The sequence below is a fragment of the Petromyzon marinus genome, unplaced genomic scaffold (assembly GCF_048934315.1).
Source record: "Petromyzon marinus isolate PM22_M1 ecotype Great Lakes invasive population unplaced genomic scaffold, UKy_Petmar_22M1.pri1.0 PM_G_Scaffold_67, whole genome shotgun sequence".
NCBI classification, from domain to species: domain Eukaryota; kingdom Metazoa; phylum Chordata; class Hyperoartia; order Petromyzontiformes; family Petromyzontidae; genus Petromyzon; species Petromyzon marinus.
The window spans coordinates 932,135-1,004,223 of record NW_027423021.1 but is presented as its reverse complement, the minus strand read 5'-3'; the positions used below and the strand labels follow the sequence as shown (position 1 = coordinate 1,004,223).

Below are 72,089 nucleotides of genomic sequence, written 5' to 3'. Positions count from 1 at the left end.
GAAAGAATGTATTCGGCGATCTGTTGATGAAATGCTAGAGCACGATATTATCGCCCCATCGTCCAGCCCCTATTGTCCTCGTTAAAAAACGTGACTGAACCATGCGATTTTGTTATGACTAGCGGAAATTGAATAAAGTTTCGGTGGCGGAAGCGTACCCGCTTCCACGAATTGATCATTCGCTGGACGCCCTGTCCGGCGCCAGAATCTTTTCGACCCTCGATTTGTTGTTGGGCTTTTGGCAATTGCCCCTGGATAAAGAGTCAAAACCTAAAACGGCATTTCGGACACCACAAGGATTGTATCAATTTAACGTGCTCCCGATGGGACTCCACTCAGCGCCGGCGACCTTCCAGCGATTAATGGAACTCGTGTTGTCGGGCCTGCAGTGGGAGTCGTGCTTGATATATTTAGATGATGTGATTGTTTCAGTAGGAATTTCGATGAACATTTGCAACGGCTGCGCGCCGTTTTTGGCAGAGTGCGGCGCGCTGGATTGAAATTTAAACCACCGAAGTGCCAATTGTTGAGAACATCGGTGAAGTATTTGGGGCACGTCGTTAGTGCGTCAGGAGTGGCCACTGATCCGGAAAAGACGAGTTGTGTGCGTACATGGCCAGTGCCGAAAACAGCAGGGGAAGTGCGTAGCTTTGTGGGCTTTGCATCGTATTATCGGCGGTTCGTTAAGGATTTTGCCACGATTGCTCGACCATTGCATACGCTGACCGGGAAAGGTGTAAAGTTTCAATGGGGGATTGCTGAACAAAAATCGTTTGAAGCGTTGCGGGCCACACTGGCGGACGCACCACCGTTGGGATACCCGGATTTTACGAAGCAATTTATACTTGACACGGATGCCTGTGATACGGGCATAGGCGCGGTTTTGTCACAAATGGTTGATGGCGTCGAGAGAGTGGTGCCATATGGCAGCCGGGTGTTATCGCCGGCGGAGCAAAAATACTGTGTGACGCGTAGGGAATTATTGGCGATTGTCCATTTTGTGCGCCAGTACCGACCGTATCCATACGGCAGGGAATTTTTGATCCGCACTGATAACGCGGCGCTACAGTACTCGCTGCGCATGGATCAGCCATCGGGGCAAATGGCTCGCTGGATTGAGACCCTCCAGGAGTACTCTTTCACGATCCAGCATAGGAAAGGGACGCACCATGTAGACGCGGATGCTTTGTCGAGGTTGCCGCGACCGGCTGAGACGTGTCGGTGCAAAGAGGGCTCGCTGCGTTGCGGCCCGCCGCTGCAGGAGGTTCCGCAAACGGTCGCTGCAGCGGGTTCGGGGGTGCCAGAGATAATCCCTGGAGCAGAAATTGGACTGTTGGGGTTGTCATTGAAGCAGTGGAAGCAACTGCAGGTGGAAGATTCCTCGCTGACCAGGATGAGGCTGCGTGCCTCTCGTTCAAGGGGATCGGAGGATCGCCCATTTTTGATGTTAACGGAGGGGTTGCTTGTTTGCTGGGATGTGGAAGCAAAAAAAATTTGTATTGTTGTCCCGAAGGTGTTGCGGGGGAAACTGATTAACGAGATACATGAGAAATTGATGCATCTGGGGGAGAAGAAGACCGCGTTGACGGTGGGGAGTGAATTTTACTGGCCGGGAATGTTTAACGATGTGAAACAGCATGTAAAAGCGTGCCAGGAATGTGCACGGAGGAAAGCGCCGGCACGGCCATATCGTGTCCCTTTGCAATCGATTCAAGTTTCGAAAGTGAACGAAATTGTGGCACTGGATATTTTTGGTCCGTTTCCCGTCACCCCCCGAGGGCACAGATATTTGCTTGTCGGGGTGGAATACTTAACTTGTTGGCCGATGGCATGGCCGCTAGTAGACCAGTCAGCGACGTCGATCGCTGAGGCTTTCTTGAATGGATACGTATTAGATAAGGGGGCCCCGGAACATTTGCTTCCTGACCAAGGCAGAAATTTTTCATCGAAATTGATTAAGGACGTGTGTGACTCGCTGGGGACCAAAAAGATTCGGACGTCCCCGTACCACCCACAGACTGACGGGATGGTCGAGCGGCGGCATAGGACGCTGACGTCCATGCTTTGTCACCAAGTAAACACCGCTCAAGATGATTGGGATCTGCATGTTGCAGTGACGCTGGCCGCGTATAGATTGACCCCGCATGCCTCAACGGGGTACTCGCCATTTTTTCTGATGTATGGACGGGAACCGTGTTGTATACGGCCCTTTTTCCAAAATTAATATCCGTAAGAATATTTACGGATGCATACACCTAGATTTCTTTTTCCTTTCTTTCGTGACAAACAATATATATATTTTTAATAATGAATCAAACCCGTAAGCCAGAAACACGAAAAACCAGATGTCGGTCATAAACAGACCATTAAGAAATAAAGAAATAATAAAACTCTCGAGGCGAGGATGTAACAGCTATCGGCGAAAATCTCCAGATGAACAAGAGTTTGATGGGCCCTTAGGAAAGGTCCCTCCGAGGTCAGAACACCAAGAGAGCAGACACCAGACGCCAACAGGGTAAATCGTATACATATTCTTTTCCTTATTTTCCAGTAAAACAACAACAAAAAAATTAAAAGGCAACAACAAGAATAAGATAAAAGTAGCGAGCCTAACGCTCACTGCAATTAAGAACAGGCCACCAGACACATCAGTGAATTATTATCCAATGATTAATTCGCTATCAAATGATTTTCACCTTTAATACTTTTACTGTTAAAACAAAGCTTGGAGCAAGAATACCGAGTCACATCAAAGGTTATCGAGAAGGAATGAGACAACGAGCAAACTTGCGAAAGAGTTTAAACAATATTCCAAGCAACCCCGACCACCTTTTGTCTCTCTCACAGCGCGGAGAAGCAGGAATTACACCTTATCACAAGGGGCCATCTGGAAAAGCCAGCCGGGTTTGATGAGGAGACGCACCCACCCCACACACGGCAACCAGGCAAAGAAAGTTTTATAAAAAAATTGCAAAATAATATTAACAATAACAACGTGTTAACCTTACACGACATTCCATTATAGAACCTTATAGAACCAAGGGATATGGATTCCAACAATCAAGAAATGGACCTCTTAAACTCAGGATGATAATTATTTTTCTTTTTAATAATTCCATCATAACAATTCGAACCTCGGTAAAACCGAGAGGTGTCGGGAAGACGTAGTTACAAACACGAGTCTTGGCGAACATGGGACCAAATGGTATTTGAGAAAAATAAGTCGAAAGTATAAAGAGGTGCTCCCGACCACCTTTGTCTCTCCCGACCACCTTTGTCTTTCCCTGCAGCACGTGATAAAATGCATACGCTCGGAAGAGCATCTTCACTTGGAAATAAATCAAATACTATGAATCACAAGCAGGATCATAACTGTGTATGATAAGATACCAACTGTGATGTGAAATGTTAAACTTAAAAAAAAATCTTAACCATTTCTTTGTGCGTCGGAACGCGAACGGAAAAGGGGGGGGGGGGAACCCGCCCCTCTCTCTGGGTGGAGGGATCAGACAACCAGACGCCACCGAGATGAATCGAGGTGTCTGTTGTCTTGATGTTTATGGCTTGAGGAAAGACCCGAACAGGACCGTGTCATAAATGACACACACACAAACATACACACTGACGCACGAACCCCCCCACCACCGACATACGATCAGATCAAAGATAGCTCCGCCTCGTGAGGGGGAGCCGAGAAGGAGAGAGATTTTTGGCATAAAAATGAGCCGTTTCAGCATTGAAATCAACTCATCAGCCCTCGGGGCCAACTCATCAGCCCTCGGGGCCAACTCATCAGCCCTCGGGGCCAACTCATCAGCCCTCGGGGGCAGCTCAACAGAAGAAGACTCATCTCAACGCAGCTCAACAGAAGAAGACTCATCTCAACTCAGCTCAGCAGAAGAAGACTCATCTCTACTCATCTCAGCAGAAGACCCGCTCAACTCATCTCAGCAGAAGAACAGCCATCACCGACGCCGGAGACGTCTCTACAACTCGCCGAATTGGCGAGTGTCGCCGATTGGCGACCCGCTGCCGCTGTTAGCGGCCAGCGCCACCACGAGCGAATCGTGAGCCTGCAATCTACAACCGCCGACGACGGAGCACCAGCGCGCCGCTGCGGGCGTGCTTCTAACGCCGTCTACCAGACGGTCATCTCAGCTACAACAACGCATCTACTCGTTCACCAACGTCCGTCGAGTCCGAACCAACTACTGAAAGAAGAATCAACTGATACGTATGATACACTGCCCCCCACTACACGACAAACCAGACGTCTGCTTGACGCAAAGAATCGATTCCGAACATTGGCCTACTCTTTCACCACTCATACCATTCAACACACACACACGGGTCATTAACAAAGCCTAAAAACCTCAAGCCATTGAACCATCCGTGATTGTGGAAACATCGCAACGACCGAGTGAATAATCCATCGTTTTTAAGAGTGTTCATAATTTTTCTCTGTAATATTGTGCTGGGGCTGTACTTCTAACCGCATAAATTACCAACTGACCCATTGACAAGGATTAATTCTTGACACCTCACCACGGAGCGCCGCTCGCGGGGATAGAGAACGTGTTCAACCGGTTCCCTGTCAGGGGTCTGGCCACAATTAATTAAAAGATTGGCCCGAGATAAGGATATCAAAAGGAAACATCGCCACCCATTGAGTCGCGTTGAGAAGTTGATTAGAAATACTTGAGTCGTTCGTTAATATTTGTCTTTCTGCATAATCTTGCTGGTATCCACGAATGAAATAACGAATTGAAACGCATATTTGTGCCTCCAAGAATAATACTGGTTGTAGTGCCCTGTCAACGAGTAGCGTTGCATAATAATCAGTCATCCTATTGTGAACAACGTGACAATAATTGCATTAAGGGCCGCGCATGATCAATGACCGAATGCTGTGTTGTGTGACAATTCAAGTAACGAAGCATTGTGGCCATCGAGTGGTGCTGATAAGGCAATTAGAAGTATTTCAGTCGAACGCTTTAAATTCATAATCGTTATGAATCAATGAACGAACATCAACGTGGTACTGTGCTGACGATTTCAAGCATAATAACTTCGCATATCAGGATGTATTAAGGATTGGATACGAATCAAAGCCCAAGTGCCGTGTTGTGTAACAATTCAAGCATACGAGTTTGCATATTATAAAGTTAAGGTTTGATAGAATAGTTCGCATGTTTTAATCTCTCTCTCAACAACCGATTGATTGCGTTACGCGTCGGGAATTAACCACAGGTGCCGCTATCGAGGTGAAACAACGTAATCGTGATGGTATCATGTTCACGTTGTGTTGGAATTCCAAACTCCCGAGATTGAGTTTTCATATTATCCAAAATTAAAGTTAGCTAGAAATAAAATTGATTAAAGCAGAAGGTTTGTGTGTGATTCTTCCTGAAATTCTGCATAATATTGTTCTGCGTATGAGATCTGAATCCTGGGGACCTATCATAAGCACACTATCACCACATGATCCATAACACACATAATCCGTAATGTTCAATCGAGAGTAATCGTATCCTTATCGATAATACGGAATTGAAGAGCAGAGTTGAATCGTCTCTCTCTCATTCACGCTCACAACGCCTGCGTCACTGCATACGATTAATTGCGTTATTCCAATTCATAACACAATCCTCGTCACCGAGGCTCGACCTGATAATCCATAACGACCTGCATTATCATAACCACGCCCACTCGCATAAATTAATACGATTATATCTCGAATCAGCATAATTTATGCGCATAATTACACCAATTAACATAATTTCGGATAAATTATGCAAATTGCAAATTTCATTTAATTTTCATTATTTTCATCAATTTTCATAACACCTATATATACAACATATTGGGCGCGTCGTCCGGGATCTCTCGCAGACAGTTTATGCTTGAATTAAGGAACAAATCACTGTTGTATTAACCAAGGTTTTATGATCTAACGTTGCCCTGTGACTGTAACGGGTGTAAAACAAACACAAAAACGCACTCTGAAGGGAAATTCCAGAGTAGCAGGGTATAACAAAGACAGTTGAAGTAAGATTATTTGCTCGAGTCAAACTGACCATATCCTGTGATACAATTGTTTATACGTGCTCCGAAGGGAATTTCCAGAGTAACTCACACCACACATGAAATGTCAGAATTAGGATACACTCTTAAGTCTATCAAGTACACCACATAAGATAGATGGAACTGGATCTGCAACATTCGGAGGCTGACACCCCAACGCATACCACTGACTCAGAGGGGACCTCCCCGGAGGAGATGGAATCTATGGAAAAACAATATCGTGAACTTGTGTTAAAACGTACTGGCCGGACTGCTAAAGAGCAGGCAGAACAGAGAGACATATGGGAGGGGACACATATCGAGGACATTAAGGAACATCGGAAAAAACTTCTTAAGGACGTGATAAAATGTAACAAATCCGAACGTGACGTAAAAATTGCGGAAATAGCAAGGTTAGACTCACACCTCCTCATACAGACAGACAGGGAAAGGGCATGGAATGCGGAAAAATTTGAAAGAGAAAGAGAGGATAAACTGTCCCTGATGGGGGAGGTAGAACGTCTGCGCGCCCTCGTGGGAGAGAAAGGATCAGAGCTAGCTGCACCAGTGAAACCCCCAGACGTTGATACACATAACACATACGGGAGTAGCAGTTTACCATACTCCGAGCCACGCATACGTAGCCCAGGGCCAAAATCCCCAAAAAGTATGACCACCAAAGGAAGCAATTTTGACAGAGAGACCCCCTTGCAATTCGAGAGGAAGGAAGGAGAAACAGGGATAAAAGTGGAAAAACATGCGGATGACAACCTCGAAATTAGAGAGACACAAAAACCCAAAATAAAATTGCCAGGATACGCAGTACGAATAGCACCAAAAGGGGCGGAACCAGGGCGGAATGAGCGGCACAGAGACAATTCGCCAGAAAGACGCACGCTACGCAAAAATGACCGATATGATGCAGAGGACAGAGACAGCTCACTAGGAAGACACATCCCACACAAGCCCGACCGACGTAGAACCCACAGCTCTCCAGAGAGGCGCACAGCACGCAAAAGTGACCAGTCAGACACAGACGGCTCACCAGAGGAACGCACCTCACGTAAACATGACCGACATGACACGGGTACCAGGGACAGCTCCCCAGAGAGACGCGCAACACATAAAACTCACCAACGCAAAACAACCCGCACCACCGAAGACAGACACAGGAATCCTGACAGTCACAAAATACGAGACCAACGTAAACGCAGCATATCACCCAGCAGACACCACGCACGTGATAGACGGTATGAAGGTCAAGGACAAAGACACTCACCACATAGACACGGCTCAAGGAGATCACACACACCAACCCACAAGCACGATTCACCAGACCCACATAGGAAAAACAAAGGACACAAGCCACGGGACAGATACAAATCCTCGGACAGAGGGAGACCACGGCACAGGCAAGGGAAACATGACAGCAATGATAGCGAAGACAGGGACAGCTCGAGTGAGCACTCCTCAGGAACAGACACCACTGACGACGAACAACACACTTTTAACAGTAAAACCCTCAAACGAATGGATAAAGCGCTCGTGAGAATTCCCTACTTCGATCCACACAACAAGAACAGGGATATCCACACTCACATAGCCATAGTAGGACAGGAGGCTAAGATCCGGGGTCTGTGTAAATCAGCAGAAAAAGCATGTCTATTATCAAGAAGCTTGCATGAGTCAGCCAGACCATGGGTAACCTCCCTGCCCAATAGGGTCAGGAGCGATTTCAAGCAATTAAGCCGAGTAGTAGTTAAGAGATTCGGGGAATACTCCACACTGTCTGAAGGATTGAATGCGGCAAAATTGATGACTCAGCGTGCAGACGAGGACCCACGAGATTATCTCCTACGCCTCAAGAGAGCGTATTACGCAGGCGACGTGGATAACGCCCAAGAAGAAGGGAAAATATTAAAAGTTATGTTCTTCCAATCCCTAAGACCTGAAATAATGAAGATAGTAGGAATGATGTTGGATCCCGAGACTGCCTCCCTGCGCCAGATTGAAAGCAAGGCTCACACGGCCTGGGTGAACGGCCGAAGAACCACAAACATAGCCAAAACACACATCATCACCAAAGATAAAGAACGACTGGATCTGGAGGGAAGCGAATGTCCCAGAAATAATAACAACACCATACGGGACGGACATGAAACCCCCCTGGAGAGGGCGCCTAATCTACTACAATCAACACCCATCAACGGCATGCTGAATAACACTCCACGTGGGGAGAGGAGCGAGGCAAGAGGGACTTGGCATCCACGGACAACACAGCCATGGAATACAGAAGGAGGTGGATCCTGGAACTATGGAGGAGGAAGAGCGAGTGATGAATCATACCTACACCACGGGGGCCGACGCCCACCGAATCAAACACTATATCGTCTTCCACTGCCGCCTCCGCTAGCAATCGAGCATAGACCACAGTCAGCCAACAGGAGTCGATACGCCCACCACATTCGGATGGAAAGAGGACACCAAGAGAGTATGAAGACTCCGATACCAACACCAAAGACAAGAAGACCAACAGAACACACACAGGAAGAGGGCACACCCAATGCCAGAGTAGACCAAGTAAACATAGGAAACTCAAGAAACACCAAAGCAGTCGCCGAGGTGATACCAGAGGGCAAAGGGTACCATCTGGGAGAATTAATTCCCGCAGGACCGGTCGGGCGAGTCCACATGGAAGTAACACTGCAAGACACACTGACCAGCCAGGGCCTTTGTGATACTGGAGCAGAAATATCAATGATATCCAGGGACCTATTTGACGAACTCCAGACTGCCCTCCAGAGGAAGAATGAAGCACTGCAGATGATGCCAAGCAAGCTTACCTACTCTGGATGCGAAGGGACCCACATGCGACCATTGGGCAAGGTCACGATGAAGCTCAAGTTCAACGAAGTCAACATGAGCCATCCATTATATGTCGTACAGAACCCAGGAAAAGAGCTGATCATTGGGATCGAACTACTGAATCGCCTTAAACCCATTATGAACCTTGAATCCCGACAAATATGGGCACAGTCAATGCCGGAGCAGCATAGGGATCCAGAAGAGGAAGAAGTCGCAGAAGACTCTATGGGAATTCAAGTAACCACACCAGAACTCAACGACCTATCACAGACAACCAAGAACAGAACCAAGCGTCCAGCAGGAATACGAACCACTCAACTGCTGACAAATAAACCGGGAAAGGACCTTGAGGAAGCAGACCTACGACCAGCAGTTCCCAAGGACTGTCCCCTCGTGGGGTATATACCGCCCACTAGTGGTCAAACAGGTGAACAGGGGACTTTTGAAGGACAACACAAGATCAAGAGCATATTCCACTCCAGTGAAGCAAAGGCAATTCAACCGATAATAGCGCAAGGGAAACAACCCACTGAGCTACCAGGAATCACAGAAGCCTTAGACCCAGACCAAGGAAAAAGAGTCCCTACAATAGAAGAACAAATTGAACAACAAATTGAAGCGGCAGACGCCCTTGAAAATGACACTCAACGAAACGAGCTCCGACAACTGCTCCAGAAATACCACTTCCTGTTCTCAGAAGACTCCTATGACTGCGGCAAAACCGATCTACATGTGGTATCTATTCCCACCCTGGAGGGAGCACCAGCGGTATACGTGAAACAATACAAGATTCCACTGGCCGCCTACGAATCAATCCAAGAAACCTTGGGAAACCTACTCAAGAAGAATATAATTCAGGAATGCAATTCAACCTACAACTCACCAATTTGGCCTGTGCTAAAACCCACTGGCAAGTGGCGACTCACCATCGACTATAGGCAACTCAACAAAACGGTTCCCCTATCTCGATGGCCCATGGCGGAAATCGACCAAAGTCTCAACCAAATAAAAGGCGCAAAAATACTCACCACAATGGACCTATCAAATGGTTTCTGGACCATGCCCGTGAAAGAAGCAGATCAATACAAGTTGGCCTTCACATTCAACGGGATACAGTATACTTGGAACCGATGCCCATTTGGATACTCAAATTCACCTGCAGACTTCAACATATTCCTACACAAGGCAATGGGTGACGCAAAAGAGCGAGGCACCATCGTCTATGTCGACGACATTCTGGTCAAGGACTCCTCATGGGAAGAACACCTCGAGAACCTCCAGCATACCCTCGAGCAGTTAAAAGAAGCAGGTGCAAAGATATCAATACAAAAGGGACAGTGGGCACGTAAAAGGGTGGACTACCTCGGGTTCCAGATCGGCACTGAAGGAATGTTACCCCAAACGAAAAGACTTGAAGCCCTCCACGCGCTCAAACCGCCCACCACAGTCACGACCCTTCGGAGCTTCTTAGGGATCTGCAACTACCTTCGACAGTTCGTGGACGACTACGCAGGGATCGCTCGACCCCTAGTCAAACTACTTCAAAAAGACGAACCATGGGAATGGGGACAAGAACAGGAATCTGCAGTGGAGGAATTAAAACGACAGATCACAGGGGCATCCTGCCTGGCATACCCAGAGAAAGGAAAAGAATACTACCTAGAGACCGCATACTCAGATCATAGTATCAGCTCGGTACTATACCAGATACAGGAAGCAGGGAAACGAATTATTGCCTATGCCAGCAAGGCCCTCCGTGGGGTAGAGACAAAGTTCTCTGAGTGCGAGAAGGCAATATTCGGAAAAATCTGGGCTATACAACATTTTCGGAACTTGTTGAACGGAGAGAAAATCATCCTAGAAACGAATCATGAATCCTTGGCGTACCTCAACAGTAAGAAGATTCGAGAGGGCCGCGTAACCAGCAGCCGGATAGCCAATTGGGCACTGACACTCCAAGGCCTACCAATCACAGTAAAATACGCAAAAAACAAGAAAAGTCCAATGGCCAAAGGTCTGGCTGACTTACATGATTGCACGCTAGACAGCATAGAAGCATGTGCCGCAAAGGTACCTCCGGAGGACAACAGGCACCTGCCCTTCAAAAAGGAAACATGCGCCGACCTACCAATGGTGTACATCGATGGATGCTCCAAAATGAAGGAAAACAAACTCCACGCTGGATCAGGAATCGTTTGGGAAACTGGCCCACTCACAGGGATTCAAGCGGGATTTCAACTGGGACCAAAGTCCAACCAGTATGCAGAATTGGCCGGGGTACACATCGCCATCCAAATGGCATCCAATAACCAAATACAGACCATGGTGGTGTGTACTGATTCCAACTACGTACAGCACAGCTTCCTACACCACTTGCCCATATGGAAAAAGAACGGTATGAAGAACCATAGAAATAAACCAATTCACCATCAAGAACTATTCGAGGCCATAGATACGATGGTTCAGAACAAAGATATGAAGATATTTTGGAAGAAGGTCAAAGGGCACTCCAAGATACCTGGCCAAGAGAAAACTGGAAATGACCAGGCAGACGCCCTCGCAAAAGCGGGAAGCCTGGAAGGCACACCGTGGAAGCTAGAAAGCCAAACCGAAAGAGACGGACAACAAGAGTCGACGAACCAAGACCCTGCCGTAATAAGACTGATCACCAGGAGTGGGAAGAACCCTGCAGAAGCTGGAGTCAGAGCCCAATTGAACAGTGCACAGCCTTCCGAAGATCTAGTCAGAATGCAACAAGAGGACGAAACACTAAAAACACTGGCTGATCATATCCAGGATCCAACAGGAAAACCAATCACTACCGACAACCTGAACAACAACAAAGAGCTCGAGATCATGCATAACCAAATCAAAAGGTTCTCAATACGAAAAGGGCTACTGGTATATACGAACGAAAAAGACGGTAAAACTAGATGGGTAGTCCCCTCACAATATCGAGAGATAATGTTACAACATGCCCACGACGAACCATGCAGCGGCCACCGATGCGAGATGAACACGGGACAGATGCTGCGGCAGGTGGCCTACTGGCCTAAAATGAGTCAAGACATACACGAACATGTGTCCAACTGCCTCGTGTGTTGCAAGTACCAGCCAACGACCTCAAGGCATAGGGCACCCCTACAGAAGAGGGGAACAGACTATCCATGGTCCAACCTACAAATCGACTGGATAGGACCTGTCAACCAATCAACCAAAGGAAATAAGTACATGCTGACTGTGACCTGTGCATTCTCCAAATGGATAGAGTGTTTACCAGCACCCAACAACACCGCGGAAACGACAGCTATCCTACTGATCAACCAAATATTCAGTAGGTGGGGCCTACCGTCAACAATCGATTCAGACAAAGGAAGCCACTTCATAGCCGAAGTCATCACAGAAGTGTGGAAGATGTTGGGAGTAAGAAGACAACTACACATCGCCTACCATCCACAATCCTCAGGACAGGTGGAAAGAGCCAACAGGACCATCGTGAGCCTCCTAAAGAAATATGTGTCCACCACGGGACGCGACTGGGATACGAAACTACCCCTAGTATTGATGGCCATGCGAGCCACACCCAACCGAGCTACAGGCAGGACACCATTCGAAATCATGACAGGGAGACTAATGACCCTCCCAGTGCACCTGCTGTATGTCCCACTGGAGGACGAGACCCCGACGGCAATGACGCCCACTGAATACCTAGCGGGACTGAACAGTCACCTACAGAGCACAATCGCTATGGTCAGAGACCAGTTGCAAGCAGAGGCTCAGGGGAGCAAAGCATACTATGACCAAAAAGCCAGCCACGCAGAATACCAGCTCGGAGACCAGGTGTTGTACCTCAATTACGAAAAAAGAAAGCAGAAGTGCAGGAAATTCCTCCCTTCCTGGACAGGACCACACGAGATTGTTGACAAAATGTCCCCAGTTGTATATCAGCTAAAAATCACAAAGACAGGAAGAGAGCAGCAGTACAAGTGGGTACACATCAATCAAATCAAACCGTACCCTGTGCTGGGAGAACAAGAGGAAGAATAAAAAAAAAAATTCAATCAACAACTTCCCCTATAACATGTAGTCAGTAGAATACTTCCTTATCTTATTACAAAAAAAACAAAAATAAATCCCTTATTAATTCAAATATAATCATGCTAAGTTGTGACACGTACGCGCGCGTTGTAAGGAAAAATCACAAACTTGATGGTTCATGGTGGAAAAAGGCATTTTTCTTTAATATTAAAAATAACCGGTGGCAGACCACCGATCATTTTTAAAAGGGCGGAATGTTGTATACGGCCCTTTTTCCACAATTAATATCCGTAAGAATATTTACGGATGCATACACCTAGATTTCTTTTTCCTTTCTTTCGTGACAAACAATATATATATTTTTAATAATGAATCAAACCCGTAAGCCAGAAACACGAAAAACCAGATGTCGGTCATAAACAGACCATTAAGAAATAAAGAAATAATAAAACTCTCGAGGCGAGGATGTAACAGCTATCGGCGAAAATCTCCAGATGAACAAGAGTTTGATGGGCCCTTAGGAAAGGTCCCTCCGAGGTCAGAACACCAAGAGAGCAGACACCAGACGCCAACAGGGTAAATCGTATACATATTCTTTTCCTTATTTTCCAGTAAAACAACAACAACAAAATTAAAAGGCAACAACAAGAATAAGATAAAAGTAGCGAGCCTAACGCTCACTGCAATTAAGAACAGGCCACCAGACACATCAGTGAATTATTATCCAATGATTAATTCGCTATCAAATGATTTTCACCTTTAATACTTTTACTGTTAAAACAAAGCTTGGAGCAAGAATACCGAGTCACATCAAAGGTTATCGAGAAGGAATGAGACAACGAGCAAACTTGCGAAAGAGTTTAAACAATATTCCAAGCAACCCCGACCACCTTTTGTCTCTCTCACAGCGCGGAGAAGCAGGAATTACACCTTATCACAAGGGGCCATCTGGAAAAGCCAGCCGGGTTTGATGAGGAGACGCACCCACCCCACACACGGCAACCAGGCAAAGAAAGTTTTATAAAAAAATTGCAAAATAATATTAACAATAACAACGTGTTAACCTTACACGACATTCCATTATAGAACCTTATAGAACCAAGGGATATGGATTCCAACAATCAAGAAATGGACCTCTTAAACTCAGGATGATAATTATTTTTCTTTTTAATAATTCCATCATAACAATTCGAACCTCGGTAAAACCGAGAGGTGTCGGGAAGACGTAGTTACAAACACGAGTCTTGGCGAACATGGGACCAAATGGTATTTGAGAAAAATAAGTCGAAAGTATAAAGAGGTGCTCCCGACCACCTTTGTCTCTCCCGACCACCTTTGTCTTTCCCTGCAGCACGTGATAAAATGCATACGCTCGGAAGAGCATCTTCACTTGGAAATAAATCAAATACTATGAATCACAAGCAGGATCATAACTGTGTATGATAAGATACCAACTGTGATGTGAAATGTTAAACTTAAAAAAAATCTTAACCATTTCTTTGTGCGTCGGAACGCGAACGGAAAAGGGGGGGGGGGGGGAACCCGCCCCTCTCTCTGGGTGGAGGGATCAGACAACCAGACGCCACCGAGATGAATCGAGGTGTCTGTTGTCTTGATGTTTATGGCTTGAGGAAAGACCCGAACAGGACCGTGTCATAAATGACACACACACAAACATACACACTGACGCACGAACCCCCCCACCACCGACATACGATCAGATCAAAGATAGCTCCGCCTCGTGAGGGGGAGCCGAGAAGGAGAGAGATTTTTGGCATAAAAATGAGCCGTTTCAGCATTGAAATCAACTCATCAGCCCTCGGGGCCAACTCATCAGCCCTCGGGGCCAACTCATCAGCCCTCGGGGCCAACTCATCAGCCCTCGGGGGCAGCTCAACAGAAGAAGACTCATCTCAACGCAGCTCAACAGAAGAAGACTCATCTCAACTCAGCTCAGCAGAAGAAGACTCATCTCTACTCATCTCAGCAGAAGACCCGCTCAACTCATCTCAGCAGAAGAACAGCCATCACCGACGCCGGAGACGTCTCTACAACTCGCCGAATTGGCGAGTGTCGCCGATTGGCGACCCGCTGCCGCTGTTAGCGGCCAGCGCCACCACGAGCGAATCGTGAGCCTGCAATCTACAACCGCCGACGACGGAGCACCAGCGCGCCGCTGCGGGCGTGCTTCTAACGCCGTCTACCAGACGGTCATCTCAGCTACAACAACGCATCTACTCGTTCACCAACGTCCGTCGAGTCCGAACCAACTACTGAAAGAAGAATCAACTGATACGTATGATACACTGCCCCCCACTACACGACAAACCAGACGTCTGCTTGACGCAAAGAATCGATTCCGAACATTGGCCTACTCTTTCACCACTCATACCATTCAACACACACACACGGGTCATTAACAAAGCCTAAAAACCTCAAGCCATTGAACCATCCGTGATTGTGGAAACATCGCAACGACCGAGTGAATAATCCATCGTTTTTAAGAGTGTTCATAATTTTTCTGTGTAATATTGTGCTGGGGCTGTACTTCTAACCGCATAAATTACCAACTGACCCATTGACAAGGATTAATTCTTGACACCTCACCACGGAGCGCCGCTCGCGGGGATAGAGAACGTGTTCAACCGGTTCCCTGTCAGGGGTCTGGCCACAATTAATTAAAAGATTGGCCCGAGATAAGGATATCAAAAGGAAACATCGCCACCCATTGAGTCGCGTTGAGAAGTTGATTAGAAATACTTGAGTCGTTCGTTAATATTTGTCTTTCTGCATAATCTTGCTGGTATCCACGAATGAAATAACGAATTGAAACGCATATTTGTGCCTCCAAGAATAATACTGGTTGTAGTGCCCTGTCAACGAGTAGCGTTGCATAATAATCAGTCATCCTATTGTGAACAACGTGACAATAATTGCATTAAGGGCCGCGCATGATCAATGACCGAATGCTGTGTTGTGTGACAATTCAAGTAACGAAGCATTGTGGCCATCGAGTGGTGTTGATAAGGCAATTAGAAGTATTTCAGTCGAACGCTTTAAATTCATAATCGTTATGAATCAATGAACGAACATCAACGTGGTACTGTGCTGACGATTTCAAGCATAATAACTTCGCATATCAGGATGTATTAAGGATTGGATACGAATCAAAGCCCAAGTGCCGTGTTGTGTAACAATTCAAGCATACGAGTTTGCATATTATAAAGTTAAGGTTTGATAGAATAGTTCGCATGTTTTAATCTCTCTCTCAACAACCGATTGATTGCGTTACGCGTCGGGAATTAACCACAGGTGCCGCTATCGAGGTGAAACAACGTAATCGTGATGGTATCATGTTCACGTTGTGTTGGAATTCCAAACTCCCGAGATTGAGTTTTCATATTATCCAAAATTAAAGTTAGCTAGAAATAAAATTGATTAAAGCAGAAGGTTTGTGTGTGATTCTTCCTGAAATTCTGCATAATATTGTTCTGCGTATGAGATCTGAATCCTGGGGACCTATCATAAGCACACTATCACCACATGATCCATAACACACATAATCCGTAATGTTCAATCGAGAGTAATCGTATCCTTATCGATAATACGGAATTGAAGAGCAGAGTTGAATCGTCTCTCTCTCATTCACGCTCACAACGCCTGCGTCACTGCATACGATTAATTGCGTTATTCCAATTCATAACACAATCCTCGTCACCGAGGCTCGACCTGATAATCCATAACGACCTGCATTATCATAACCACGCCCACTCGCATAAATTAATACGATTATATCTCGAATCAGCATAATTTATGCGCATAATTACACCAATTAACATAATTTCGGATAAATTATGCAAATTGCAAATTTCATTTAATTTTCATTATTTTCATCAATTTTCATAACACCTATATATACAACAACCGGAAGCGCCGGCTATTGTGAAATTGGGAATTCGAAAACGGGAGAAATCTACGACGGTGCCTGCTCCGATGCAGGTGGCTTTGGACCGTCTAAGGGAAGCCCGAGAGGCTGCATTGCAAAATACGGCACGACGACAAGCCGCTAACGAAAGATTGTTCGGCAGGCAGCGGCCGCGAGAGCCGTGGAGTGTTGGAGATAAAGCCTGGTTGCACTGCCCCATGGTGCCGGTGGGAACGTCCCCGAAATTTCACCGCCCCTGGCAGGGGCCCGTTGATATTGTGGAGGTTTTATGGGATCAGAGTGTGCGAATAAAATTCGGTCGTCGGACATGGTTTGTTCAGCCGTCGCGCCTGAAGAAATTTGTGTTACCATATGGCGCGTCATCCCCCATCCGAGAGCGGCCTGTATTGGATGTGTCCGACGAACCTGTGGGGAGGTCACAAGTGCGCGTGTCCCAGAGATCTGCCCCCCGTGTGCCTGCAGGATCGCCCCTTTCGGGCAGGGTTGCTAACCGGACGCCGACTGAACGGCACCAGATCCGGACCAATGTCCGTCCCGACCGGGAACGACGGACAGCCCCGCCAGCAGAGTGTCGCTGGGACAGGGATGGGCGCAGGGTGGAGCCCAGGAGCGCCCCTCGTTGGCGAGACGAGCGAGGCCCTCCCTTACCGAAGAGATTCCCGTGCAGGGGAGATGGACCGGCAGCGGGAACCCGTTCCAGGAGGAATGCAATACATTGACTTTGGGGGTTGGGAATTCTGTATAAAGGTCTTGTGTGCTTGTCATTGCGTGAGTGTACAAAATGGTTGTATATTGCAAATGCGTTATGTATATATGTTGTCATCGTTCCGTCCGCTTCACTCCACTACTCCAATTCGAGTATAGCGTAGCCGGGGACGGCTAGGTTCTTTCATCACGGCGGGGGGGGGGGTGATTTAGTGGAATAGAAAATACACATGGGTAAATTGGCCATATACAGTAAATACAGACAGACAAGGAGAACGGGTCACACGAGGTCGAACAGGATGTCGAGTCACGAGTGGCGTAAACAAACCCAAGTAATTAAGGGAGTCGTGGCACGAGGGCTGTGATTGGTCGAGAGGCTGTTAGCGTTAAGTGGTGGCGTCTGAATGTCTGATGAAGGGGACAGGTGCGGGCTGGCGGGAAATGGCCAGTGAGCCACGTGGCAATTAATTAAGGCTAATGCGAGAGGGGATAAAACGCGAGGTGGTTTGAACGGAGGGGGAGTTGCTGTTGGAGAGTGGCTGCTGGGGAGTTGTTGCTGGAGAGTTGTTGCTGGGCAGTTGTTGGCGAGAGGTGAAGCGATACGAAGAAGACAGCTGGAAATGTTAGGGAAGAATAGATAGAGAGCCGGACCCCAAAGACAGTAAATAGCAATAGGGAGAGTCAGCGTTAGCGGAGATAGATAGAGTCACTGTGTGTGAATAGATAGAAGTCACTGCGTGTGAAGAGATAGCGGCGATACTGTGTGTGAGGAGATAGAAGACGAACCACTGTGTGTGGAAGAGATAGAAGACGAACCACTGTGTGTGGAAGGGAAGACACTGTGTGTGAAGAGATAGAGGAAGAAACACTGTGTGTGGAAGGGGATGGACGGACGATGCTGAAGTAAATCGGAGTGTCCGAGTTGGTGGAGCACGGAGAGAATTACTGTGTGTACGGAACGATGGAATAAAAGTAAAACTTTTATAATATCACAAAATACACAACCTCAATCCAGATTGTATGTTACATTTCCATATTTAGTAAAACTTTTATAACATCACAAAATATACAACCTCAATCCAGATTATATGTTTCATTTCCATATTTAGTTAAACTTTTATAACATCACAAAATAAACAACGCCAATCCAGATTGTATGTTACATTTCCATATTTAGTTAAACTTTTATAACATCACAAAATAAACAATGCCAATCCAGATTGTATGTTACATTTACACATTTAGTAAAACTTTTATAACATCACAAAATATACAACCTCAATCCAGATTGTATGTTACATTTCCATATTTAGTTAAACTTTTATAACATCACAAAATAAACAACGCCAATCCAGATTGTATGTTACATTTCCATATTTATTAAAACTTTTATAAAATCACAAAATATACAACACCAATCCAGATTGTATGTTACAGTTCCATATTTATTAAAACTTTTATAAAATCACAAAATAAACAACGCCAATCCAGATTGTATGTTACATTTCCATATTTATTAAAACTTTTATAACATCACAAAATACACAACGCCAATCCAGATTGTATGTTACATTTCCACATTTAGTAAAACTTTTATAAGATCACAAAATATACAACGTCAATCCAGATTGTATGTTACATTTCCATATTTAGTAAAACTTTTATAACATCACAAAATACACAACCCCAATCCAGATTGTATGTTACATTTCCATATTTATTAAAACTTTTATAAAATCACAAAATATACAACACCAATCCAGATTGTATGTTACATTTCCATATTTATTGAAACTTTTATAACATCACAAAATTCACAACGCCAATCCAGATTGTATGTTTCATTTCCATATTTAGTCAAACTTTTATAACATCACAAAATAAACAACGCCAATCCAGATTGTATGTTACATTTCCATATTTATTAAAACTTTTATAACATCACAAAATAAACAACGCCAATCCAGTTTGTATGTTACATTTCCATATTTAGTAAAACTTTTATAACATCACAAAATATACAACCTCAATCCAGATTGTATGTTTCATTTCCATATTTAGTTAAACTTTTATAACATCACAAAATATACAACGCCAATCCAGATTGTACATTACATTTCCATATTTATTAAAACGTTTATAACATCACAAAATACACAACCTCAATCCAGATTGTATGTTACATTTCCATATTTAGTAAAACTTTTATAACATCACAAAATATGCAACCTCAATCCAGATTGTATGTTACATTTCCATATTTAGTAAAACTTTTATAACATCACAAAATATACAACCTCAATCCAGATTGTATGTTACATTTCCATATTTAGTAAAACTTTTATAACATCACAAAATATACAACCTCAATCCAGATTGTATGTTACATTTCCATATTTAGTTAAACTTTTATAACATCACAAAATAAACAACGCCAATCCAGATTGTATGTTACCTTTCCATTTTTAGTAAAACTTTTATAACATCACAAAATACACAACCCCAATCCAGATTGTACGTTACATTTCCATATTTAGTAAAACTTTTATAAGATCACAAAATATACAACGCCAATCCAGATTGTACATTACATTTCCATATTTATTAAAACGTTTATAACATCACAAAATACACAACCTCAATCCAGATTGTATGTTACATTTCCATATTTAGTAAAACTTTTATAACATCACAAAATATGCAACCTCAATCCAGATTGTATGTTACATTTCCATATTTAGTAAAACTTTTATAACATCACAAAATATACAACCTCAATCCAGATTGTATGTTACATTTCCATATTTAGTAAAGCTTTTATAACATCACAAAATATACAACCTCAATCCAGATTGTATGTTACATTTGCATATTTAGTACAACTTTTATAACATCACAAAATATTCAACCTCAATCCAGATTGTATGTTACATTTCCATATTTAGTAAAACTTGAATAACATCACAACACGTACCACACTCCAGGCTTGTTGACACCCCAGGCTGTACACGTTACATCTTCACGTTGTGTGGTGAGCGCCGTGTCCTGGCCATGGCAGGAACCACCTGACAATCCCACACCACCCAATGGGGGTGAGTCAGCTGTGGGTAAATCACCTGGGGGGGTGAGTCACCTGGGAGGGGGGTGAGTCAGCTGTGGGGGGTGAGTCAGCTGGGAGGGTGAGTCAGCTGTGGGGGGTGAGTCAGCTGTGGGGGGTGAGTCAGCTGGGGGGGGTGAGTCAGCTGTGGGGGTGAGTCAGCTGAGGGGGGTGAGTCAGCTGTGGGGGGTGAGTCAGCTGGGGGGGGTGAGTCAGCTGTGGGGGGTGAGTCAGCTGGGGGGGTGAGTCAGCTGTGGGGGGTGAGTCAGCTGGGGGGGGGGTGAGTCAGCTGTGGGGGTGAGTCAGCTGGGGGGGTGAGTCACCTGGGGGTTGAGTCAGCTGGGGCGGGTGAGTCAGCTGTGGGGGTGAGTCAGCTGGGGGGGGGTGAGTCAGCTGTGGGGGTGAGTCAGCTGGGGGGGTGAGTCAGCTGTAGGCAAATCACCTGGCGTGGTTGAGTCAGCTGTGGGGGTGAGTCAGCTGTGGGGGGTGAGTCAGCTGGGGGGGTGAGTCACCTGGGAGGGGGGTGAGTCAGCTGGGGGGGTGAGTCACCTGGGAGGGGGGTGAGTCAGCTGTGGGGGGTGAGTCAGCTGGGGGGCGTGAGTCAGCTGTGGGGGTGAGTCAGCTGTGGGGGTAAGTCAGCTGGGGGGGTGAGTCAGCTGTAGGTAAATCACCTGGCGTGGTTGAGTCAGCTGTGGGGGTGAGTCAGCTGTGGGGGGTGAGTCAGCTGGGGGGGTGAGTCAGCTGAGGGGGGTGAGTCAGCTGGGGGGGTGAGTCAGCTGGGGGGAGGTGAGTCACCTGTAGGTAAATCACCTGGCGTGGTTGAGTCAGCTGTGGGGGTGAGTCAGCTGGGGGGGGGTGAGTCAGCTGGGGGGGGGGTGAGTCACCTGGGGGGGTGAGTCAGCTGAGGGGGGTGAGTCAGCTGAGGGGGGTGAGTCAGCTGGGGGGAGGTGAGTCACCTGTAGGTAAATCACCTGGCGTGGTTGAGTCAGCTGTGGGGGTGAGTCAGCTGGGGGGGGTGAGTCAGCTGGGGGTTGAGTCAGCTGGGGGGGTGAGTCAGCTGTAGGTAAATCACCTGGCGTGGTTGAGTCAGCTGGGGGGCGTGAGTCAGCTGTGGGGGGTGAGTCAGCTGTGGGGGGTGAGTCAGCTGGGGGGGGTGAGTCAGCTGTGGGGGGTGGATCACCCAGTGGTACTGGATCTGGGGGTTCATCATCCAGGGGTGACTCAGCTGCTGAGCCAGCTGTGGGCGGCTCACAAGCTGGGGGTGACTGACAGGAGCCTGGCGATACACCGCCTGGGAGCGACTCCCCCAGGGGGGGAGATTGACCCCAGGTTGAGTCAGGCCGCGTTGACTCCTCACCGGGCGGTGAGTCAGCTGGGAGGGGAGTGGGGACAGAGGGGGCAGAGAGAGAAGATGAACATCAGGTAGGTCACCACCACACTCACCACCACACTCACCACCACACTCACCACCACCACACTCACCACCACCACACTCACCACCACCACACTCACCACCACCACACTCACCACCACCACACTCACCACCTGCTTCTGCTGTTGGCGCTCTCCTTCTTGTCCTCCCACGGTGGTGGTGGCCCCCAACCCCCCCACCTCCTCCAGCTCCTCCACCTCCTCTTTCACCTCCTCCTTCATCTCCTCCTTCACCTCCTCCTTCATCTCCTCCAGCTCCTTCACCTCCTCCTCCTCCTCTTCCAGCTTCTTCACCTCCTCCTTCATCTTCTCCAGCTCCTTCACCTCCTCCTCCTCCAGCTGCTTTACCTCCTCCAGCTCCTCCACCTCTTCCACCCCCTCCTCCTCCACCTCCTCCTTCACCTCCTCCTTCATCTCCTCCTTCACCTCCTCCTTCATCTCCTCCAGCTCCTTCACCTCCTCCTCCTCCAGCTGCTTCACCTCCTCCAGCTCCTCCACCTCCTCCACCCCCTCCTCCTCCACCTCCTCCTTCACCTCCTCCTTCATCTCCTCCTTCACCTCCTCCTTCATCTCCTCCAGCTCCTTCACCTCCTCCTCCTCCTCTTCCAGCTCCTTCTTCACCTCCTCCTTCATCTTCTCCAGCTCCTTCACCTTCTCCTTCACCTCCTCCTCCAGCTGCTTCACCTCCTCCAGATCCTTCACCTCCTCCCACGTCTCCCCCCTGCACCTGCTGGTGTCTCTGTAGCACGTCACCGATCGTGGCACCACCATAGACACCAAATAGCCACCACCAGAGACACCTCCGCTATAGCTACCACCATAGCCACCACCATAGCCACCTCCGCTATAGCCACCACCAGAGACACCTCCGCTATAGCTACCACCATAGCCACCACCATAGACACCACCATAGACACCTCCGCTATAGCTACCACCATAGCCACCACCATAGACACCTCCGCTATAGCAACCACCACCACTGCCATCATAGCGCCACCAGGCCCCCTCTCTGGCAAGTGCACACCACCCTCCCCAACCAGCCCACATCCACGCCCAAGCTTCTTCACCTCCTCCAGATCCTTCACCTCCTCCTTCACCTCCTCCAGATCCTTCACCTCCTTCCACGTATCCCCTCTGCACCTGCTGGGGTCTCTGTAGCACGTCACAGATCGTGGCACCACCACCACCTCCACCACCACCATAGACACCTCCACTATAGCCACCTCCACCACCACCTCCACCACCATAGCCACCACCATAGCCACCACCACCACTGCCATCATAGTGCCACCAGGCCCCCTCTCTGGTAATTCCATGCCACCCTCCCCAACCAGCCCACATCCTCGCCCAAGCTTCTTCACCACCTCCACCACCTCCACCACCTCCTCCACCACCTTCACCACCTCCACCACCTCCTCCTCCTCCCCTTCCTCTCTGATGGTCGCCACCTCCGGCCCTCCTCATCTCCTCCTCCATCCTCATGGTCCGAGGGGCACCTGGGAGCGAGACAGAGAGATACAGACTTCAAACATTCAGTAGCAGCAGCAGAAGGTGTCGCCAGGGTCGGGATCGAACCCACGGACCTCTGTAGACCAGGCGAGGGAGTTAACATCTCCTAGCCAACCGCGTGGCGAGGATCTCTCACATTGCTACATTTTAAGTTGTCGTGACGTAAAAGGTAAAAAAACAGTGAGCCTACTTTTTTCCTACCTTTTACTTTACCACAATACAATCACTCTATCTACCTTTTACCCTTCAGCAGGTAAGGAAAAAGGTTAAAAACAACGAGCCTACCTTTTCCCTACATTTTACCTTACCACAATACAATCACTCTACCTACCTTTTACCCTTCAGCAGGTAAGGTTAAAGGTTAAAAACAACGAGCCTACCTTTACCCGACCTTTTACGCTTACCCCATACAAATGACCCCATTACAGGGTACTAATTACTGGGGTACTACTACACATGCAGGTACATGTTAGGTAGAGTGCTTTATTCATATAGAATACTCTCAATGATACTTGAGTTTGGAGCTTTCGTGACTGCAGGAATTATATTTAGTGTGCTCCCACGTTTCTCTCTCGCTGTATCCCCTGTTGTATCTGTGTCTGTACATATATCTGCGGTTACGTGTCTCCTCGCTCTCGTAAATTTAGCTCTTCTGTACCTGATGATGATTGCTTGTGTTGCAATCGAAACGTCATACACTATTATCTTATTTTATTATTTCTACGTGACTTTACCGGAAAAACCAAAGAATACTCTCAATGATTCCAATTGTACACGCTTTCTTTTAACTCACTCTGTCTGTCGTTGTATCTTCAAATCTTGTAACTCAATTTTAACCCACTTCCCAATGTGGTATCGACTGCAAGCTCGGTATACTTATGTCATACTGATGACAATACCATATTCTATCATTAAAAATAAAATAAAAATATATCTTAAACATTATTTTGTACATGTTATGTTTCGGCTTGCGTCTAATTGCCCACGGCCCCTTACGTCGTGGCGAGCTCGGGCCCACTGCCCGGAGTCGTGGTGGAGTTCTCATAGTTAGTTCATAGTTTCATTTAGTTTGGTATAGCCCTGTGAGCCATTCGGCTCTTGAATCGGGTGCAACCGCAACAAACACAAAAAAACATGAACAAGAAAACATCTTAAAGTGACTTTGTGTGACTGTGCAAACAGAAAATCCAGGGAAAAAAAAGCATCAAAAATATTCCTGAAATTGCACCGAACACCAACGCTGTGTGCAAAAAATCCCAGTGGGATGCAAGTCAAACAACAACAACCACAAGACAACTAAGATTAAGGCCATCAGTCTAACTCCGTACTACAATAAACAAAAACATGGCCAAAACAAAAAAAAACTTTTCGAAATCACCAAAATAAAGCCATAAATGCAATGTAACAGTGATCATAGGGACTGTGACCAAATTTTTTTACAATAAACTACGTAAATAAATTATAACACCAAAATCTAGAGCCATATGTTAGGCCACTGAATAGCAGTGGCAGCTAGAGGTGTACAACTCCTCTAGAGAAGTTTTGAGTGAAGATCTCATAGGTAGTTCTGACATTACTACTCGCACATTTCATTAAAGCGTGTTTTTAATAAAACATTTTTTTTAATATTACTTATTAAATGTAGGCCACGGACAGGGCCACGGAGCTTTGTGGCGGTAAACAAGGCACCGTATTTACCGGGTGATAATACTTCACCTTTACCTTTACACTTTTACCCAGTGACAAAGGTAAATTACCTCACCTTGCCCAAGCCAAGTCGCCAGGTTCGTAGCGCAACGCAGCGCTCACCACTACACCCACCGCTCCCCAAACAAAACAATGGATAATCGATTCGTGGAATCGATGATAGTTTCATATAATCGGTTCCACCGCCCCCCTTTGTTGAACGGTGGAAGAATCGATTTATGTTTAATAGGAATCGAGCATCGATTACTAGTACGTGCTGGTGGACAGTACGTGCACCTAGCCTGGCACCTACAGTTGGACGTTCGGCCGAGAGCTTCCCACCCCCACACTTTACCCCCCCGCCCCCCTAACCAACACCACCGCCTGGCCCATCGTGGACTCTACAGAAATGCCTCTAGCAGCCCTTAACGTGAGCTACACCTCGCGGGGCGAGTAACAAGCAGCAGCAGCCCGGTACCTGCGTGTGGCGCCGAGAGAGACAAAGGCGGCCGGGCGAGAGTTGTCATTGTGGGTCCCCTTCCTGGTGGTGTCAACAGCTGGGCCATCTTGCTCAGAGCCACTTGCCACGTGCTCTACGGCCACTCCCCCCTCCACTCTAAGCCTCTCCCCCTCCACTCTAAGCCACTCCCCCCTCCACTCTAAGCCACTCCCCCCTCCACTATAAGCCACTCCCCCCTCCACTCTAAGCCACTCCCCCCCGGGGGGGTCACTTGCCCACGTGCTCTACGCCACTCCCCCCTCCACTCTAAGCCACTCCCCCCTCCACTCTAAGCCACTCCCTCTCCCGGGGGTGGGGGGAGGGTCGAAATCCCCGGGCGCTGATTGGCCGAAGCAGCAATATTAAAAATGAAAGCAAAATCCCTAATGAAACGCAGCTGTCGTGAATGTTAACACACGGCAGACTGCATTTTGATCTGATTCTGGAGACTGCAGTACGTCCATTGCCTGGGCTACAGCCCTAAGAAGACACAGACACGTGCCTGCTAGCCTTCACGGCCTCAGCAAGGTGCTGTCTGACATGGCGTTCAAGGTCTGTTTTACCAATCCCCTTGTCACTGTTAACTCTGCACCATCGCAGATTGAGATCCTTGGTGGAATTCTGGAATTGCAATCAGTTCAGTTTATTTTGGTATAGCCCTGTGAGCCATTCGGCTCTTGAATCGGGTGCAACCACAACAAACACAAAAAACAAAAACACGAACAAGAAAAACATCTTAAAGTGACTTTGTGTTGACTGTGTAAAAACAGAAAATCCATAGGAAAAAAAAACCAGCAAAAACATTCCTGGAAAAAGCACCGTACACCAACGCTGTGTGCTATAATCCCAGTGGGATGCAAGTCAAACAACAACAACAACAACCACAAGACAATTAATTGTTATTTTTTTTGTTATTTTATTTTCACCTACGTGACTTTACCCAATAAAACCAAAGAGTATGGATCCTAGCAGTCACGAAAGCTTTAAATCTAGAAAAGACAACTTAGATTGAGGCCATCAGTCTAACTCCGTACTACAATAAACAAAAACATAGTCAAACCAAAAAACTTTTCGAAATCACCAAAATAAAGCCATAAATGCAACGTAACAGTGACCATAGGGACTGTGACCGAATTTTTAACAATAAACTACATAAACAACATGTAACACCAAATCCTAGAGCCATAGCTGGCTACATGAGTTACTCCACAAACAACAGGAGCATCGGTCGGAGTATCACATTTCTCAATGCACCTTTAAGATCGGCACGCTAAATCAAAACGCAGATAATACTTTGCGGCCGTTCATCCGGAGCGAAACATTTTATTTTTCGATTTAAAGCTTTCGTGACTGCAAGGATTCATCTTCTTTGGTTCTTTCGGTAAAGTCACCACCACGTAGAATGAGAATAAAATAATAAATTGATAAAATAAAATAACACAATAAAATTATCACGACGTTTCGGCCACAACACAAGCGGCCTTCATCAGGTGAAGGGACGAGACTGTCTGGAGGACAGCGCTGGAGTGAACAAAGCCACGCTCAGATGCCGCGACTCTAAGGCGCTTTGTTTCTTCTCACACAGCTTAAAGGTCGCGATCTGAGCGTGGCTTTTTCACTCCAGCGCTGTCCTCCAGACAGTCTCGTCTAGAGCAGTATCCACGGGTCCATCACCACAGTGAATGAATCAAGAGATCGCGTGTGGTGGAGTAAACCGCGTGGTACTGCCACCGCTTCCAAGACATCTGACCAACGTGGAAGAGGCAGCTTGGGAATCCCCTTTAGAGGGGGTCTACAGAGCTCCACCCTCCATACTCTTTGGTTCTATTCGGTAAAATCACGTAAAAGACAACAAAAAATAAAATAACAAAAAATCACGACGTTTCGGCCACAACACAAGTGGCCTTCATCAGGTGAAGGGGACCGTGCTGTCACGAGGACAGCGTTGGAGTGAAAACAGCCAAGCCCAGGACGCGTCCTTTAAGCTGTGTGGGAGGAAGCAAAACGCTTTGACAAAGGAATTAGCGTAGAATTGAGCACGATGTATGTAGGAGGTGCATGGGCCATGATGGACCAGGGGCGGGTGGGGAGCACGACGGACCAGCAGTAGCACGAGGGGCTGCACCCTCCTCCTCGAGTGAATCCACTGACACTGCGCTAAGGCGGGTGTGCCATCAACGTCAAGTGCCGAGAAAGCAGCGAGCTAGGCGTCGTCACTAAACTGTATTACACCTTATATATGCGTAGCGATGTATGACGTCACTGCCGTGTCGGGTCCGGTGCGCGCGTGACGTCACTGCCGTGTCGGGTTCAGTACACGCGTGACGTCACTGCTGTGTTGTGTCTGTACACACATGACGTCACTGCTATGTTAGGTCTCTTACGCGTGACGTCACTATGTTGGGTCTGTTACGCGTGACGTCACTGCCTGTTCCGTGTGGAGGCTGTTGACAGTTAGGGGCCGTCCGTAAATGACGTCACGCACCTACGGGGGGGGGGGGGGTCAGACATTTGTGACGATGTGTGACAAGGGGGGGGGTGGGGGGTTTGAGAAATGTGACGTCACATCAAATTGCGCAACTTTAAATAGACAACACGTTCTACTTAATTAAATAGACTTTTTAATGTTTACACACTACACTATAGTACACACCACACTACAGTACACGCTACACTATAGTACACACTACACTATAGTACACACTACATTACACACTACACTATAGTACACACCACACTACAGTACACACTACACTATAGTACACACTACACTGTAGTATATAGTACACTACACTATAGTACACACTACACTATAGTACACACTACACTATAGTACACACTACACTATAGTACACACTACACTGTAGTACACACTACACTATAGTGCACACCACACTACAGTACACACTACATTACAGTACACACCACACTACAGTACACTATAGTACACACGACACTATAGTACACACTACACTATAGTATACAGTACACACTACACTATAGTACACACTACAGTATAGTATATAGTACACACTACACTGTAGTATACAGTACACTACACTATAGTATACACTATAGTATACAGTACACACTACACTATAGTACACACTACACTATAGTATATAGTACACACTACACTATAGTACACACTACACTATAGTATATAGTGCACACTACACTGAAGTATACAGTACACTATAGTATACACTACACTATAGTACACACTATAGTATACACTACACTATCGTACACACTACACTATACACAACACTATAGTATACACTACACTATAGTACACACTACACTACAGTACACTATAGTACACACGACACTATAGAACACACTACACTATAGTATACACTATGGTATACAGTACACACTACACTATAGTACACACTATAGTACATAGTACACACTACACTATAGTATGCAGTACACACTACACTATAGTACACACTACACTATAGCATATAGTACACACTACACTGTAGTATACAGTACACACTACAGTACACACTACACTATAGTATATAGTACACACTACACTGTAGTATACAGTAGACTACACTATAGTACACACTACACTATAGTACACGCTACACTATAGTACAAACCGCACTACAGTACACACTACACTATAGTACACACTACACTGTAGTATACAGTACACACTACACTATAGTACACACTACACTATAGTATATAGTATACACTACACTATAGTACACACTACACTACAGTACACTATAGTACACACGACACTATAGAACACACTACACTATAGTATACACTATGGTATACAGTACACACTACACTATAGTACACACTATAGTACATAGTACACACTACACTATAGTATGCAGTACACACTACACTATAGTACACACTACACTATAGCATATAGTACACACTACACTGTAGTATACAGTACACACTACACTACAGTACACACTACACTATAGTATATAGTACACACTACACTGTAGTATACAGTAGACTACACTATAGTACACACTACACTATAGTACACGCTACACTATAGTACAAACCGCACTACAGTACACACTACACTATAGTACACACTACACTGTAGTATATAGTACACTACACTATAGTACACACTATACTGTAGTATATAGTACACTACACTACAGTACACACTACACTATAGTACACACTACACTATAGTACACACCACACTACAGTACACACTACACTATAGTACACAATATACTGTAGTATATAGTACACTACACTACAGTACACACTACACTGTAGTACACACTACACTGTAGTACACACTACACTATAGTGCACACCACACTACAGTACACACTACATTACAGTACACACCACACTACAGTACACTATAGTACACACGACACTATAGTACACACTACACTATAGTATACAGTACACACTACACTATAGTACACACTACAGTATAGTATATAGTACACACTACACTGTAGTATACAGTACACTACACTATAGTATACACTATAGTATACAGTACACACTACACTATAGTACACACTACACTATAGTATATAGTACACACTACACTATAGTACACACTACACTATAGTATATAGTGCACACTTCACTGAAGTATACAGTACACTATAGTATACACTACACTATAGTACACACTATAGTATACACTACACTATAGTACACACTACACTATACACTACACTATAGTATACACTACACTATAGTACACACTACACTATAGTATATAGTACACACTACACTATAGTATTGTTGTATATATAGGTGTTATGAAAATTGATGAAAATAATGAAAATTAAATGAAATTTGAGATTTGCATAATTTATCCGAAATTATGTTAATCAGTGTAATTATGCGCATAAATTATGCTGATTCGAGAGATAATCGTATTAATTTATGCGAGTGGGCGTGGTTATGATGATGCAGGTTGTTATGGATTATAAGGTCGAGCCTCGGTGACGAGGATTGTGTTATGAATTGGAATGACGCAATTAATCGTATGCAGTGACGCAGGCGTTGTGAGCGTGAATGAGAGAGAGTCGATTCGACTCTGCTCTTTAATTCCGTATTATCGATAAGGATACGATTACTCTCGATTGAACATTACGAATTATGTGTGTTATGGATTATGTGTGGTGATAGTGTGCTTATGATAGGTCCCCAGGATTCAGATCTCATACGCAGAACAATATTATGCAGAATTTCAGGAAGAATCACACACAAACCTTCTGCTTTGATCAATTTTATTTTCTAGCTAACTTAAATTTTTGGCTAATATGAAAACTCTCGACCTTGGAATATCAACACAGCGTTAACATGATACCATCACGATTGCGTTGTTTCACCTCGATAGCGGCACCTGTGGTTAATTCCCGACGCGTAACACAATCAATCGGTTGTCGAGAGAGAGATTAAAACATGCAACTATTCTATCAAAACCTTAACCTTATAATATGTAAATTCGTGTTTAAACATTGCCCACACAGTACCACATCCATTCATAGACCTTCAAGTCAATTCGTATCACGTTAACAGGACGATTGGTTATTATGCAACTCAATGACAGCAGTATTTTCCTTTATGAATTGATTTTTAATGCACCACCTTGGAGTGGCACCCTTCTTGATTATCCCGATATGCGTATCGTGTGTCTTCTTTATCACTGGTTCAATTCTTTGCGTAAAGCAGACGCCGAGGTTAGCATCTCTTGTGTCCAAAATGTGTTTCCTGTGTGTTGCGGTGCGGTGGGGGTGTGAGGGGGAGTGTGTGGAGGAGGGGTTGCATACGACCGGCTGCCAGTTTCTGTCCACCGCTGGTTGGATGAGTCAGCACGACGCTCGCCGTCGTCGCGCCGATGGGTGTTGAGTGCGGGGCCGCTGCCCTCTCAGCGCTGGTGACGCGAAGTTGCGCACTGTGGCACGCTGGTGGCACGCTGCTGGCACGCGCTGGTGCTGATGGCACGCTGGTGGCACGCGCTCCCTCTCCTTGAAGATGCGCGAACGCGCCCGTGCTGGTTCGCTGATAGCAGTTTCTCTCCACTGCTGGCTGAGCTGCTGCACGCTCTTGCTTGGCGTTGCTGGCCGCGCTCTTTCTCCTTGAAGATGCGCGAAAGCGCCCGTGCTGATTCGCTGACAGCAGTTTCCTCCACTGCTGGATGAGCTACGCCGGCGCGCGCTCTTTCCGCTGCTGTAGTATCTGACGCTGCGCTCGCGAGCGACAGGTCAAGTTTTTCTTCTGCTGAGTGAGCCGAGTCGCACGCGCTCTCTTTGTTGAGGTTGCTGGCGGCTCTCTGACAGCAGGTTTCCTCCACTGCTGTATGACTCAAGTCGCACGCGCTTGGTCACTGGTTTGCTGAAGTTGTTGGCGGCTGCCCAAGCTTTTCCGCTGCTGGTTGAGCCACGTTGCACGTGCTTGCTTTGTGGAGATGCTCGAGCGCTCTCAGCACTGATTCGCTGATACTTTGTTGGCGGCTGGCCAAGCTTTTTCTTCAGTTGAGTGAGTTGAGTCGCACGTGCTCTCTCTGTTGAAGTGCGCGAACGCGCCCGTGCTGGTTCGCTGACAGCAGGTTTCCTCCACTGCTGTATGACTCACTTTTGTTGATACATCGCGACTCAGCGATCCTCGCTACTCAGCGAGGCGCGGAGCCAGCCGCTCCATGCGACTGCTCGTCCTGTGGACGTCTTGACTCGCTGATCTGTCTTGACTCTTGACTTAACTTCACTGACTTTTGAAAAATGCGGCTGACCGTTATATTCAAAGACAATTCTCTCTGCGCAGTGGAAAAGGGGGGGGGCGGGGTCTGTGTGTGTGAGTTCGTGTGTGTGTGTGTACAGATGGCTCCTGCGATAACGATCTGTTTGCCCTGGCGTGAAATTCCTCTCTCGCGCTCTTCGAGAGAGACAAAGGTGGTCGGGAGCACCTATCTCTTTATACTTTCGACTTATATTTCTCAAATACCATTTGGTCCCATGTTCGCCACGACTCGTGTTTGTAACTACGTCCTCCCGACACCTCTCGGTTTACCGAGGTTCGAAATGTTATGATGGAATTATTAAAAAGAAAAATTATTTTCATCCTGAGTTTAAGAGGTCCGTTTCCAGATTGTTGGAATCCATATCCCTTGGTTCTGTAAGGTTCTATATTGGAATATCGTTTAAGGTTAACACATTATTATTAATGTTATTTTGCAATTTCTTTAAAACTTGTTTGTCTGGTTGCCGTGTGTGGGGTGGGGTGTGTCTCCTCATCAAATCCGGCTGGCTTTTCCAGATGGCCCCTTGTGATAAGGTTTAATTCCTGCTTCTCTGCGCTGTGAGAGAGACAAAGGTGGTCAGGGTTGCTTGGGATATTGTTTAAACTCTTTCGTAAGTTTGCCCGTTCGCCTCATTCCTTCTTGATAACCTTTGATGTGACTCGGTATTTTGTCTCCAAGCTTTGTTTTAACAGTAAAAGTATTAAAGGTGAAAATCATTTGATAGCGAATTAATTATTGGATAATAATTCACTGATGTATCTGGTGGCCTGGTCTTGATTGGAGTGAGCGCGAGGACCGCTAACTTTAGCTCATTCTTGTTATTGCATTTTATATTTGAACCGTTGTTAAAAAAAATAGTGTAACCCATGGGCGTCCTCATTTCTGGCTTGCGGGAGGGCTTCCCTCTGCTTGACCTCCCTTAGGGCACATCAAACTCTTGTTCATCTGGAGATCTTCGCAGATAGCTGCTAACATCCTCGCCTCGAGAGTTTTATTATTTCTTTATTTATTAATGGCCTGTTTATGACCGACACCTGTTTTTTTGTGTGCCGGGCTTACGGGTTTTATTAATTATTTTGTTTCGTTTGTTAAAAAAAATATGATATATATAACGGCAAATATTATTGTTAATATCAATTTTGGAAAAGGTTCATATACAACAGTATACACTACACTATAGTACACACTATAGTATACACTACACTATAGTACACACTACACTATACACTACACTATAGTACACACTACACTACAGTACACACTACACTATAGTATACACTACACTATAGTATACACTACACTATAGTATACACTATAGTACACACTACACTACAGTACACACTATACTATAGTATACAGTATACACTACACTATAGTATACACTACACTATACACTACACTACAGTAAACACTACACTACTGTAGCGACTCACTCCGAGACGGGGTTCTTAAGACACCGCCTTCATTTCTACACGTAAGGGAACCCCAGACGCCCTGCGCGCTGACTGCAAGTCAGCCGCACGTCCATCGCGTGGAGGTACTGCCTGGCTAGCGCAGTCGGCAGGCTGCCTGGCCAGCCAGCTAGCGACGCCGCCTAAAGGTGGTCGAGACCTGGGACGTGCGGTCACGGGAGGCAGGGGAGGCAGAGCCTTTACCTGTCATGCCACAATGAAAATAAGCTGTTACTAAAAGTAAAAAAAAATCTGATCAAATAAAGATTACGTTTTTCCCACTGATCTGTGTTATGCCATTTCTGTATGACTCCACGATCATTTTTTACAGTTAAAATCGCCAAATTTGCGGAGCTCCGCTGCAAATACAGGGAGGGGTGAGAGGTGAGGCAGCGACGAGCTCAGCCTCCCCTCTGATTGCGCAACTCCTCAATAACTGGATGGAGCGCGGGCAATAAACGCGTGCCTGTTACTGTCTCAATATGTCACTAATGTAATGTTTGTAGACCCCTTAATTTCATGTCCTCGCCTTCCATAGTCCAGGTAACTTACTTCACGTATGTGTATAAAGATATTTAGACTCGCTGGTCTCATCGTGAAACTGCAATGAAAAAGCATCGGGGGAGGCAGCTATCACATCTGCCTCACTGAGGGGGACGTGTCTAACACGCCTCCTCAGTGAGGCCACGCCCCCTCTCAGTGAGGCCACGCCCCCCTCAGTGTGTGAATCTGGCTCTGACACTGGCCAGTGCCTGCCTAGCCATTGACCTCACCGCACGTCACTGGTCCAGACGAAGGGCGACACTGCCAGCAACGGCCCCGGGCCCCTCTCATATCCTGGCAAGGGCGGGGCGAGGTCACGCCCTAGCCACGCCCTACATAGCCACGCCCTACCTAGTCATGCACTACCTAGCCGTGCCCTACATAGCCGCGCCCTACATAGCCGCGCCCTACCTAGTCACGCCATACCTAGCCACGCCCTACACAGCCACGCCATACCTAGCCACGCCCTACCTAGTCGCGCCCTACCTAGCCACGCCCTACCTAGCCACGCCCTACCTAGCCACGCCCTACGTAGCCACGCCCTACCTAGTCACGCCCTACCTAGCCACGCCCAACCTAACCCACGCCCTACCTAGCCACGCCCTACCTAGCCACGCCCTACCTAGCCACGCCCTACATATCCACGCCCCCCCTTCTAAAAGCGACTTGCGGGTTCTCAGCTTCCAGATGGACCCCTTTCCTGGGCTCCCCACGTGATCTCCTCACGCCAAAGTGTGCACTGCCCCCTGCCGTCAGTGCCCCTTACACCGTCACAAACCCGCGTTATTACACTACACTATACACTGCAGTACATACTATAGTACATACTACACTACAGTACACACTATAGTATACAGTACACACTACACTATAGTATACAGTACACACCACACTACAGTACACACTACACTATAGTACACACTATAGTATACAGTACACACTACACTATAGTATACAGTACACACTACACTATAGTACACACTACACTATAGTATATAGTACACACTACACTGTAGTATACAGTACACACTACACTATAGTACACACCACACTACAGTACACTATAGTACACACGACACTATAATACACACTACACTATAGTACACCCTACACTATACGCTATAGTATACACTAGAGTCTACACTATAGTACACGCTACACGTATAGTTCCAACGTGCACACACACACTGCAGTGTAGTGAAATATGCCGTGCGCACAGTTGGCCGAGGGGCAAGTCGATGCGCAGTGTGCAACACGTGAGGGTCAGTTTAACACGTAGGCTTTCGCGACCAATATTATTCATAATAAAGGTTTTTGGGTTAGATCGCGTTTATTTATAAATGTGTCGTAACCCTCCACCACCCGACACGGCCAATCAGCAAAGAAAAGTGTCACGTTGACAAAAGACAAATAATTCACTACTTCAGCCCACCGGTGTGTTGAAGAGTTAATCCACATTTACAGTTTGAGTACGACGTTTCGCTGGTAAATACTTCCAGCATCATCGGGCAATTCGCCAGAATTGCCCGAGGGTCGTTGATGTGGGTGGTGGTGATGATGGTTGATGTGGGTGGTGGTGATGATGGTTGATGTGGGTGGTGGTGATGATGGTTGATGTGGGTAGTGGTGATGATGGTTGATGTGGGTGGTGGTGATGATGGTTGATGTGGGTTGTGGTGATGATGGTTGATGTGGGTGGTGGTGGTGATGATGGTTGATGTGGGTGGTGGTGATGATGGTTGATGTGGGTGGTGGTGATGATGGTTGATGTGAGTGGTGGTGATGATGGTTGATGTGGGTGGTGGTGATGATGGTTCATGTGGGTGGTGGTGGTAATGATGGTTGATGTGGGTGGTGGTGATGATGGTTGATGTGGGTGGTGGTGATGATGGTTGATGTGGGTGGTGGTGATGATGGTTGATGTGGGTGGTGGTGATGATGGTTGATGTGGGTGGTGGTGATGATGGTTGATGTGGGTGGTGGTGATGGTGGTTGATGTGGGTGGTTGTGATGATGGTTGATGTGGGTGGTGGTGATGATGGTTGATGTGAGTGGTGGTGATGATGGTTGATGTGGGTGGTGGTGATGATGGTTGATGTGGGTGGTGATGATGTGGGTGGTGGTGATGTGGGTGGTGGTGATGATGGTTGATGTGGGTGGTGGTGATGATGGTTGATGTGGTGGTGGTGATGTGGGCGGTGGTGGTGGTGATGGTTCATGTGGGTGGTGGTGATGATGATGGTTGATGTGGGTGGTGGTGGTGATGGTCGATGTGGGTGTATAGATGTTGTGTGTGTAGTGTATAGTGTAGTGTATGTGTTGATAGCTATGTATATAGATGTGTGTAGTTTATAGTGTAGCGTATAGTGTAGTGTATGTGTTGATAGCTACACTACACTATAGTACACACTACACTATAGTACACACTACACTATAGTACACACTACAGTACACACTACACTATAGTACACACTACACTGTAGTATACAGTACACTACACTATAGTACACACTACACTATAGTACACACTACACTATAGTACACACCACACTATAGTACACACTACACTATAGTACACACTACACTGTAGTATACAGCAGACTATACTATAGTACACACTACACTATAGTACACACCACACTACAGTACACACTACACTATAGTACACACTACACTGTAGTATACAGTACACTACACTGCACACTACGCTATAGTACACACTACACTACAGTATACAGTACACACTACACTGTAGTACACACTACACTATAGTACACACTACACTGTAGTACACACCACACTACAGTACACACTACAGTACACACTACACTACAGTACACTATAGTACACACGACACTATAGTACACACTACACTATAGTATATAGTACGCACTACACTGCAGTATACAGTACACACTACACTACAGTACACACCACACTACAGTACACTATAGTACACACGACACTATAGTACACACTACACTATAGTACACCCTACACTATACACTATAGTATACACTAGAGTCTACACTATAGTACGCGCTACACGTATAGTTCCAACGTGCGCACACACACACACACTGTAGTGTAGTGAAATACGCCGTGCGTACAGTTGACCGAGGGGCAAGTCGATGCGCAGTGTGCAACACGTGAGGGTCGTTGATGTGGGTGGTGGTGATGATGGTTGATGTGGGTGGTGGTGATGATGGTTAATGTGGGTGGTGGTGATGATGGTTGATGTGGGTGGTGGTGATGATGGTTGATGTGGGTGGTGGTGATGATGGTTAATGTGGGTGGTGGTGATGATGGTTGATGTGGGTGGTGGTGATGATGGTTGATGTGGGTGGTGGTGATGATGGTTGATGTGGGTGGTGGTGATGATGGTTGATGTGGGTGGTGGTGATGGTGTGATTGATGTGGGTGGTTGTGATGTGGGTGGTGGTGATGATGGTTGATGTGGGTCGTGGTGATGGTGGTTGATGTGGGTGGTGGTGATGATGGTTGATGTGGGTGGTGGTGATGATGGTTGATGTGGGTGGTGGTGATGATGGTTGATGTGGGTCGTGGTGATGGTGTGGTTGATGTGGGTGGTTGTGATGTGGGTTGTGGTGATGATGGTTGATGTGGGTGGTTGTGATGTGGGTTGTGGTGATGTGGGTGGTGGTGATGATGGTTGATGTGGGTGGTTGTGATGTGGGTGGTGGTGATGATGGTTGATGTGGGTCGTGGTGATGATGGTTGATGTGGGTGGTTGTGATGTGGGTTGTGGTGATGTGGGTCGTGGTGTTGATGGTTGATGTGGGTGGTTGTGATGTGGGTGGTGGTGATGGTGTGGTTGATGTGGGTGCTGGTGGTGGTGATGATGGTTGATGTGGGTGGTGGTGGTGATGGTTGATGTGGGTGGTGGTGATGTGGGTGGTGGTGGTGATGGTTGATGTGGATGGTGATGATGATGGTTGATGTGGGTGGTGGTGATGTTGGTGGTGATGGTTGATGTGGGTGGTGGTGGTGATGGTTCATGTGGGTGGTGATGATGATGGTTGATGTGGGTCGTGGTGATGATGGTTGATGTGGGTGGTTGTGATGTGGGTGGTGGTGATGGTGTGGTTGATGTGGGTGGTGGTGGTGATGATGGTTGATGTGGGTGGTGGTGGTGATGGTTGATGTGGGTGGTGGTGATGTGGGTGGTGGTGGTGATGGTTGATGTGGGTGGTGGTGATGTTGGTGGTGGTGGTGATGGTTGATGTGGGTGGTGGTGGTGATGGTTCATGTGGGTGGTGATGATGATGGTTGATGTGGGGGTTGGTGGTGACGGTTGATGTGGGTGTATAGATGTTGTGTGTGTAGTGTATAGTGTAGTGTATGTGTTGATAGCTATGTATATAGATGTTGTGTGTAGTGTATAGTGTAGTGTATGTGTTGATAGCTATGTATATAGATGAGTGTAGTTTATTATGTAGTGTATAGTGTAGTGTATGTGTTGATAGCTATGTATATATATATGGTGTGTATAGTTTATAGTGTAGTGTATGTGTTGATAGCTATGTATATAGATGTTGTGTGTAGTTTATAGTGTAGTGTATAATGTAGTGTATGTGTTGATAGCTATGTATATAGATGTTCTGTGTATCTTCTTTGGTTCTTTCGGTAAAGTCACGTAGAATGAGAATAAAATAATAAATTGATAAAATAAAATAACACAATAATATTCTCACGACGTTTCGGCCACAACACAAGCGGCCTTCATCAGGTGAAGGGGGCGAGACTGTCTGGTAGGACAGCGCTGGAGTGAGAGAGCCACGTTCAGATCACGGCTTTTAAGCTGTGTGAGAGGAACAAAAAAAATGTTCTGTGTAGTTTATAGTGTAGTGTATAATGTAGTGTATGTGTTGATAGCTAAATAGAAGCATTGTTTCACTCTGTCCCATGTGTGTGTCTCTCTCTGTGTCTCTGTGCTGGCTCTCTCTGCTTGGATGTCAGTATATGTGTCTGTGATCTGTACTCTATCACTCTTAACCTATAATTTAGCAATCTTTGAAATAACTTAATCAGCCAGACCATGCGTTAATTGTGTTTTGACCGACCCTCTGTGCTGCATTATATTGTTTCCAAAATTTTACTAAATCTTGTTTCAATTTTATGTGCTTCTCCATCTCTCTGTGTTTCCTCTCTCCCTTAAATTTAGCTCTTCTATACCTGATGATGATTGCTTGCTTTGCAATCGAAACGTCGTATGCTATCATGTAATTTTATTTCATTATTATTTATTATTTCTACGTGACTTTACCGAAAAAAACAAAGAGTATTTTCAACCGCAAGTTCAAAAGTTCAAGTTTCAACCGCAAGTCCAAAATTTCAAGTTTCAACCGCAAGTCCAAAAGTTCAAGTTTCAACCGCAAGTTCAAAAAATGCAAGTTTCAACCGCAAGTTCAAAAGTTCAAGTTTCAACCGCAAGTTCAACAGTTCAAGTTTCAACCGCAAGTCCAAAAGTTCAAGTTTCAACCTCAAGTTCAAAAAGTTCAAGTTTTAACCGCAAGTTCAAAAGTTCAAGTTTCAACCGCAAGTTCAAAAGTTCAAGTTTCAACCGCAAGTCCAAAATTTCAAGTTTCAACCTCAAGTTCAAAAAGTTCAAGTTTCAACCGCAAGTTCAAAAGTTCAAGTTTTAACCGCAAGTTCAAAAGTTCAAGTTTCAACCGCAAGTTCAAAAGTTCAAGTTTCAACCGCAAGTCCAAAAGTTCAAGTTTCAACCGCAAGTTCAAAAGTTCAAGTTTCAACCGCAAGTTCAAATTTCAAGTTTCAACCGCAAGTCCAAAAGTTCAAGTTTCAACTGCAAGTTCAAAAGTTCAAGTTTCAACCGCAAGTCCAAAAGTTCAAGTTTCAACCGCAAGTTCAAAAGTTCAAGTTTCAACCGCAAGTTCAAAAGTTCAAGTTTCAACCGCAAGTTCAAAAGTTCAAGTTTCAACCGCAAGTTCAAAAGTTCAAGTTTCAACCGCAAGTTCAAAAGTTCAAGTTTCAACCGCAATTTGAAAGGCACCACGGGCGTGAGGTGGCGGCTCTCCCTGCTGGTGGAGTTGGCATGGTGGGCAGCTCTGCCAGTCGCCCCCCCACCCACCCAGTCAGTTGACCTCCCCACCACAATCCGAATTGTCTTGCGACCTCCTGCCGCGTGAGCTTCTGCCATTCCACTTTGGCTCCTCGCTCGTTCGTTCCGCCACAGGTTGCCATTGCGACGTCGCTCCGTGACATTGCCACTAGGCGGGGCTTCCCATGAAAGTGATAAAACTGTCTCATCTACCGGCGGCGGGCGCTTATAGACAATACTACTTTTTTTTTGAAACACGACAAAACAATTTGCGGGAAAAGTTAATTTTTTTATTAGAAAAGTAATTTGTCATCTCGAGCTGCTTTGTGGGGCGATGTCCCAACTCCCCCTTAGTGGATGAACCAACGCAGCAGCCCCCAGGTAGTGATTACATAAAGAGCCTCAACTCAGCGCACAACTCAAACGCCTGGAGACGTGGCAGCAGCAGCAGTCGAATCACGGCCGCACGCAGCAGCAGCAGTAACGGCGTCATCCAGCAGCGGAGAGAGGAGCTGACCAGGGATTGTGTAAGTCGTCGGCCCTGCCTCCACTATAGTCTGTGTGGTTAGTAAAGAACACGAAGAGACGATGTGATGCAGCCACGACCGTCAATTACCCCTACAGGCCGGCAGGTGTCACCCTGTCATTACACAAGTTAAGGGATCAAAGAGGAGGCACGCGAACAACAAACGAGCACGGGGAAGACGCAGGTCGTCGCGAGCGGGGGAAAAACAATAGAAAGTGTTAAAACCGACGGGGGAGCGCCGTGAGAAAAACCCAACGGGACACGAGAGGCAAACGCTGAGACCCCGAGTGGAGGACGCGCCAGCGAACACGACTACAACCGAGTGGGAGGAGACGGCGGCGGAATCGGCGTTGGCGTTGGCGGTGAGAAGGCGTCGCCGTGAATGGAGGCCACCGCCGCCGGAGACGACAAGCTGGGCAGGGGGAGAGAAGGGAGTGGAAGGTGACGAGGGTGGAACACCGACCACCGGGCAGACCCTCATTGGGACCGTGAGAAGGCCAAAGTGGTCGCGACGTTTGTGCCGCCCGTTCTCGTTTCCTGTTTTTGTTTTACCGGGAAGCGGTGCGCGTCATCATCACGTCGCCCCAGTGCTAGCGATGCTTACTACACAACGCACCGGGTACTCGTTTGAGGCCGAGTCGACCTAGTGGAGGCCCAGGACCAGTTCAGATAATCGTCATTGGTGTTGGCCGTGAGCGGGAATCAAATCCGGTGTCGCCGGGTTCGTAGGGCGGCGTGCTGACCACTATACCACCGCTCCCCACACGCACACACACACATACACACATACAAAGATCAAAGATCCCCCATATAGCCTTAACAGACTGTAGGGGCAAGTGCTGTTAGCGAGCACTTATGAAGGCCGGAACGGTACACGAGGGGGTGGGTGGCCAGCACCACGCCCGACCGCCTTTGTCTCCCTAGTGGCAATGTTTACACACCGCACCAGGTACTCATTTGAGGCTGAGTCGACCTAGGGGAGGCCCAGGACCGGTTCAGATAATCGTCACTGGTGTTGGCCGTGAGCGGGAATCGAACCCGGGTCGCCAGGTTCATAGTGCAGTGCGCTAACCGCTACACTATCGCTCCCCACTACATACACACACACATACACACACATATACACACACACATACACTATCGCTACACTATCGCTCACACATACACACATGCACACACACACATACATACACATGTACACACATACGTACACACATACATACATACACACATACATACATACACACATACACACACATACATACACACACATACACACACACATACACACACACACATACAAACATACATACAAACATACACACACATACACACATATACAAACATACATACACACATACACACACACATACACACACATACACACATACATAACAACAACCGCCATTCGCCACAAAGTGGCGGTGACGTCACCACGACGCTTGTGCCAGGCCATGCGCACCTTGAGGCCACGTGGAGTGTCTAACGCCCGCTGGCAGGAGGTCACGGGACAGACCCAGCAGGTGCCACGGGTCGACTGACAGAACATGCTCTTCTGTCACTATGTAGTTCAGCAGATGTTCTTGCTTGCATCCATGATGGTGCGTGGATGCGCCGATGCCGGAACAGCGTGTTGGTAATGACAAGCCCATGGGCTGCACAAAAATTTAGCAGCCTCCTGCCGCTGTTATTGAGCTGATCTGGCTCATGCCTTCCAATCACTCCAGACCAGGTGACAGCATCATGACCAACTCAGGTGAGCACCTTTGACAGGTGCTCACCTGACTCATCGGCCTTGCCTGCATCCCTCCACGGATGTTCGTCTTCGGTGGGGGCATAACTAACCACGACCACCACTCCTTGCCTCCGGTTGATGGGAAGGCGAGCCCAAAGTAGCCTGGGGCTTACAGCTTCCCCCACCTCACCGCCACGCTTCCACGCCCCTTTCATTCTTTTGTTTAGATAGAAGAGCCACTCGCTCTCTGTTGTTTAGCAGTCCCCTGCCCCGAGTAGAGGACTATCCACCCCTCATGGTGGCAGGAGCCAGAGCCAGTCTACCGGACCTGCTGAATATCGCAGAGATCCAGGCGGTTCCGGTCCAGCTCCCGACAGAGGAGTGGCAGCCTCTCCTCCGCAGTGAGCGTTCGAACATTCCACGTGGCCACGCGTAGTGGTTTTTTGTTGTTGTTTCTGGAGGAGCTCCGATGGTGAGGATTCAGTCTCCCGGCTCCGCCAAATGGGGTTTTGGCCAGGAGATGTCATAGATGCCTGTCCTCCGGCACAAGCTTATTAATAAAAAATTTCATTCATGATTTAGTCGTAATTAATTGAAGGTGGAGGGGTTACCAACCCCTCGCACCCGTCCAGATCCCCCATTTGGTCGCTGTGGTGGTCACAAACACCATGAAGGGAAAGGCCAATTTAAATTGTCCCTCCTCCCACGGCACCGCCCACGACAGCGTTGCAGTCCGGCACCACGAAGAGGTAGGGGGTTGTTTTCTTGCTCCCCACACACACACACAGACACACGCACACACAGACAAACTCACACACACACAGACGCACACACACAAACGCACCTGGCCGTGTCGTGCAGCGCGTCAGTGACGGCGGTAACGAGGCGGCTGAACGAGGGCCGCCAGGAGCTCTCCTGCTGCCAGCAGCTCAGCATGAGGTGGCGGAGAAGCATGGGGCAGTCCATGGGGCACGGCAGACGCCAGCCGCCCTCTACTGCCTCCATCACCTGGGGGGTACGAGACCCATAGACTACTCACACAGAGACCCATACAGTACTACTCACACAGAGACCCATAGAGTACTACTCACACAGAGACCAATAGAGTACTACTCACACAGAGACCCATAGAGTACTCACACAGAGACCCATAGAGTACTCACACAGAGACCCATAGAGTACTACTCACACAGAGACCCATAGAGTACTACTCACACAGAGACCCATAGAGTACTCACACAGAGACCCATAGACTACTCACACAGAGACCCATAGAGTACTCACACAGAGACCCATAGACTACCCACACAGAGACCCATAGACTACTGACAGAGACCCATAGAGTACTACTCACACAGAGACCCATAGACTACTCACACAGAGACCCATAGAGTACTACTCACACAGAGACCCATAGAGTACTACTCACACAGAGACCCATAGAGTACTACTCACACAGAGACCCATAGACTACTCACAGAGACCCATAGACTACTCGCACAGAGACCCATAGAGTACTACTCACACAGAGACCCATAGACTACTCACAAAAAGACCCATAGACTACTACTCACACAGAGACCCATAGACTACTCACACAGAGACCCATAGACTACTCACACAGAGACCCATAGACTACACGTACAGAGACCCATAGACTACACACAGAGACCCATAGAGTACTCACACAGAGACCCATAGAGTACTACTCACACAGAGACCCATAGACTACTCACAGGGAGACCCATAGAGTACTACTCACACAGAGACCCATAGAGTACTACTCACACAGAGACCCATAGAGTACTACTCACACAGAGACCCATAGACTACTCACAGAGAGACCCATAGAGTACTACTCACACAGAGACCCATAGAGTACTACTCACACAGAGACCCATAGAGTACTACTCACACAGAGACCCATAGACTACTCACACAGAGACCCATAGACTACTCACACAGAGACCCATAGACGACTCACACAGAGACCCATAGACTACTCACAGAGAGACCCATAGACTGCTCACACAGAGACCCATAGACTACACACAGAGACCCATAGAGTACTCACGCAGAGACCCAGAGACTACACACAGAGACCCATAGAGTACTCACGCAGAGACCCATAGACTACTCACACAGAGACCCATAGACTACTCACACAGAGACCCATAGAGTACTCACAGAGACCCATAGACTACTCACAGAGACCCATAAACTACTCGCACAGAGACCCATAGACTACTCACACAGAGACCCATAGACTGCTCACACAGAGACCCATAGACTACTCACACAGAGACCCATAGAGTACTCACACAAAGACCCATAGACTACTCACACAGAGACCCATAAACTACTCACACAGAGACCCATAGACTACTCACACAGAGACCCATAGACTACTCACACAGAGACCCATAGACTACTCACACAGAGACCCATAGACTACTCACACAGAGACCCATAAACTACTCACACAGAGACCCACAGACTACTGGCATAGAGACCCATGGACTACTCGCACAGAGACCCATAGACTCACCACACAGAGACCCATAGACTACTCACACAGAAACCCATAGACTAATCACACAGAGACCCACAGCCGCACACAGAGACCACAGACTACTCACACAGAGACCGCAGACACACACACAGAGACCCATAGACTACTCACACAGAGACCCATAGACTACTCACACAGAGACCCACAGCCGCACACAGAGACCACAGACTACTCACACAGAGACCCATAGACTACACACAGAGACCCATAGAGTACTCACACAGAGACCCATAGACTACACACAGAGACCCATAGACTACTCACACAGAGACCCACAGCCGCACACAGAGACCACAGACACACACACAGAGACCACAGACACACACACAGGGGTGCCGGTGCTGAACTCACGTCCCGGTTGCTCATGTCCCAGTACGGCCGTTCGCCGTACGACGTCACCTCCCACACGACGATGCCGTAGCTCCACACGTCGCTCGCCGACGTGAACCTGAGCTGTGCGATGGCCTCCGGGGCGGTCCAGCGGATCGGGATCTTCCCCCCCTGGTGGGGAACATTCACAACGGGACCTCGCCCTCGGGTCCGGCACGCGGGGCTCTCGCGGCCCGACGTCGTCGGCACGCGGCGAAGGGTTTGCCGGGTCAAAGCCGGCGTCGCGAGTTCGCGCCGCCTCGACGCGCCGAGCGTCGAGATTCACGGGTCCACACCGTCTCCGGTGTGGACCCGTGAATCCCAAAGACAACGGCACCGTACGCTGCACGTTCGCACTTTCACCGCGCGTGTGTGCATGTGTGCGTGTGTGTGTGTGCGCGTGTGTATGTGTGTGTGCGTGTGTGCGTGTGTGTGTGCGTGTGTGTGCGTGTGTGTGTGTGTGCGTGTGCGTGTGTGTGTGTGCGTGTGTGTGTGCGTGTGTGCGTGTGTGTGTGTGTGTGCGTGTGTGTGTGTGCGTGTGTGTGTGTGTGTGCGTGTGTGCGTGTGTGTGTGTGTGAGGTTAATGCATTTCGCTCGACGCACGGCGGCGGCAAGTACTTTCGGCGAAAAACGGAAGCCCCTTAGGGAGCGGTAACGCCGCGCCGACACACGCCGGGCTGGCGCGGCTTTGCCTTCTCCTCAACTCCGGCCGAACGTCGGCCGAACGTCGGCCGAACGTCGGCCGTCGACGACGCCGGCGCTTCTTTTTTCCTGCCCCGCCTTACCCGGGAGGTGTACGCTCCCTCGGGGTCGGCGTCCAGTAGAAGCGTCCGCGAGAGGCCAAAGTCGGACACCTTGCACGTCAGCTCGCCACTCACGAGCACGTTGCGGGCGGCCAGGTCGCGGTGCACATAGCCCCTGCGGGACAGGTACTCCATGCCCGATGCGACGTCACGCAGCATCCCGAGCAGCTGGGTCACCACGAGGTGCCCCTTCTTCATCTACACCGTGCCCGGCCAGAGGGGGGAGAGAGGGAGGGAGGAGGGGAGGAGAGGGGGGAGAGGGGGGAGGAGAGGGGGGAGAAGGAAGAGGAAGGGAGGGAGAAGAGGAGGCGATGAGGAGCCGCCTGGGTGACGTTGTGCTGCTTGTTGTGCGGCCGTCTGGAATGCTCTTCCGGGAGCTGCTATGTGCGTTTAAGTCATCGTTGTCTAAACTAATTTGTTTAGAACTCTCGCTTGTTGTGTTTAGTTTGTCCCCCCCCCTCGCGCCAGTTGGCTACGTAAGGTACAAAGAAGTTTGACGCAGACGCGTGCAGTTGTCACCACAAGCGGAGCCCCGGTTAGTATGATCTACGGCACACACACACAACAACGCCACCGTGTGCTCTCCATTTGTGGACAGTTACACACACAACCGCTGAGGAGTGTGAGACTGCAACACACCGATGATCGCATCATTTGGCATTGCCACTTCTTACCCTGAGGAATAAATCCAAGGAATGGTTTTCCATGAATTCGGTGATGATCATGACAGGTTTACCTTCGTCGAGAGGACAAGAAAACCAAACGTTAGCAATCCACGCACAGCATGCACGACTTATACCGTAACATCATCACTTGGTCACATACACACCTTGTATCTCTGCCAAGATGCGTCGCTGTGGGTTCATACACAGGGACTCCTCTACTTACGAATGTTCCTCTTACGAACTCTCAGAGGTACAAACAAACCTGTTCGTACGTCCGGTTGCCCGTTCTGAACCGAGAGTCAGAGGTTCAACCTCTGCGCAATAGATGGTGGTGGCATCTGCATCTGCAGAACGTGAAGAACCAGTGGCATCTACATCTGCAGAACGTGAAGAACCAGTGGCATCTACATCTGCAGAACGTGAAGAACCAGTGGCATCTACATCTGCAGAACGTGAACCAGTGGCATCTACATCTGCAGAACGTGAAGAACCAGTGGCATCTACATCTGCAGAACGTGAAGAACCAGTGGCATCTACATCTGCAGAATGTGAAGAACCAGTGCATCTACATCTGCAGAATGTGAAGAACCAGTGGCATCTACAGCTGCAGAATATGAAGAACCAGTGGCATCTACATCTACAGAACGTGAAGAACCAGTGGCATCTACATCTGCAGAACGTGAAGAACCAGTGGTATCTACATCTGCAGAACGTGAAGAACCAGTGGCATCTACATCTGCAGCACGCGAGGAACCAGTGGCATCTACATCTTTAGAACATAAAGAACCAGTGGCATGTAGTGTATAGTAGTGTATAATGTAGTATAGAGGAGTGTAGTGTATAGTCGTGTATAGTGTTGTGTATAGTGTAATGTGCAGTGTGTATAGTGTAGTATAGAAGTACACCACACCGGTGTGTTGGAGAGCAAATCCACAACATTTCCAATCTGAGTACAATCACCAGTGATTACAACAACGGGCATAATCAGCTGGACAGCCAGCTACATAACAGACTTGCCAGTTTTAAACTTGGTTCGAAGCTTTTGTGACTGCAGGAATTAATCTTTGTTTTTTTCGGTAAAGTCACGTATAAATAAGAAATAATAAAATAACATAATAGCGTCCGACGTTTCGGTTGTATACATCTGGGGTTATGTATTTCCCCTCTCTCTTAAATTTAGTTCTTCTGTACCTGATGATGGCTGCTTGCGTTGCAACCGAAACGTCGTACGCTATTATGTTATTTTATTACTTCTTATTTATATGTGACTTTACCGGAAAAAACAAACAAAGATTAATTGCCAGTTTTTAGTTTGTTTAAAATGCGTGTGGCATCGATTGGACGTTCTCGAAGCTCACTCTTGGTGACGACGCCCTCCAGGCGGACGATGTTGTCATGCTCGAACTGGCCCATGATGCTCGCCTCACACAGGAAGTCCTGCTGCTGCTGCTTGCTGGATCCGCCCTTCAGCGTCTTGATGGCCACGCGCACTGTCGCCGCCCCTCCGCTGCTGCCCTGGCGCTTCAGGTATCCGACGTGCACCTTCCCAAACTCTCCTGCGGGCCGAGGGGTCGATGACAGTGGGTAGCACGTAGAGCAGGTGTGAGGACCCCCCCCCCCCCGTCCAGCTGCTAAGTAAGGTTCGTCACGTGAATAAAACGTGCCGATTGCTTGCTGGTTGTGCACTGGCCGGTCGCTGTGTGGTGCATGCGTTGGGGAGTGTGAACCCACGGCAAACGACGGGGTGCTGCAAAACAATGTTAACACTTTTCGATTTGAAGCTTTCGTGACTGCGAGGATTCATCTTCTTTGGTTCTTTCGCTAAAGTCACCACCACGTAGAATGAGACTAAAATAATAAATTGCTAAAATAAAATAACGCGGTAAAACTCTCACGACGTTTCGGCCACAACGCAAGCGGCCTTCATCAGGTGAAGGGGACGAGACTGTCTGGAGGACAGCGCTGTCCAGACAGTCTCGTCCCCTTCACCTGATGAAGGCCGCTTGTGTTGTGGCCGAAACGTCGTGAGAATATTATTGTGTTATTTTATTTTATCAATTTATTATTTTATTCTCATTCTACGTGACTTTACCGAAAGAACCAAAGAAAATGTTAACACTTATATTGGACTATTGGTTTTTCATGGAAAGAGAACGGATAATAATAATACTACGCTGTAACATGATAACAAATCCATAATGGAGATTTTTTTTCTCTGGTTAGTGCACGTAAATTTATAAATGTATGGTTAAACTCGCCACCACCCGACCCAGCCAACTAGTAAGGCTTGTCACGTATGGATGATCTGGGTTCGCGAAAGCCTACGTGTTAAACATGATAACAAATGTAACGTTAATAGCTTCCAAAAGTCAAAGAGTTTCTCCCACTCGTTCGCCGTCGTTGTCACCGTGCGCCTGGAACCTTCTCCAGGCGGTCTCCAGAGCCCCGGAGGCACAAACATTTCTTGCGGCGGCGTTGCAAATTCTCAGCAGTGTCAACATTTGAAGTGGGCGCCCTGTGAGTAAGTTTTAGTTAACGGGTACCATGGTACAGACGTGCCCGCCCCCGCCCCCCCCCCCCCCCCCCCGTTCACCTGCTCCGATGACGCGTCCAAGTTTGATTCGCGAGGCGTCGATTTCCGTCGTGAACTCGCGGAGAGCATCGCTGGGCTCGTCGTAGTCGTGTGGGTCAATGTACAGCCTGAAGCCCGGCATCTTCACTGTGGGTGGCAACGGCGAAATCAACCGTGCACAGGGTGTGTGTGTGTGTGTGAGTGTATGAGGGGTGGTGTGTGAGGGGTGATGTGTGTGGGGTGGTGTGTGTGTGAGTGTCCGGCAAAACAACCCCCTACCTCCTCGCGGTGCCGGACGGGAAACTCTGTCGTGGACAGTGCTGTGGGGGGAGGGCCAATTCCGATTGGCCCCTCCTCTCATGGCGTCTGTGACCACCACAGTGGCTAAACGGGGGCTCTGGACGGGTACGAGGGGCCGGTAACCCCTCCACCTTCAACATTTTTACCACGAAACTACGAATAAAAAATTTAACTAATAAGCTTGTGCCGGAGGCCCCGGGGGGACAGGCGTCTATGACGTCTCCTGGCCAAACCCCAATTGGCAGAGCCAGGAGATTGAATCTCTACCCTCGGGTCTCCTCCAGAAACAACGAAAAGCCACTTCGTGTGGCCACGTGGAATGTTCGAACGCTCACTGCGGAGGAGAGGCTGCCACTCCTCTGTCGGGAGCTGGACCGGTACCGCCTGGATCTCTGTGGCATTCAGGAGGTCCGGTGGACCGGTTCTGGCTCCTGCCACAATGAGGGGTGGGCAGTCCTCTACTCAAGGCAGCAGACTGCCAAACAACAGGGTGTGGCTCTTCTTTTGAACACAAGAATGAAGGGGGCATGGGAGCGTGGTGATGAGGTGTGGGAAGCTGTAAGCCCCAGGCTACTTTGGGCTCGCCTTCCCATCAACCGGAGACGAGGAGTGGTGGTCGTGGTTACTTATGCCCCCACCGAAGACGAACATCCGTGGAGGGATGCAGGCAAAGCCGATGAGTCAGATGCCTTCTATGACCTGTCACAGGTGCTGGCTAAAGTGGCCCCTCGGGATAGAGTCATCTTGTTTGGTGACTTCAATGCCCGAGTTGGTCATGATGCTGGCACCTGGTCTGGAGTGATTGGAGGGCATGGGCCAGATCAGCTCAATAACAACGGTAGGAGGCTGCTTGATTTTTGTTCAGCCCATGGGCTTGTAATTACCAACACGCTGTTCCGGCATTGGCGCATCCACACAACATCATGGATGCATGCCGGGTCCAAGCAAGAACATCTGCTGGACTACATAGTGACGAATCAGCGGATGCGAGCCCATGTCTTTGACACCAGGACCTACCGTGGAGCTGATCTGCCCTCTGACCATCGACTAGTCATCTGTGAGATGCGCCTGCCATTCTTCCACTCCGGTGGTGGGTGTACACCCAGGACCCCATTCCAACCTAAAGTGGCCTAGTCTCAGTTATCTGATGAAAGTTGCAAGCGAGAATTTCATCATCGCTTGCGGCTGGGGTTGGCATCGTCCCCCACTCCTCCTGATGTCGAGGGTAAATGGGCGAGGTTTAGGACTGTGACTCATGCAGCTGCATTGGCTGCTTTGGTTACGCAGTCCAGACCTCCCCAGAGACCCTGGCTGAAAGAGGAGGTGATCAGGATAGTTTAGAAAAAGCGACAGGCCCACTGTCATCGGCTACAGAATCCCACATCAGAGAATGAGGAGGCTTACCGCAGCCTTCGCTCGGAGGTTCGGAGAGCCGTGAGGCGCTGCAAGGATGGGTGGTGGTCGTGGGTTGCTGAGGAGATGGAGTCTGCCTCAGTGGCCCGTGATCACAAATCTCTATTTAACTCCATCAAAAAAGCAACCTGCAGCGCCACACCTATTACCAACATTAGGGGAAAAAACGGTGATCCAATCTCCGACCCCCAGGAACCGGTTTGCAGATTTGCTGAGCATTTCTGTGAGGTCCTGGAGGAGGGAAAATCTCTCAGCCAGGAAAACATCATGGCACAAAGTGGGGATGACCCTGCTGAGGCTGCGGTGCCTCAAATATTGGAAGAAGTCACCCCCTGTGAGTGGCTGGCTGAGGTGCCATCTGTTGAGGAAGCACTGAAGGCGATCCGGAGTCTGAGACCAGGAAAGGCACCGGGCAGAGATGATCTCCCAAGCGAAATGCTGAGGGAGGGTGGCGTTTGTGCACAGACTGCCCTATATGACATCATAACAACAGTCTGGACCACCGGACAGGTTCCACAGGATTGGAAGGATGCCCTGGTGGTCCCCCTCTTTAAGAAGGGGGACCGCACAGACTGTAACAACTACAGGGGCATCTCACTCCTCAGTGTGCCGGGAAAGGTCCTGGCAAGGATTATTCAACATCGCCTTGCCAGGCACGCTGAGGAGAGGCTTGCGGAGCCCAAATGCGGTTTCAGGAAAGGGCGGTCCTGCACAGATGCGATATTTTCTGTCCGTCTGCTACAGCAGATGTGTAGGGAATTCCAGCAAGACCTACATCTCTGCTTTAGTGACCTGGTCAAGGCCAGGTCACACCGCCCTCTCCAGCTGCGACATGATTCCCAGTCGCACGCTCGTTGTCACGCGCTTCGCTCCGTCCCCGTTGCTCGAGGGTGAAGATGGCAATGGCGGTAACGGTGATTGTGGTTGGTGTGCTGGTGGCAGGTGGGGTTTTTGCCACCTCTTCGTGGGAAGAGGAAGAACACTGTCTCTCAATAGTGGAGGAGCGGAGAGCGACTTGTGCATGCATCAATGTCTTGAGTGGCGTACCACTACCACCACCAACATCGGAGGGTGGAGGAGCGATGCTCACAACAACGAGCGGAGCGCCGGGTGGCTAAAGCACAGCGGGTTGGCACAGTAGGGGGCACAGGTGGTGCATCAGCCAGTCATCTCAGTCAGTCGACCTGTGGCACCTGCTGGGTCTGCCCCGTGACCTCCTGCCAGTGGGCGTTCGACACTTCGCGTGGCCTCATGGTGCACATAGCCTGGCACAAGCGTCGTGGTGACGTCACCGCCACTTAGTGGCGAATGGCGGTTGTTGTTGTGAGTGTATGAGGGGTGGTGTGTGAGGGGTGGTGTGTGAGGGGTGGTGTGTGTGTATGTGTGTGAGAGGTGTGTGTGTATGAGGGGTGGTGTGTGTGTGTGTATGAGGGGTGGTGTGTGTGTATGAGGGGTGGTGTGTGTGTGTGAGTGGTGTGTGCGTGTGTATGAGGAGTGGTGTGTGTGTGGGTGTATGAGTGGTGTGTGTGTGTGAGGTGTGTGTGTGTGTATGAGGAGTGGTGTGTGTGTATGAGTGGTGGTGTGTGTGTGAGAGGTGTGTGTGTATGAGAAGTGGTGTGTGTGTGTATGAGTGGTGTGTGTGTGTATGAGGAGTGGTGTGTATGAGGTGTGTGTGTGTGTATGAGAGGTGGTGTGTGTGTGTATGAGGAGTGGTGTGTGTGAGAGGTGGTGTGTGTGTGTGTGTATTAGAGGTGTGTGTGTGTGTATGAGAGGTGTGTGTGTATTAGAGGTGTGTGTGTATGAGTGGTGTGTGTGTGTGTATGAGTGGTGTGTGTATGTGTGTGTATGAGTGGTGTGTGTGTATGAGGTGTGTGTGTGAGAGGTGTGTGTGTGAGTGGTGTGTGTGTATGAGAGATGTGTGTGTGTATGAGATGTGTGTGTGTGTGTTTTAGAGGTGGTGTGTGTGTCTGTGCGTGCGAGGTGGAGCAGCGTTTACCCCGCACGCTGTAGAAGCGAGGTCGTCTCTCTTCGCGAGGCTCCGACTCTGCTGCTTGCCAGTGACCACTCCTCCTCCTGCTCCTCCTCCTTCAAACGCAACGCGATGCACGCAGCCATCAAGGCGGCGGCGGCGGCAGTGCTGAAGAAGCGAGTTCGCTCTGGAGGGTGCCGCCTCTTACCCAACGTTCAGGGAGATTGCCTCTTGGTGGTGCAGCCAGATCACGTGGGAACACTCAGAACGCCCGTGGGACCCCCCCCCAGTGTGACCCCCCCCAGTGTGACCCCCCCCCAGTGTGACCCCTCAGTGTGACCCCCCAGTGTGACCCCCCCCAGTGTGACCCCCCCCCCCCCAGTGTGACCCCCCCCACCTCTTCTTGACGATGATGCAGGCAGCAGCGATGAGCAGCATCAGCCCCACGAGGCCAGCGGACAGCAAGGAGGCCCAGAGGGTCACTTCCTGAGTCGCTTGTGCTGGGGGAGGGGGAGGGAAAGAGTTACAAACACATCCTTCACTTACTACAACAACCACAACAACCACAACAACCACAACAACAAACACAACAACTACAACAACACCACAATAACCACCAACACAACAACAAACAACAGGACAACACCTACAACAACAACCACAACAACTACAACAGACAGGAGGGGTGGGGTGGTGGTGCTGTTGGTGGGGTCGTGGTAGGTTGGTAGTGGGGTTGGTGGTGGCGTAGTGGTTGGGTGGGGATGGTGCTGGTGAGTGGTGGTGGTGGTGGTGGTGGGTGGTGGTGGTGGTGGTCCTTGTGGCGTAGTGGTTGGGTGGGGATGGTGCTGGTGAGTGGTGGTGGATGGGTGGTGGTGGTGGCGTAGTGGTTGGGTGGGGATGGTGCTGAGATGATGGGGATGGTGCTGGTGAGTGGTGCTGGTGAGTGGTGGTGGTGGGGTGGTGGTGGTGGCGGCGTAGTGGTTGGGTGGGGATGGTGCTGGGGTGGTGGTTGGTGGTGGTGGGGTTGGTAGTGGTTGGTGGTGGGTGGGTGGTGATTGGTGGTGGGTGGTGGTGGTGCTGGTTGGTGGTGGTGGGGTGGTGGTTGGGGGTTGGTGGTGGTGGGGTTGGTGGTGGTTGGTGGTGGTGGGGTTGGTGCTGGTTGGTGGTGGGTGGGTAGTGGTTGGGTAGTGGTTGGGTAGGGTTGATGCTGGTTGGTGGTGATTGGGTGGTGGTGGCTGGTGGTGGTGGGTGGTGGCTGGATTGGGTGGTGGTGATGATTGGGTGGTGGTGGTGATTGGGTGGTAGTGGTGATTGGGTGGTGGTGGTGGTGGTGATTGGGTGGTGGTGGTGATTGGGTGGTGGTGGTGATTGGGTGGTGGTGGTGGTGGTGATTGGGTGGTGGTGGTGATTGGGTGGTGGTGATTGGATGGTGGTGTTGTTGCTCACGTGCGGGAGACGTCTGGAAGTGGAGTGTGGGGCTGTAGTCTCCGTAGCCGGCGGCGTTGCGAGCGCGGACCTGCAGTGAGTAAACCGCGGCATGCCGGAGCCCCGTCACGGTGATGCTCGGCACGCTGGAGATCAGCCTCATTACCTCTCTCTCGTCGTCGTCATCCTGGTGGGGGGGGGGTACAGATGGGGGGGGGGGGTACAGATGGGGGGGGTACAGATGGGGGGGGGATGGGTTCAGACTCATCCCACAGAGACCCATTGAACCTGGGTCACGTGGTTCACAGCATATTGTTGTGTTAACTCTACTGCCCTCCACTTGCTAATGCAAAGACAAAGAACCCCCGTATAGTGTCAGCAGACTGTCGGGGCGAGTGCTGTTAGCGGCCACCTATGGAGGCACACGAGGGGGTGGGTGGTCAGCACCACGCCCGGCCGCCTTTGTATCCACAGTGGTGATGTTGTTGTATACGGCCCTTTTTCCACAATTAATATCCATAAGAATATTTTACGGATGCATACACCTAGATTTCTTTTTCCTTTCTTTCGTGACAAACAATTTATATTTTTTAATGAATAAAACCCGTAAGCCAGAAACACGAAAAACCAGATGTCGGTCATAAACAGGCCATATATATATAAAGAAATAATAAAACTCTCAAGGCGAGGATGTAACAGCTATCGGCAAAAATCTCCAGGTGAACAAGAGTTTTGATGGGCCCTTAGGAAAGGTCCCTCCGAGGTCAGAACACCAAGAGAGTAGACACGGAGACGCCAACAGGGTAAATCGTATACATATTCTTTTCCTTATTTGCCAGTAAAAAAAAAGGCAACAACAAGAATAAGATAGAATTAGCGATCCTAACGCTCACTCCAATTAAGAACAGGCCACCAGACACATCAGTGAATTATTATCCAATGATTAATTCGCTATCAAATGATTTTCACCTTTAATACTTTTACTGTTAAAACAAAGCTTGGAGCAGGAATACCGAGTCACATCAAAGGTTATCGAGAAGGAATGAGACAATGGGTAAACTTGCAAAAGAATTTAAACAATATCCCAAGCAACCCCGACCACCTTTGTCCCTCTCACAGCGCGGAGAAGCAGGAATTACACCTTATCACAAGGGGCCATCTGGAAAAGCCAGCCGGGTTTGATGAGGAGACACACCCCACCCCACACACGGCAACCAGGCAAAGACAGTTTTAAAGAAAATTGCAATATAATATTAATAATAACAACGTGTTAACCTTACACGACATTCCATTATAGAACCTTACAGAACCAAGGGATATGGATTCCAACAATCAAGAAACAGACCTCTTAAACTCAGGATGATAATTATTTTTCTTTTTAATAATTCTATCATAACAATTCGAACCTCGGTAAAACCGAGAGGTGTCGGGAGGACGTAGTTACAAACACGAGTCTTGGCGAACATGGGACCAAATGGTATTTGAGAAATATAAGTCGAAAGTATAAAGAGGTGCTCCCGACCACCTTTGTCTCTCCCAAAGAGCGCGAGAGAGGAATTTCACGCCAGGGCAAACAGATCGTTATCGCGGGGACCATCTGCCACACACGGGACTTAGTAGTGGCCCCCACCCCACCCTGCACACGGGCAGCAAAAGAGCGTATCTACTCGTTCACCAACGTCCGTCGAGTCCGAACCAACTACTGAAAGAAGAATCAACTGATACGTATGATACACTGCCCCCCACTACACGACAAACCAGACGTCTGCTTGACGCAAAGAATCGATTCCGAACATTGGCCTACTCTTTCACCACTCATACCATTCAACACACACACACACGGGCCATTAACAAAGCCTAAAACCTCAAGCCATTGAACCATCCGTGATTGTGGAAACATCGCAACGACCGAGTGAATAATCCATCGTTTTTAAGAGTGTTCATAATTTTCCTCTGTAATATTGTGCTGGGGCTGTACTTCTAACCGCATAAATTACCAACTGACCCATTAAGAAGGATTAATTCTTGGCACCTCACCACGGAGCACCGCTCGCGGGGGTGAAGAGCGTGCTCAACCGGTTCCCTGTCAGGGATCTGGCCACAATTAATTAAAAGATTGGCCCGAGATAAGGATCTAAAAAGGAAACATCGCCACCCATTGAGTCGCGTTGAGAAGTCGATTAGAAATACTTGAGTCGTTCGTTAATATTTTCTTTCTACATAATCTTGCTGGTATCCACGAATGAAATAACGAATTCAAACGCATATTTGTGCCTCCAAGAATAATACTGGTTGGAGTGCCCTTTCAACGAGTAGCGTTGCATAATAATTAGGCATCCTATTGTTAACAACGTGACAATAATTGCATTAAGGGCCGCGCATGATCAATGACCGAATGCTGTGTTGTGTGACAATTCAAGTAACGAAGCATTGCGGCCATCGAGTGTTGTTGATAAGGTAATTAGAAGTATTTCAGTCGAACGCTTTAAATTCATAATCGTTATGAATCAATGAACGAACATCAACGTGGTACTGTGCTGACGATTTCAAGCATAATAACTTCGCATATCAGAATGTATTAAGGATTGGATACGAATCAAAGACCAAGTGCCGTATTGTGTAACAATTCAAGTATACGAGTTTGCATATTATAAAGTTAAGGTTTGATAGAATAGCTCGCATATTTTTAATCTCTCTCTCAACAACCGATCGATTGCGTTACGCGTCGGGAATTAACCACAGGTGCCGCTATCGAGGTGAAACAACGCAATCGTGATGTTATCATGTTAACGCTGTGTTGAAATTCCAAATCCCGAGATTGAGTTTTCATATTATCCAAAAATTAAAGTTAGCTAGAAATAAAATTGATAAAAGCAGAACGTTTGTGTGTGATTCTTCCTGAAATCCTGCATAATATTGTTCTGCGTATGAGATCTGAATCCTGGGGACCTATCATAAGTACACTATCACCACACATAATCCATAACACACATAATTCATAATGTTCAATCGAGAGTAATCGTATCCTTATCGATAATACGGAATTAAAGAGCAGAGTCGAATCGACTCTCTCTCATTCACGCTCACAACGCCTGCGTCACTGCATACGATTAATTGCGTTATTCCAATTCATAACACAATCCTCGTCACCGAGGCTCGACCTTATAATCCATAACGACCTGCATTATCATAACCACGCCCACTCGCATAAATTAATACGATTATCTCTCGAATCAGCATAATTTATGCGCATAATTACACTGATTAACATAATTTCGGATAAATTATGCGAATCTCAAATTTCATTTAATTTTCATTATTTTCATCAATTTTCATAACACCTATATATACAACAATGTTTACTACACACCACACCAGGGTACTCAATTTGAGGCTGAGTCGACCTAGGGGAGACCCAGGACTCGTTCAGATTATCGTCACCGGTGCCGGTTGCCGTGAGCGGGAATCGAACTCGAGACGCCGGGTTCGTAGCGCAGCGTTGCGCGTACCGCTGCACCACCGCTCAGCACGCACGCGCGTGCACATTCACACGCACACGCGCGCAAGTAAAATGGATAATCGCGAGCCGCTACGCACCTCGTCAAAGCATTTGACTTCATAGTCCATAACGATGCCATTGGGCTGCTCCGGCTCGGCCCAGGTCAACAGGACGGCGTCTTCAGAGACGATCTCCGTGTGGACACGCACCACGGGTGACGGTGCTGCGGGCAATCACAGCACGTGGTCACGCGCTAACTCATTTGTTTACCCCCCTGGCCAACGTCTCGAGGTGCGGTGAGTGACAATCGGTGTGCGTTTCCCCTTGCTGCTGAATGAAATACGAGTTGCGGTGAGATGTTCAAACACCAAGCAGACGGACGCCGCTTTGCGAGCAATCAACTCAACTTGCAACAGCCACACACGCGGTGCTTTGTGGTGAACATGCGAACATGGCTATGATGATGATAATTATAACAGATGATGCATTGTCTTTAAGAATAATAATTAGAGTGGTATATGCATTAAGAATAATATAATTATAATGTTACATGTGTAGTGGAGTAACGCGCGCGCTGGGGGGGTTTGCAAGCGGTGTGCACGGATGTGTGAGGTCGCATCGGGGCGAACAGGAGCAGCGAGAGACGCCCAAAAAAGATGCAGAGCGGTGATTGGCTGGCTGCAAATGCAGGCGGACAATTTAGATGCAGAGCGGTGATTGGCTGGCTGCAAATGCAGGCGGACAATTTAGATGCAGAGCGGTGCTTGGCTGGCTGCAAATGCAGGCGGACAACTAAGATGCAGAGCGGTGATTGGCTGGCTGCAAATGCAGGCGGCCAATTTAGATGCAGAGCGGTGATTGGCTGGCTACAAATGCAGGAGGACAATTTAGATGGAGAGCGGTGATTGGCTGGCTGCAAATGCAGGCAGACAACTAAGATGCAGAGCGGTGATTGGCTGGCTGCAAATTCAGGCGGCCAATTTAGATGCAGAGCGGTGATTGGCTGGCTGCAGATGCAGGCGGATAACTAAGATGCAGAGCGGTGATTGGCTGGCTGCAAATGCAGGCGGCCAATTTAGATGCAGAGCGGTGATTGGCTGGCTGCAAATGCAGGCGGACAACTAAGATGCAGAGCGGTGATTGGCTGGCTGCAAATGCAGGCGGCCAATTTAGATGCAGAGCGGTGATTGGCTGGCTGCAAATGCAGGTGGCCAATTTAGATGCAGAACGGTGATTGGCTGGCTGCAAATGAAGGCGGACAATTTAGATGCAGAGTGGTGATTGGCTGGCTGCAAATGCAGGCGGACAACTAAGATGCAGAGCGGTGATTGGCTGGCTGCAAATGCAGGCGGCCAATTTAGATGCAGAGCGTTGATTGGCTGGCTGCAAATGCAGGCAGACAATTTAGATGCAGAGCAGTGATTGGCTGGCTGCAAATGCAGGCGGATAACTAAGATGCAGAGCGGTGATTGGCTGGCTGCAAATGCAGGCGGCCAATTTAGATGCAGAGCAGTGATTGGCTGGCTGCAAATGCAGGCGGACAATTTAGATGCAGAGCGGTGATTGGCTGGCTGCAAATGCAGGCGGACAACTAAGATGCAGAGCGGTGATTGGCTGGCTGCCAATGCAGGCGGCCAACTAAGATGCAGAGCGGTGATTGGCTGGCTGCAAATGCAGGCGGACAACTAAGATGCAGAGCGGTGATTGGCTGGCTGCAAAGGCAGGCGGATAATTAAGATGCAGAGCGGTGATTGGCCGGCTGCAAATGCAGACGGCCAACTAAGATGCAGAGCGGTGATTGGCTGGCTGCAAATGCAGGCGGCATTGTCTTTAATCATAATATAATTATCATGTTTTTGCATAGCATTTAAGAATAATATTATTATAATGTTATGTGCATGTTATAGCTTTTAAAAAAGGAGAATGTATTTTTAAAAAAATATTTTAAAAAACCATTTAAAAAAAGATAGAAAAAAAATATTTGACAAAAGCAACTAAATATCTAAAGATGAAAAAGAGATTTCAAAAAAAGAAAGACGATGGCCGTGAGCGAGAGGAGGAGGGGGGGGACGACGACTCACGATCCCGTGACGTGGCGACGTGGACGGCCGCGAACGCCGAGGGGACGCCGCTCAGGCGGGAGACGCCATTGGTGGCGTGCACCTCCAGGGTGTAGGCGGCGTTCTCACGCAGGCCGCTCACCTCCACCGAGGCGTTCGTCAGCGGGAGCGGAGGCCGGAACCTCACGGCCGGGCCGCACGGCGGCGCCGGCTCCTGGCCCCTCTCCCCACCCCCCCCCCGCAGGGGGGGCGGGTGGAGCCGGCACACGACGGAGTAGGCGAGGTCGGAGCGCCCGCCGGGATTCGCCGGCGGGCTCCACCGGAGCGTCACCGAGGCGGCGGCGGAGAGCGGCGAGGTGACGACGTCCCTGGGGGCCGACGGCGGCTCTGGCCGGGGGGGGGGGGGGCGGAACGGAGTTTATAGAGTAGTGTAGTAGGTAGTGTATAGTGTAGTGTATAGTGTAGTGTATAGCGTAGTAGTGTATAGTGTAGTGTAGTACTGTATAGTAGTAGTGTATAGTGTAGTGTATAGTGTAGGGTAGTAGTTTATAGTGTAGTGTATAGTGTAGTGTAGTAGGTAGTGTATAGTGTAGTATATAGTGTAGTAGTGTATAGTGTAGTGTACAGTGTAGTAGTGTATAGTGTAGTGTATAGTGTAGTGTATAGTGTAGTGTGTAGTGTAGTAGGTAGTGTATAGTGTAGTGTAGTAGTGTATAGTGTAGTAGTGTATAGTGTAGTGTAGTAGTGTAGAGTGTAGTGTAGTAGTGTATAGTGTAGTGTAGTAGTGTATAGTATAGTGTAGTAGTGTATAGTGCAGTGTAGTAGTGTAGTGTATAGTGTAGTGTAGTAGTGTAGTGTATAGTGTAGTGTAGTAGTGTATAGTGTAGTGTATAGTGTAGTGTATAGTGTAGTGTGTAGTGTAGTAGGTAGTGTATAGTGTAGTGTAGTAGTGTATAGTGTAGTAGTGTATAGTGTAGTGTAGTAGTGTAGAGTGTAGTGTAGTAGTGTATAGTGTAGTGTAGTAGTGTATAGTATAGTGTAGTAGTGTATAGTGCAGTGTAGTAGTGTATAGTGTAGTGTATAGTGTAGTGTAGTAGTGTAGTGTATAGTGTAGTGTAGTAGTGTATAGTGTAGTGTATAGTGTAGTGTATAGTGTAGTGTGTAGTGTAGTAGGTAGTGTATAGTGTAGTGTATAGTGTAGTGTAGTAGTGTATAGTGTAGTGTAGTAGTGTAGTGTATAGTGTAGTGTAGTACTGTATAGTGTAGTGTAGTAGTGTATAGTGTAGTAGTGTATAGTGTAGTGTATGGCGCATAGTGAACGAACTTGCACAGGCCACAGACTGGGGCTCGCCGCTGGGCCGGAAGTATCCATCGTGGCAGGTGCAGGACGTCGCTCCGATGACGCTGCCCGTGCTGTGTGGCGGACACCGGGAGCAGGAGCTGTCTTGGGCCGTCTCCTTATAAGAGCCCTGCTCACACACTGCACGCACAAAGGTCCCGCCCCCCGACCTGTAGCCTTTACAGACTCAGTTTAACACCTTTATTATGAACCTTTACAGACTGTTGGTGCTGTCAGTAGCGAGAGATGGGGAGAGAGATGAGCAGATGGGGAGAGAGATGAGCAGATGGGGAGAGAGATGAGATGGGGTGGGTGAGAGAGTGCGTGGGTGGGTAAGTGGTTGGGTGAGTGAGAAAGTGGGTGAGTGAGTGGATGAGTAGGTATGTGGGTGGGTGAGTGGGTGGGTGAGTGGGTGAGTGGGTGAGTGAGTGGGTGAGTGAGTGGTTGGGTGAGTGAGTGAGTGGGTGGGTGGGTGAGTGAGTGAGTGGGTGGGCGAGTGAGTGAGTGGGTGGGTGAGTGGTTGAGTGAGTGAGTGGGTGAGTCAGTGGGTGAGTGAGTGAGTGGGTGGGAGGATAAGTGGTTGGGTGGGTGGGTGGGTGAGTGAGTGAGTAGGTGGGTGGGTGAGTGAGTGGGTGAGTGAGTGGGTGAGTGGGCGAGTGAGTGTGTGGGAGGTCCGCTGGGTCTTTCCACATCTCTCTCGAGGGTAAGCGATGATGAATCTACTAAAACAAATCCCAACGCGTCACCTTGGCAGGCGTTCCCCGCCTGCTGGTACCCGGCACGGCAGACGCAGCTCCCGGGGTGGCCCTCCCACTCGCCGTCGGCGTTGCAGAACATCGCCGGCTCCGGCTCCCCCTCGGGCCGGAGCGCGTGGCCCACGCACGCCCCCGTCACCTCCGACAGCGCCCACGGCCCGTCGCCGGCGGCCGGAGCGTCGGGGAACTCGGCGAGGCGGACCGCGAGGGCCGGGCAGCGCCTGCGGTAGACGCGCACGGACGCCAGCCACGCGCAGGCCCCCGTGTCGCGGAACGCCAGACGGAGGCCGCCCCGGGAGAGGGGCCCCACGTCGCCCGCCGCCTCGACCTCCGACCCGCCCGAGCCGACGACGTCGACCTTGGAGAAGAGCCGCCGCTCGTCGTCGGCGAAGACCCCGGCGGCGACGTCGCCGGGGTCGTCCGACTCCCGGTAGTAAACGTCCAACGTGTCGTCGTCGCAGCCGGCGGCGGAGGCGGCGGCGGCCGGGAGGCGACGGGGGCACCGGCGCCGTAAGCTGAAGCGGAACTCGAGGAAGATGCGGCGAGCGTCGCCGCGCGGGATCCAGGCGGTGCGCAGCCACTTGTCCTGCCTGGGCACGGCGGGGCGGCACTGCGCCTGGTACAGCCTGGGCCTTGAGCGTTGGCCACTCGTAGCCTGCTGCCACTGCGGTCGTGATGAGGGGAGAGGGAGTGGAGTGTGGGAGGGAGTGTGGGGGGGAGTGTAGATGTCACAGTGATTCTGAAACATTGTTCTCCACTCCTTGAATCAATTTTTATAACCTGTAAACCGTTTTACTCGCCTCGCGAGTTCGCGTCGCTCATTTTGGTCGGAGTTTATTTGCCGCCATGTCCTCAGGTTAAAGAGGCCCAACGCATGCTCGCCGATCAGATTCTGAGTGTGGAGCGAGCAAATCCAGATTCGTTGGTTATCGTACTTGGCGACTTTAACAAAGGTAATCTCAGCCACGAACTCCCCAAATACATACAATTCATTAAATGCCCAACCAGAGAAGGGAACACTCTGGATCACTGCTACACTACAGTCAGTAGAGCCTACCACGCCGTCCCCCGAGCAGCACTAGGACACTCTGACCATGCCATGGTCCACCTGATTCCTGCATACAGGCAGAAACTAAAACTCTGTAAACTTGCTGTGAGGACATCTAAACAGTGGACCAGTGAGGCTGTGGAAGATTTGCGGGCGTGCTTAGACTGTACTGACTGGGATATGTTCACGACTGCTACCAATAGTCTGGATGAACTCACAGAGGCTGTGACGTCCTACATCAGCTTCTATGAGGACTGCTGTATCCCAACACGTAACAGGGTGAACTTTAACAACAACAAGCCCTGGTTCTCAGCAAAGCTCAGAAGGTTGAGGTTGGAGAAGGAGGAAGCGTTTAGGGGTGGAGATAGAGACAGATTCAAGGAGTCGAAGAACAGGTTTAGCAAAGCGGTGAGAGAGGCTAAACGACTGTACTCAGAGAGACTAAAACACCAGTTCTCTACTAACGACTCTGCTTCTGTCTGGAGAGGGCTCAGGCAGATCACCAACTACAAGCCCAGAGCTCCCCACACCACTAACGACTCCCGCCTGGCCAACGACCTGAACGAGTTCTACTGCAGATTTGAAAGACAATTAGACTGTCCTGAACTACCCCTTCCCACTCAAGAGGCCCCATCCCCCACCCATACTACAGAGACGACTCTCTCCTTTCAGGAGGGAGACGTTAATAGACTTTTCAAGAGGCAGAATCCACGCAAAGCAGCCGGGCCGGACTCTGTCTCTCCAGCCACCCTCAGGCACTGCGTTGACCAGCTGTCTCCGGTGTTCACCTACCTCTTTAACACCTCCCTGGAGACATGCCATGTACCAGCCTGTCTCAACTCCTCCACCATCATCCCTGTGCCCAAAAAGCTAAGGCCAACAGGACTAAATGATTACAGACCGGTCGCCCTTACATCTGTGGTAATGAAGTCTTTTGAGCGCCTGGTCCTGGCACACCTCAAAGCCATCACAGACCCTCTCCTGGACCCCCTTCAGTTTGCCTACAGAGCCAACAGGTCTGTGGACGACGCAGTTAACATGGCCCTCCACTTCATCCTACAGCATCTGGATGCCCCAGCATCCTACGCTAGGATCCTGTTTGTGGACTTCAGCTCTGCCTTCAACACCATCATCCCTGCCCTGCTTCAGGACAAGCTCTTCCAGCTGAACGTGCCCTACTGGATCACAGACTTCCTGTCTGACAGGAAGCAGTGCGTTAAGCTAGGAACACAAGTCTCTGACTCCAGCTCCATCAGCACCAGAACTCCTCAGGGCTGCGTCCTTTCCCCACTGCTCTTCTCTCTGTATACCAACAGCTGCACCTCCAATCATCTGTCCGTCAAACTCTTGAAGTTTGCGGACGACACCACCCTCATTGGGCTGATATCTGGTGGGGATGAGTCTGACTATAGGTGGGAAGCTGACAACCTGGTGACCTGGTGTAGCCAGAACAACTTAGAGCTAAATGCTCTAAAGACAGTTGAGATGGTTGTGGACTTCAGGAAGAATACAGCCCCACTCACCCCCATCACCCTGTTAGACTCCCCAGTCAAAAGTGTAGAGTCCTTCCGCTTCCTGGGCACTATTCTCTCCTGGGACCTCAAGTGGGAACTGAACATCAGCTCCCTCACCAAGAAAGCTCAACAGAGGATTTACTTTCTATGGCAGCTGAAGAAATTCAACCTGCCAAAGACAATGATGGTGCAATTCTATACAGCAATCATTGAATCCATCCTCACCTCCTCCATAACCGTCTGGTACGCTGCTGCCACTGCCAAGGACAAGAGCAGACTGCAGCGTATCATCCACACTGCTGAGAAGGTAATTGCCTGCAATCTACCAACCCTCGAGGACCTGCACACGACAAGGACCATGAGGCGAGCGAGGAAGATTGGGTTTCCTGCCGGTAAGGCATCACTCTCGACAGCCCAGGGGGGGGAACAGGAGCGCGGCGGCCCTTCCCCGCCCGGTGAGGAGTGCAGCGGCGGCAGCTCCCACACTAGTGGAGAGTCTGGGGGCGTCGGTACTTCGCGGGCAGGGTCGCAGGCAGGAGAGATCCCGGGGGCCGACGACCCTAACATAATCATCATCAGGTGTGAAAACCACAGCAAGAAATTTAGAAAAAAGTGGCGTTTTTTTAACGTTAGCACCACGGAGAGCGATTTGGCAGTTCAGAAGGACGAGTCCATCTATGTTCGGAAAAGAGGAGGGGGGAGACGAAAAATAATGGATGAGGTCTGAAGGCCACCGTAAGCGTGAACAATCAATTAAGACCCGAAATGGTTTATCAAATCCTTCCAATGATTGCTAAGCCAGAATCCATCTTCTCGGTTGAAATTGTCTCTGTGTTTGTATATGTGAATAGACTCATGAACGAATCTCTCATGGTAGCCAGATGGCTTGCAAAGAACCTCTGTCTTGGATAAGTCAATGTCATGTGAGCCTACTGAATTATAACAGTGATCTGCCACGGCCGAGGTGTTGGTCCTACCGTGTTTCAGGTCTGCTTTGTGTTCACGAATGCGGTCCGAGACATGTCATTTGGTTTCTCCAATATAACTACTCCCACCGAGGCAACTTAGCGTTGTCTGTATTTATTTAAAGTTGCGCATTTTGATGATGTGACGTCACATTTCTCAAACCTCCCTCTCTCGTCACGCATCGTCACAAATGTCTGACCCCGCCCCCTAAGTGCGTGACGTCATCTATGGACGCCCCTCCCCCCCCGAACATCCACGGAGGTCTCGTGGCCTCCACGCTCGACTCACCCCATCGGGCGGGGAGGCGACCCAGCCGAGGTCGCCCTGCGCGGTCTCCGTGTCGAGCAGGTCCACTGCGGCGGGGTGGGTGGGTGGGGGGAGAGACACGCGCACGCGCGCACACAGAGAGAGACGAAGTTTCAAGTTTGTTAGGTACGAGCTGTACTACCCGGCTACGCCCGGGACGAGGATTCACCACGTCCCCCCAGTGGCGATGTTCACACAGCAGAGCAGGTACTCGTTTGATGCCAAGTCGACCTAGGGAAGGCCCAGGACCGGTAAAAAAATAATCGTCACCGGCGGTGGCCGTGAGCGGGAATCGAACTCGGGTTACTACACTACAACGCGTTACGCTTCCACGTGCGCGGGTCACGTGACAGATTTGACGTCACAGCTCACTTGACGTGCAAAAAAAATAGATGCATTATTGAGCTACCCCCCTAAAGAAAAAGCAAAAGTGTATTTTTATAATTTTAGGATGGTGTACAGTCTGGAAAGCACCCACGTGGCAAATTTCCAGTTTGTTGCATGTCGGGAAGTACGCTAAACATTTTGAACAGACACGCACAATCACAACTTTGCCTTTTATATCTATGGAGATAGCGTTGTGAGCCATGCGGCTCTCAAGTCGGGTGCAGCCGCAACAAACAAAATATGAACACAGAACATCTTAAAGCGACAACGCGTAACAGAAACATCCTGGAAAAAAAACAGCAAATATTTAATATAAAACGCCGCGTGCAAAAAATCCCCACCATCGTGTACACGACGGCTGTCACGGACTGCCGGGGCAAGTGCTGCTGCTGCTCGCGAGTAGCAGCACCTACCAAGGCTACCGGCACTGTGGCACACGAGGGCGTGGGTGGCCAGCACCACGCCCGGCCGCCTTTGTCTCCCCAGTGGCGATGTTTACTACACACCGCACCAGGTTACTCATTTGAGCTTGAGTCGACCTAGGGGAGGCCCAGGACCGGTTCAGAGAATCGTCACTGACGGTGTTGGCCGTGAGAGGGAATCGAACTTGGGTCGCCGGGTTCGTAGCGCAGCGCGCTAACAGCTACATACACACACACAACAACTGCCATTCGCCACTAAGTGGTGGTGACATCACCACGACGCTTGTGCCAGGCCATGTGCACCTTGAGGCCACGCTGGCAGGTCACGGGGCAGACCCAGGTGCCACGGGTCGACTGACTGAGATGACCGAAATGACTGGCTGGTGCACCACCTGTGCCCCCTACTGTGCCAACCTGCTGTGCTTTAGCCACCCGGCGCTCCGCTCGTTGTTGTGAGCGTCGCTCCTCCACCCTCCGTTGTTGTTGGAGGGCGACTGCCTCCAACTGCCCAGTAGCGTCCTTCACGAGCCTCCTCCACAGAGGCCAATTTTGACACCGCTGGTACCAGTCATCGACAAGTCCACTCAGCTCCACGTCCTCCCGTACCACATCACTCCATCTCCTCTCTAGCCCGTGCCGCGCCCGTTTAGCCCCCTCGATCCGGCCGAACAAAAGCTGTTTCGGCATGCGGTGGCTGGGCATGCGGGCTACATGACCCAGCCTTGCCTGCCGGAGGAGCTCATCGATGGGACCTTGCCCAGATCTTTCAAGGATTTGTGAGCTCCTCACACAATCCAGTCTGGTTAAACCCAGGATGGATCGTAGGCAGGCCAGCCTAAATGTTTCAACCGGCGAAAATGCTCCATTAAGGGGGTCCACGTTTCGCAAGCGTAGAGAAGGGAGGGAATGACCGTGGCCGAGAAGACCTGAAGCTTAGTGCGGAGCGACAGACCAGGTAGCTTCCACACAGCGTTACGCAACCGATGAAAAGATATTGCCGCTCGACTGATTCGGAGTGAGACCTCTGCTGTTAAACTGGAGCCAGTCATAAGCACACTGCCCAGGTATGGGAAACTCTCCACTCTCTCCACAACTGCCCCATCACCGATTGGGAGTTGTGGGGGTGGAGTGTCCGATGGTACAAAATATCCAGGCAGGTGCTTAGTTTTGGTGTGGCTGAAGGTAAGGCCCCCATCTCTTAGTGGCACGCTCCAGTCTCAGCAGCAGCGTCTCCAACTCCTCCTCTGAATGAGCAGCTATTACCAAATCATCAGCATACATAACGTGGTTGAGCAATAGGGAGCCATCCCTTGACCGCACCCGGGCATCGATCAGCCTCCCATTATAGCTGTACCAAATGGAGATTCCCCCGGTACAGACACACACACTCACACACGTACACAGACACACACTCACACGTACTCAGACACACACTCACACGTACACAGACACACACTCACACGTACATACATGTACACACACTCACAGACACACACTCACACACGTACACAGACACACACTCACACGTACACTCACACGTACACAGACACACTCACGTACAAGACAAGACAAAGATCCCCATATAGCCTTAACAGACTGTAGGGGCAAGTGCTGTTAGCGAGCACCTATGAAGGCCGAAACGGTACACGAGGGGGTGGGTGGCCAGCACCACGCCCGACCGCCTTTGTCTCCCTAGTGGCAATGTACTCATTTGAGGCTGAGTCGACCTAAGGGAGGCCCGGGACCGGTTCGAATAATCGTCACTGGTGTTGGCCGTGAGCGGGAATCGAACCCGGGTTGCCAGGTTCATAGCGCAGCGCGCTAACCGCTACACTATCGCACATACATACACACGTACACACACGTACACACACTCACACGTACACAAACACACACACTCACACGTACACACTCTCTCTTCATGTGGTCGCGTGGATTTTTCCCTCCGTGTCCTCCGCTTCCCCCACCACCCCCACCCCCACATCGAGAATGGACGTGGCCGCCACGCGGGGCATCATCATCATCAGTTTGTGGTCACCGCTCGCTGTGCATCATCTCAGCACGCGGTGAGACGCTTCGAGCGGCGTCGGCGTCGTCTAAACAAGCGAGCAGCCTCGCCTGCTAGCGTCAAAGGCTCCGTCGGAGCGCTCCATCTCGGCGAACGAGTTGACTCCGCGGGGAACGAGAGAGACGCGGAGAGAGACGTGGAGCTTTCAAAGAGCCATCGTTGTGCGGAGCCACGAGCCGCTTTGTGTTTTTGTCACCTTCAGTTTATCAGATGTTTTTTTTCTTCAGTTTCAGTTTATTTTGGTTATAGCCCCTGTGAGCCGTTCGGCTCTTGAATCGGGTCCAACCGCAACAAACACAAAAACACAAAAACACGAACGAGAAAACAGAGTGACTATGTGGTGACTGTGTAAACAGAAAATCCGTGAAAAAAAACCCATGCAAAAATATTCCGGAAAAAAGCACCGTACACCACCAACGCTGTGTGTGTACCACCAACACTGTGTGTACACCACCAACACTGTGTGTACACCACCAACCCCTGGTGCACCACCAACCCCTGGTGCACCACCAACCCCTGGTGCACCACCAACACTGTGTGTACACCACCAACACTGTGTGTACACCACCAACGCTGTGTGTACACCACCAACACTGTGTGTACACCACCAACACTGTGTGTACACCACTAACACTGTGTGTACACCACCAACACTGTGTGTGTACACCACCAACACTGTGTGTACACCACCAACACTGTGGTGTACACCACCAACACTGTGTACACCACCAACACTGTGTGTGTACCACCAACACTGTGTGTACACCACCAACACTGTGTGTACACCACCAACACTGTGTGTACACCACCAACGCTGTGTGTACACCACCAACACTGTGTGTACACCACCAACACTGTGTGTGTACCACCAACACTGTGTACACCACCAACCCCTGGTGCACCACCAACGCTGTGTGTACACCACCAACACTGTGTGTACACCACCAACACTGTGTGTACACCACCAACACTGTGTGTGTACCACCAACACTGTGTGTACACCACCAACACTGTGTGTACACCACCAACCCCTGGTGCACCACCAACCCCTGGTGCACCACCAACCCCTGGTGCACCACCAACACTGTGTGCACACCACCAACACTGTGTGTACACCACCAATGCTGTGTGTACACCACCAACACTGTGTGTACACCACCAACACTGTGTGTACACCACCAACGCTGTGTGTACACCACCAACACTGTGTGTACACCACCAACACTGTGTGTACACCACCAACACTGTGTGTACACCACCAACACTGTGTGTGTACACCACCAACACTGTGTGTACACCACCAACACTGTGGTGTACACCACCAACACTGTGTACACCACCAACACTGTGTGTACACCACCAACGCTGTGTGTACACCACCAACGCTGTGTGTACACCACCAACGCTGTGTGTACACCACCAACGCTGTGTGTGTACCACCAACGCTGTGTGTACACCACCAACGCTGTGTGTGTACCACCAACCCCTGGTGCACCACCAACGCTGCGCCCACCTTCATAAGCAGCGGCCACCGCCAAGACGGCGACGATGCCAACGGCGACAGGAGATGGAGCCAGACTCCTGCAGCTGCGGAGGGGCGCGGAGACGGAGCCTGGGGACATTTCTGCTGGTGCTGGTGGTGGTGGTGCTGTTGGTGGTGGTGCTGTTGGTGGTGGTGGTGCTGGTGGTGGTGGTAGTGCTGGTGGTGGTGGTGCTGGTGGTGGTACTGCTACTGGTGGTGGTGGTGCTGGTGGTGGTGCTGGTGGTAGTGCTGGTGGTGGTGGTGCTGGTGGTGGTACTGCTACTGGTGGTGGTGGTGCTGCTGCTGCTGGTGGTGCTGCTGGTGGTGGTGCTGGTGGTGCTGCTACTGGTGGTGGTGCTGCTGCTGCTGCTGGTGGTGCTGCTGCTTTTGGTGGTGGTGCTGGTGGTGGTGGTGCTGCTGCTGGTGGTGGTGGTGATGCATGGATCGGCTCGGTTCACCAACCCTCCTCTTTTCCTCCTGCGAGGGAGACGAGCAGGCGAGAGGATTTAAAAGAATGGAATGAGTCAGAGTGAGTGGGGTGTGTACGATTAATGATTGACCCAGCTGGAGAAGACACCAATGAATTATTAACCCTGGCAGAAGTGAAGGTTTGCTGAGGCTTTCGGCTCCCCTCCCACCTCCCTCCATCCAAAACCACTCCACACATCTCTCTCCTTGTGTGTAACTGTGAGTGTGTGTACGTGTGAGTGTGTGTACGTGTGAGTGTGTGTACATGTGTACGTGTGAGTGTGTACGTGTGTGTACGTGTGAGTGTGTGCAGGTGTGAGTGTGTGCACGTGTGAGTGTGTGTACGTGTGAGTGTGTGTACGTGTGAGTGTGTACGTGTGTGCACGTGTGAGTGTGTGTACGTGTGAGTGTGTGTACGTGTGAGTGTGTGTACGTGTGTGCACGTGTGAGTGTGTGTACGTGTGAGTGTGTGTACGTGTGAGTGTGTACGTGTGTGCACGTGTGAGTGTGTGTACGTGTGAGTGTGTGTACGTGTGAGTGTGTGTACGTGTGTGTACGTGTGAGTGTGTGTACGTGTGAGTGTGTACGTGTGAGTGTGTGTTCGTGTGAGTGTGTGTACGTGTGAGTGTGTGTACGTGTGTACGTGTGAGTGTGTACGTGTGAGTGTGTGTACGTGTGAGTGTGTGTTCGTGTGAGTGTGTG

The 72,089-nt window shown here is 49.1% G+C and overlaps 1 protein-coding gene across 1 annotated transcript; it reads right to left on the bottom strand.

Annotated features, from left to right (window-relative positions):
- Positions 1-40,960: 40,960 nt before the first annotated feature.
- Positions 40,961-71,767, bottom strand: LOC142920129 (ephrin type-A receptor 4-like). The gene is made up of 16 exons (XM_076062589.1): positions 70,911-71,767; positions 66,503-66,567; positions 62,678-63,350; positions 61,917-62,072; positions 60,614-60,979; positions 58,631-58,755; positions 55,055-55,220; positions 54,006-54,153; positions 53,636-53,724; positions 49,948-50,073; positions 48,713-48,910; positions 47,364-47,425; positions 46,672-46,887; positions 45,869-46,018; positions 43,790-43,953; positions 40,961-41,622 (listed from the first exon to the last, which is right to left on the bottom strand). The coding sequence occupies exons 1-16, from the start codon at positions 71,017-71,019 to the stop codon at positions 41,523-41,525; spliced, it is 2,913 nt and encodes a 970-aa protein (XP_075918704.1). The 5' UTR covers positions 71,020-71,767; the 3' UTR covers positions 40,961-41,522.
- Between the last annotated feature and the right edge of the window lie 322 nt (positions 71,768-72,089).

What these genes read in the sequence shown, in the direction of transcription:
- LOC142920129 (XM_076062589.1), bottom strand. Translation starts at nt 71,019, where the DNA reads ATGTCCCCAGGCTCCGTCTCCGCGCCCCTCCGCAGCTGCAGGAGTCTG. An exon ending in AAGTCAAATGCTTTGACGAG is followed by an intron (nt 55,221 to 58,630) that starts GTGCGTAGCGGC and finishes CCCCCCCACCAG; the next exon opens with GATGACGACGACGAGAGAGA. An exon ending in GGAGGGCGTCGTCACCAAGA is followed by an intron (nt 47,426 to 48,712) that starts GTGAGCTTCGAG and finishes CTCTCGACGAAG; the next exon opens with GTAAACCTGTCATGATCATC.